This window comes from Macaca thibetana, chromosome 10 (assembly GCF_024542745.1).
Source record: "Macaca thibetana thibetana isolate TM-01 chromosome 10, ASM2454274v1, whole genome shotgun sequence".
Classification (NCBI taxonomy): domain Eukaryota; kingdom Metazoa; phylum Chordata; class Mammalia; order Primates; family Cercopithecidae; genus Macaca; species Macaca thibetana.
Genome location: NC_065587.1, coordinates 4,718,851 through 4,788,534, shown reverse-complemented (window position 1 = coordinate 4,788,534; position 69,684 = coordinate 4,718,851). Strand labels below are relative to the sequence as shown.

General features: G+C 56.8%; 1 protein-coding gene and 1 long non-coding RNA gene across 2 annotated transcripts; one reads left to right on the top strand and one right to left on the bottom strand.

Moving 5' to 3' along the window:
• The first annotated feature begins 20,725 nt into the window (after window positions 1-20,725).
• LOC126964029 (translation initiation factor IF-2-like) lies at window positions 20,726-61,730 on the top strand. Its single transcript, XM_050806892.1, is given in 7 exon segments — window positions 20,726-21,089; window positions 21,160-21,490; window positions 45,825-45,909; window positions 46,394-46,418; window positions 46,421-46,457; window positions 51,264-51,321; window positions 57,308-61,730. Coding segments are annotated over 7 exon segments (1,095 nt in total). The 3' UTR covers window positions 57,503-61,730.
• Window positions 32,357-34,651, bottom strand: LOC126963697 (uncharacterized). The gene is made up of 2 exons (XR_007729196.1): window positions 34,504-34,651; window positions 32,357-33,162 (listed from the first exon to the last, which is right to left on the bottom strand). It is a non-coding gene; the product is annotated as an uncharacterized LOC126963697 (long non-coding RNA).
• Window positions 61,731-69,684: the final 7,954 nt, after the last annotated feature.

Here is a 69,684-nt window from a genome sequence, read left to right as displayed (position 1 = left end):
ACTTCCCCACACCAGGGTCCGCTTTACGGAGGTTACCTTTTCACCCCCCAAGTCCCATGGGAAGTGCAGATTTGTTTCCTCAGTGCAGATTTGTTTCCTCATCTCATAGGTAAGGAAGTTGAGGCCCTCAAAGGGGCAGTGGCTTGTCCGTGGAGAAGAGTCTGGTCCTCCCAAGGAGCCTGTGGCTGGTGGAGAAGCGGGTGTGAATGGGCTGTCCTATGAGCAGGAGGGTGGGTGTGCGGTGATGTCGGCGTGGTCCCTGTGGAGCCCTGTGCACAGGCCTGTGCATCCGCTGACAGGCAGCCGAGAAGACCTGCAGTCACATCGCTGATGGTAAAGCTGTAGCAACAGGCTCAGAGAGGTGTGTTAGTTTTCCCAGAGACACACAGGTCTCTGGAAGAGTGCCATCCTCTGAGCTCCTTTGCCTGGTGTTTTGCATCCCTTGCCCCATGGGCACATGTAGGAGCAGAGTTCCTTGGGGTTCGATCTGTGGGGTGGTTTCTGAGGGGGACTGTGTCATCCATTGTGGAACAGATTTAGCTGCCTCTCTGTAAAACATTTTTGCCTGACGTGAATTCTCTCCCTTGACTGGGGGCCGCACAGTGCATAGTAGGGTAGTTAAGAGCCCTGGGTTTGGGCTGAGTACAGTAGCTCATACCTGTAATTCCAGCACACTGGGAGGCCGAGGCAGGAAGACATGAGCCCAGGAGTTTGAGACCAACCTGAGCAACAAAGGTTAAACAAAAAAGAAATTAGCTGGGCGTGGTGGCACATGCCTGTAGTCCCAGCTACTTGGGTGGCTGAGGCAGGAGGATAACTTGAGCCTGAGAGGTTGAGGCTGCAGTGAGCTATGATCATGCCACTGCACTCCAGCAGGGGCAACAGAGCAAGACCCCATCTCAAAAAAAAAGAAAAGAAAAGAAAAGCCTTGGGACGGGAGCTGGGTTGCTCTTAAATCCCAGGGCCCCCACTTTGGTGTGATCTCAGGTATGCTCCTGACTGCTCTGTGCCCGAGTTCCCCCAGCTGTAAAGGGGGGTGATAATAATGCTGCCCAGACCCCAGAGGACACCGAGGAGGCTCTTGCTGGGCAACTGGTCCTGCCCCAGAGCCCTTCCACTCCACGCACCCCTGCGTACACTCAAGGGCAGATGGGCCCCCCACAACCAAGCCAGGCCTGGTGGCCCTAGGACACTCTTGGTCACAAGATTTCAGATTATTTTCTCAGCAAATTTCTGACCACTGTCCTGGGGCCTCAGCAGGGGCAGAGCTGCATGGTCCTGGGTCTATCTGGACTGGTTCTGGCTCCAACTTCAGCCCACCACAAGGACAAGGGTTCTGGGAACTCAGGCAGGCTCTCTGCCAACCAGGAGCCACTCTTGCTCGCCTGGACCCCACGGGGCAGGAATAGTGGGCATTCATATCATTCCCATTTTGCAGCCAGGCAGACCGAGACCCAGAGAGGCCAGATAACCTGCCTCAGGTCACACAGTTGGCAAAGGATAGGGCCAAACCTTGGTGATGGCCAGACTCTAAATCCAGGGCCACTTCTTGCCTTAGGAATATAGTCTTCCCTGGCACTCACTTAGCCAAGAATCTTTCTAGAAGGGGGGCAGGCCTTCCTGCCCCATTCCCGGAACAGGCCGGCTGCTTTCAGGGCCAGAAGAGCCATGGAACAGCCCTTTGGAGGAGGAGGCTTGTGAGAATGTGTAGGGGTCGCAGAGCCTCCCCAGGCAGGGCAGCACTGCAGCTTGCATGTGGCAGGGGTGTGGGGTGAAGCTGTGCAGGGCAAAGGACAAGTCAGTCGCCACTGGAAGTGCCCCACTCGGGGGCCTCGGTGTGTCTCTTTCCCCAGCACTGGCATGGCACATTTTGACCTGAGCAATGGTGAGCTGCCCGGAATATGAACAGGAGGAAGAGAACCTTCCCCAGGCAGCATGTGAGGCTGGGGTGGCACTCGACACAGGATGGCAGCAAAGGGCATGCCGCCCTCCAGGCCGAGGGTCTCGGGAGCCTCCCTTCCCAGCCCCTGCTGTGGCCTCTCCCTCAGGCCTGGCATGGGAGGAGTTAAGCAGCCGCGGGCACCTTGGCACATTACGCTGCCCAGAGTGTCCGGCTCCCCACCCCCACTGCTTTTCTTCCTTTTTGCCTTTTTCCTTCTTAATTAATCATACGCTGCTGCCCAATTTAAATATGGAAATGCCCAGGCCGAGGCGATGCAATTATTCATGAGGGCCGGGCGGCTGTCCGGGGCTCTCAGGCTGTGGGGAGTACCGTGGCATCGCCTCGGTTCTGATGTGTGTGAAATTATGTGCACAAAAGGCGCCTCCTTATCTGGGTGTGTGAACTAAATAAATAAATAAGGGCTTTTGTTTGTTTGCCGGCTCCTGCACATGGCTGCTGGGACTCAAGCGCTCATGTTGTCTGCGCCTCTGTGGGACTCGGGAGACAGGAGGCAGGGGAGGCCCCCACAGGCCGGCCTGGGGCTGGGGGCTGGGGACCGGCCACCAGGCACCTGGGGCCCTCTCCCTCCCCTGGCACCACCCTCACCCCGCAGCTACCCCCCCAATACACACCCTCGCCGGAAAGTTCGCCCTGCCCGGGCTGGGCTCCCAGGCAGCCTGGCACGGTGCCAGGCTCGCCGCCGAGCTCGGGCAGCAGGGTGGGGCGAACGCAGAGCACGGAGGACGGGGCCAGGCGACCTGGGCACCAGCAGGACCTGAGGCCAGGAGCCGGGGGCCCAGAAGGTGAGGGCACACCAAGTGGGCGCAGGGTGGGAGCTCTGCGGGCAGCAGGCCCTGAGGCCGGGCCCAGGAGCAGGCCTCGTGGGGGTGGGGCGTTGGAGCGGAGGCTGACAGAGGAGGCAGGCACAAAGGAGGGCAGTGCCAGGCAGCTGCGGCCGACGCGGGCATCGCTGCCTGCCTGCCCCCAGCCGGCCTCCCTGCCGGCTGGGGCTTGGCCTGGGCTCCGAGCGGAGGACGCGTGTGCAGGGGGCCAGGCAGGAGCGGCAGATACCGAGCCGAGCCGTGGCCACAGGGCCAGCCGCGCGCAGTCGGAGGAAGGGCTGGAGCGAGGCGGGGCCCGAGGCTGTCAAGGAGAAAAACATCCCAAGGCCTGCAAATTGCTGCTCTCAGCTTTTTTCCCCCCTCCTCCTGCTTCGGGGGTGGTGGGGGGGGGGGCGAAAAAAAAGCAGCGCTTCCTCTGGAGGCGGATGCAAAAAGGATGCAGAATTTTAACCACTCCTGCACCGGCCCTCCTTCCTGAGCAGGGTTTGGGCCCTGGCCTGGCGCCGAGGCACCCTGGGAAGGGAAAGGCCAGAGCAGCCGATACCGGTTCTGGGGGACGCCGGAAAGCCCAGCCTCCTCTGCACCTCCATCCAGAACGGGGGGCCCCGCAGCACCTGCAGCAGGGGTGGAGGATGGGAGGCGGAAGGGGCCTGGTGCCTTCGGAGGCTTCACCTCACGGTACCAGTCACTACCCAGGGCAGCACGCCTGTTTGCTGGCCTCCTCTTGGTGTTAAACTTGGTGTCCAAGTCCCTGATTGGAGACCCCAGCCCTGTGCTGGGTGGGGGTCTTGGGGCCCCCTGACTTGGGGGCCCACTGACTTGGGGCCTTCAACCACACTGGCATCCCAGGCCTTCCTCTTGACTAATTTCTGTTTTAAAAATAATGTGGAACGTTTTCTGGCATCTGGTGAGGACTTCACACACTGTACATTCAAGGCAGGACTTAAGGAATGAGTTCACAAGGTATCTGGTCACTGGACAAATGGCGGGCAAGCCCCCTGTGCTCCTCACTGGGTGAGACTCAGGGGCATGGGTTCAGGCAAGGGATCTCAGAGGGATGGTCTGGGCCCACATGCCCACAAGGCACAGAGCCTAGGGTCCATGAAATGTTTTCATTTTAATTTCTTTTAAAATCATAAGGAAAAAAAGACTATAAAAATAATGAATATATGATAATGAATTCGACCTGGTTATATTAGTCTTTAATCTGATGCAGTCATAAAATAGAATTTTTAGTATTCCTGGAGGAAGGGAACCAGGAAGCCGAAAGTGCCCCGGCCCATGAAAGGCAGGTGTGGCCTGGGTTGGTCCTGTCTGTCCCAGGAAAAAGGGTCGGATGTCTGGGTCCAGGGGTGGGGTTAGGAGCATCTGGGTGCCCTGTGAATCTGGCCTCCATGAAGGCTAGCCGGGACAGGTTGCTCCAGCCTGCGGCGGACAGGAGCCAGGGCTGTGTGTGTCTGTACGTGTCCATGTATGTGCATGTGGGTGTGCAGGCATACTCGTGTGCATGCCAGTGTTTGACAAAGGATTCCCAGACACCTGCGTGTGTAAGTCCCAATTCTCAAAACAGGGGAATGCAAGGCCAGGGTCAGGAGACAGTGTGGCTGCGAGGGCCTTGTATTCCTGACAATGATGGGTGGGGAGTGCCATTGTCTCCCTAGGAGAAGGCAGCCTTCAAGGTCCCAGTGCCCCCAAACCCATGAGCTCACACAAAACAACGCGAGCCACAAATGCAAGCCACATCTGTAATTTAACATCTTCTAATAGCCACATTTTTGGAAAGTGAAAATAAGCAGGTGAGATTCACTTTAGTACTAAAATTCATTTTAATCTAACATAAATTTCCAAAATCCTATTTCAATGTGTTGCTTGTATGAAACTGTGAATGGGATATTTTGCCATTTTTTCCATATTCGATTTGGCCTCTCCCCATTTCAATGGCTCAGTTGCTGCATGTGGAGAAGGGGCTGCCATGGCAGGCATGCAGGTTTAGTAGGTCCCTGTGCCCCCCACTTCCCCACCCAGAGTAGGGGAGACTGGTTTTCTGCTTCTTTTTTTGCCGGTGGCCCTTCCTGGCCAGGGAAAGGGATGCTTCCACTGGTTCATCGGCCCCCAGCAACCCTGAGAGCTAAAAGAATGGATGTTGGGGCCGCAGGTTCCAGAATGAGGGGGGCTGCTGGAAAGAGTTCTTCAGCTGTGCTCCCAGACGCCAGGGGACGACACAAAGGGCTGACTTCAGACTCACAATAGTGGGGCGGTTAGTCACAGTGCCAGGGCAGCGGGCAGGCAGACAGAGCCCCCTGTGTCTGCGCCTGGTCGGGCTGGGCCCTGCAGCCCCCATTTCCCCAGCTGGCTTCCCACCCCACCCCTGCCCGCTCCCCACATTAACCCCCTGCCGCCTGCTGCCTACCTGGCAGCCTGGCCGGGGCTCCCTTGGCCAGGCTCTGGTTTCCACCAGCCACCCTGGCCAGAGGCGTGCTCCTTCTAGAAGCCGGGCTCAAGCCTGCATGATTTCACGGGCCTGTCTCAGGAAGCAGGCGTTGGAACAGCTCCGTCACCGTGGCTGGGCAGCGTCCATGCAGCCTGAGAAAGGAGGTTTTCATATTAGTTAGAGGCTCCCCACTTAAAGATTTCATCAGCATTTGCAAGTATTCGCCATTCAAGGACTGTGCATTTCTGGAAACAATGAAAAGCCAAAACTGTGAAAAATTAAGGAGTGGCCCTGAAGCTGGTGTCTGTAACTGCACATTTTAAAGTGAACAGACTGATATAAATATTTTAATCCTGTGCCTAGATAGATGGATAAGATAAAATAAATTAGTCATGTTCTGGCCCAGTCTGGAGACTATCTGAAAGCAAGACAAATGTCAGCATTTGCTGTTTAGGGTTACAATTAAAATCTCTCCTAGATTGAGCTTCTAGAGCCTCAGGGATGGAATTCGCTGTTTTGCCGCGATTTGACATTAAATTATTGACCGATGGGGAGGAGGGTAACTTCCCCTGAAAAGGTATAAAATGAAGTTGTCAGTCTCTCTTTTTAATTAAAAAAAAATCTCTGCAAAGATTCTGCATTCTGGCTTTTCTTTGCTAAATTAAAGTGGCATGTGTTTTTATTTTAGAAGGCAGAGATGTTTTGCTGTGCCCGGTGTGAGGAAGCGAAGGAAAAGAAAGATCTTTTGAAAATGTGTGCATCTACTTGCAGCTTAGAAATTCCAAGTGCCAGACATTTTTCTTGGAGGAAATAAATGTCTCAATTTATTAATCTTACCTGTTGATTATGTTCTGGAATGATTTATTTCATAATTTAATCCTTGTCTAGAACTGAGGCCATCTTTGGAAAGTAAAAGACCTAGGTCTCGTTGGTCCAGGAGACATTGTGGCCTTCTGTTAAAATCATTGACTGCCAGGATCAGGGCCCAGGCGGCTCTCGGACGGAACCGATCTGTGCTAGGCAGCCCGGCCCACTCGGCCTTCAAAAAACAAGGGATGGGAGACATATGCTCTGCTCACATCATTTTGTTTTGATTTATTTTAAACTGCTTAAGATGATTTTAGCACAAAGAGTGGTGTATCTCACTTGCATTCTGAGAGCCACTGGATTTTCAAGCTAGAGTACAATTTTTTTTTTAATCCAAATTTAGAAATCGCCTTTTAGAGTAGACAACAGCATGCTAGTTTGCCTTTTAACTCACTTTTAAAGAAAGATACTTAAGATCAAGTACATTGAATTTGGAGATTGGTCCCCCTCCGTTATTAGGGGCTGGAAATGGCCCAGTTTTCAAAAATAAGGTCAGAAAAGGGGTGTTTCTGGCCTAAGAGTTCTTCCAGGCTGGGCTCGTACCACAGAGATTCTTCCACACACATGTCCTGAGTTCTCGTCCTATACATAATTTTTTCTTCCAAGGAGGAGTGTGACATTCAGTTCCAATGTCATCGTGTGGAAAAGAGTCCCTGCCTGGCTGAGAAACTGTCACAGGCAGCCGGGCCACCTCCCAGCGTGACCCACAAGCCCGATGGTGCCCCTCGAGTGGTTTAGGGACCCGCACAAATACCATTCTTTTAAAGCAAGCCAACACATTCTTCATGAATTACAGTTCCACCCTGGCTGCTGGTACTACCTCTAATAGTGGAAAAAAATTTAAAAGATTGGGGACAACAGGAAACACATTGGATCCCCAAGGGAAACGGCCTGGAAGCTACAGTAGGGACATGAGTGACCCAAGGGCTCTGGTCAAGTCCTGGGGCTGTTCCCTTTATTCCTCCAAGCCTCAGCTCCCCGGATTTAAAGTGAGAACAGCACCCAGCCCAGCCCACTGTCAAGGGCTGTTGCAGGAATATGACAACAGCCACCAATATTTGCATAGCAGAGATGCCCAGTTTCATTTTCTATTTGAAAGTTTGTCTGAAGGGGGATGTGCTAGAGACACAAGAACAACTGCTACCATCTTAATAACTTTTCTGGCAATACACGACAATGGTTGTTTATATTAATCTCATAACTATTAACAATAATTCATTTCATTCTCATAATGAATTATATCTATTTGACTTATATATAATCATATCAGTAATATAGTCCTTTTCTGATCATGAAAGCAACATATGCTCACTATAGAAAATTTGGAAAATACGGAAAAATGCACATAAGGGAAAAATTATTCATCCTTTCTCCCACGCAGAGACAAGCTCTGGTCACATTTTCCTGTGTTTCCTTCCAGGCTCTGCTCTCTGCCGAGCAGCTTTCATCAATTCTCCTAGCATCTATTTTCAGATAACTCCATGGGCTTTTGTGATTGGTCCCTCCTTGTCACCTTGGCCTTTCTGGTCCTCAGTGGCAGTTCTTTCTCTCTGACTGCCTCCTTCAGGAGGGCCTGGCTCAGGGTCTGGGTGTTCAGGGAGAAGACCTCGTGCTCCACGGCACCCAGCCTCCTTGTCCTGCCGTGCTGGGAGCCCTGTTGGGGCAGTCCAGACACACGGCCAGCACAGCCCCACGGCAAAGCCAGGCCTGCATGTGGGCTCAGGGCGTCAGGGAGCCGGAGCGAGTGGTATGAAACCCATTATCTCGCAGGGCCCGAGCTGTGGAGGTGAGCACGCTAGGTCTTCCCGTGCAGGAGAGGGCTGGGAGGTGGGAAGATGCAGGCAGGCCGTCCCCGACAGAAAACCCAGGAACACTGCAGCATGGATTGCGGGGAGCAGGGGAGAGCGTATAAAAAGCAGCTTCGATGCTTGAATTCTCAGCAAAGAAAGATGCTCGGGCCAAATCAAACAAACCACTTCTTAGACATGCAAAGTTTCATCGGAACTGTTAGGATAACGTTTCCAAGGTGTTCAGCTTTATGGCCCTGACTTACACCCGCTGCGTGGTTGGGGGTTAGTGCCAAGTGGTTTGGTAGGCAGAAATCCACCAGAACTTCAGTGCAAGGGCACAGTCCCCCAATACCATGTCACAGTCATGCACGTGCCTTGGCCGACCCCACAAGTCCATCAGGAAAAAGTTCCACAGAACCAGGCCTCTGGAGGGGGAACCACACAGACCTCCCTATTGCCTTCTGAGTAACTGATCCAAAGGCATTTCTAGAATAGCCGGGTACATTCGTGATAGGAGAAATGAAGTCTATGGGGTCTACCTTAACCCCCTTAGAATAATGCAGTGGCCTCAACGTCTTAACAATAGATCATTCGAGATTTATTAATAACCCAAGTTGCAGACAAACTTCACAGGCGAGATCATAGGTTGCAGTGTTCATTACAGTATAGACATATTAGGGGGGACATGACAGTAAATTATCCCATAGCGAAATAATGGAACATTGTGTCACCCTTAAAACGGTGTTGACATTTTGGGAGACCAAGGCGGGTGGATCACTTGAGGTCAGGAGTCCGAGACCAGTCTGACCAACATGGTGAAACCCTGTCTCTATTAGAAATACAAAAATTAGCTGGGTGTGGTGGCTTATGCCTGTAATCCCAGCTAGTCAGGAGGCTGAGGCAGGAAAATTGCTTGAACTTGGGAGGCGGAGGTTGCAGTGAGCCGAGATCACACCATTGCACTCCAGCCTGGGTGCCAAGAGTGAAACTCCATCTCAATAAATAAATAAATAAATAATAAAATGGTGTTGACAAAAAGTTTGGAATGGCATGGGTGTGTATGGGATACATTACCTTCCTACAGTATATACATATGTAGGATATGTCTGTGTATGCATATGTGTGCTGAACAATAGTTGGGAGGGAATTACAACAGAATATTATTTCTGGATCATGGCATGTAGGTGAATTTTCCTTTTTTTGTGTATACTTAACTCATATTTTTTATTTACTACTGAAATTATCTGTATCTCAAATATCTATCTTTATATTTTATTCTTAAGTTGCACATAATTTACACTTTCCTGTGCCTTCCTTAAACACGTGGCATTTTTATAATCAGGGAAAAACTATTTTTAAAGACTCATTATAGAAAGATAGACAAACAGAGACAAATGGCATGTTTTCTTTCAGTCATTGGGGATGGATGATACACGTAGCAGAAGTATTCGTTAGACCAACAAATAGGAATAGTAAGTCAATATTGTTCTTTCTTTCATAAAAGATTTATATGTTGGTAGCTTATTAATCAAATACTACGTGAGTTTTCTAAGCAAACACATATACTTGTACACCAGGGCAGAAAAATCTCAATTAAGATTTTGTGTGGACTCCAGAAGTGTTTTTGTTCCCTAAACAATAGCATTAAGAAGGGAGGAAAAAGGCCCGACATCTTCTTGGATCCTTGGTTGGATGACAACCCTCCGGTGGTGAGACGTGGGGCCTGATTTTCAGTTTGAGTTTTCTGCTTCCCTTGTTTGGTTTTTTAAAGATAATTTAAAAGATTCTGAAAGTTTATTACTGGGGAAGTCCATAGATCCTGAATTCATAGTGTCAGATTAATAAATTGTGGTCTTTGAGTGGGAATCTTAGTGGTTTATTTAGACTCATCAGTTGCCTTATTATTTTTCTAAAAGAAAGAAAACATTTATTTTTTTTAAGCTTGTATTGCCCTGAAAATATTTCTCTGCACTCTTAGGTCACCTGTCTATTCACGACAGGAGCACATCGCTTGTGTTACGAGACTAGAATTTTCTTCCTTAACCATAATGTGCCAGGATTTTGTTATATGGAAAAATCTGTCCATGTTTCCAACTAATATTTCTTAGCCTTCAGGCAAGTGCGACTTGCTTCCCTGTAAAATGAATTCCCAGGACCTACGGTATCGGGACAGGCAGAATTCTTTAAAATGCAGGGCCCGGGGCGACCCCACCACGTCCCGGTTGGCTCCGGACGGTCCCGGGCTGCCCGCCGGCCGCACAGCCCCCTCTCCCGAGCCCGGCCGGCCGGAGCCTCAGTTTCCCCGTCAGAGCGGGGCGGAGGCGAGGCTGGGGGCGCCCGGGCGGCGGGGACGGGGCTGACTCGGCCAGGCGCACCCGTCTGGGAGGTCGCGCGGGCCCGGGAGCCTCCAGCAGCCCGCCCGGGCCTCCAGGGCGCGACCCCCTAATCCGCTTTAGTCAATATATTGTGAGCTCCGCTCGGGCAAAGTAAACAGGCGCCGAACAAAGCGGCGGCCGCCGCCGGCGACTCCTGACCCCGGGGTCGCGCCCTTTGTTCGCCCTCAATAGGGCAGCCCCGCCGCCCGGCCCGCGGCTAATTGGGGCGCGTGCCGTCGCCTCTGCCCGGACGCGCCCTCGGACGCAGGCCCCGGACCCGCCCGCCGACTCCGACCCGACCCGGGCCTCGGACCCCGGCTCGAACCCTCGTCCCTGCCGAGGCGGACCGCGGGCCCAGACTCCGACTCCAAGCCTCGTTTCGAACCCGGGGGACCCGCCGGGACCCGCCCCGCCCCGCCCCGCCCCGCTGCAGACCGAACTCCCCGCCCGCCGCGGACCCGGAGCCTCAGGCCTGGTGCCGGACTCGGCCCTGCCTCGCGTGCCAGCCCTGGGGCTGCCTGGAGGAGGCGCACCGAGGCCTCCCCGTCTTCAGAGCCGCGGCGGGCCTAGGTCCTGTGCCCCGCCAGGCCCGGAGCTGGCCGGCTGAGACTGGCCCGCGCCTCCCGCCCCGGGGCCGGGTGCTCCTGGTCTGCGCAAGGTCCCCACGCACTCCCGCGGCCACGTGGGTGCCTGTCGCCTGGAGCGGGGTTGGGGGAGGCCGCAGCGACACTGCTCCCCGGGTCCCGGGGCTCGTGGTCCGCCTGTGCAGGCCCCGTAAGGACCTCAGACAGCCGGGATGCAGAGGAGACGTGTATTAGTTCTTGTTTTCCTTTTTCTGCTCTTTATTTCTGTTAGGAAGCCTGTCACACGGGAAAAAAAAAGACGCTCCATCTATGCGAACCCCACTCCCCTGGTGAGGGGAAGATGGAACCCTTCAGACCCTCAGCACGTGGGCCCCCTCCCCCCCACAACTTCTTTTTCCTCCACATCATAACCTTTCCAGCACCTGGGAACGGTTCTAGGCCAGAGGAGGATGCTAACGCCATGAATGCATCCGTTGACACGAAATTCAGGCCTTGACCATTTTACCTCTTTCTTCGTTTTTTCCTCAAATGTTGGACAAGGTTATAATTTTTATCCTAAGAAGCTTTTGAGACTTAGCACTTGTAATTTTCATAAGGGTTCTGTTTGATTTTTAAGAAGGTACTTTCTTTTGTAATTAGGTGCAAAAAGGAAAGAAGAGAAAGGACTCTTCTTGAAAGCCTTTGCCTCCCAAGACTAGCGGAATGGCTTCCAGTTCCTGGCCCGGCCAGGCAAGGAAGGCCCTCTGCCTGATTCTCACTGATTTCAGTTTTGTTCATCAGCTGTAAATATTGCCAGACTTTGCCAGGAAGACTTTTTTTTTTTTTTTTTTTTTTTTTTTGAGCTTGTTGATTGCACGGTGGAATATTCTAATGTGGAATTTGGCTTTGGGAAGACTTGGTGGTCAGGAGTTGTTGGCTATGCCCTGCTGTTGTGAGGATGGAACTGAGTAGGGGTCCTGCCGTGGGCCATGAGTTGGGGGAGGCAGGTGTGGCCATCACCTCGGTGTGCGGTGGAAATCTCCACCTGGGAAGGAAAGCCCCTGGGAGGCATGCCTTATAATTCTTGCCTTTCATAGAACGACTGCCAAATAGCCCGGTGCCTCTTTACCCGCCTGCCTCATTTCCGTGCATTTCTCCCAAAGCCACCACTTCTCCATAGCCTTTCTCCTTTCTGAGGAGCAATAATCCAATCTGATCAGCGAAAGTTTGCCTCCGTGGAATGCTGATGCCCAGGCTGGGGACCCCGCCACCCCTCTCTCAGCAGTGCTTGCAGACATGAGATGGTGAGGGTTCTCCCAGGCTGTCCTCAACACTGATTGGCCTTTGATATTGAGACCATGGGGCAGGTGCCTGCCAGGTTCACAGAGGGCTGTAAGCAGGGATGAAGCTTGAGTGGGGCTTGGAACCACCCCGGGTGCCTGGCCAGGGAGGCTCTGGTTGCAGGGGCTGGCAGCCTGGCAGACGAGGACAGAGGATGGGGTTATTGTGATTCTTCAGCTCAGGCAAAGCAGCTTTGTGACAAGGACTCTGGTGGGGCTGTTGTGTCTGTGATTTTATACCCAAGGTCTATTCGCCCCAGTCTAGTTTTAGGGGCTGATCAGAATGCACCTGGCAGGGAAAGGTGGGCACCTCGGACGATGGAAGCCACTGCAGGGGAGATGGAGGGAGAGTTCCCAAAGCCGGACCAGCTTAAGGCAGTTCTGGGACCTAAATATCAATGGGGCTCTGTTTTGCATGGAAACTGTTCATAAAATAAGCCTATGTGTGTATGAGTGTGAAGGGGTGGATGGTGATGTTTTCCTTAAAAAAACAAAAATGACAAAAGTGCGTGTGTGTACACAGCAGTCAGGGTCCCAAGTCTGTGTAGTATCAGGCCTAGTCACCACTCCATTCACCTGGGCCTCAGTTTCCCCAGTCTTGAAAGAGCTAAGAGGGTTCTCGTTCTGTCTGCCACACGGGCCAGGAGAGTCATGTGAGGCGAGGTGAGAACACGTTGTGTAAATGATGAAGTGCTTGCTCTGCACACGTGAGGTGCTGTCCTTACTACCTTAGGAAAAACCCTCTACTCGGAGGCTGCTGTTTTAGGACTCAAATGGTTAGTGATTCACATGGTGCCGGGCACTTACTAAGTGATCAGGATGATTTTGTTGACTTGAACTGTGGTGTCAAAACCCTCTGCACTGGCTATAAGAAAGAGGTGGGCTGAGCACGGTGAGAAATGCAGTTGAAACAGAGAGCACTGCAGGCCTCTGAAGGCCTTTGAACATGACAGCAAGATGGCCCCCACTTTGGGGGATTGGAGTGGACGGTTTGGAGATCCCCCTGGGATATACGCCTCAGAGCCCTACGTGTTTCTCCCGGGGTCCAAGCCTGTCATCTGTAGTCCTCCACTGCTCTGCCCAGCTTGGACTGCGTAAGCGTCTACTGGGCCCAAACCCCAGCCCAGTCCACACACTTGGGCCGTCTCTCCTGGGGGATGGGACTGTGCGGCCTCCAGAGCTGCCTGGCAGGGGGCACACCTTCTCGGTGCCCTGGTGCCGCACTGTGCCACGCTCCCAAGACCGGCTTGCTTATGCTTTGTCCTGATGATGATGAATGAGGTCAGCCTGGCTTACCATTCACAAAATAATTCTTTATTGCAGAGAAAGCTTTTCTCTATCTGAGATCTGCCCTTGTTATCTACAGCAGTTATGCTTTCCCTGGCTTTTGGTGTTTGTGTACGTGTAATGAGGAAGGGAGTAACCCAGGGAGAAAGCAGGTAGGGCCTGCTCCTTCCTCTGGACTAGGGACGTTCCACCAGGCCCTCGATCAGCCCCCAGGCCGTAAAGGCAACAGAACATTTATCGCTACACACATGCCTATGTATACACATTTATGCACACGAATACATATGTGTACACACACACATATCCCAGGATACTGTCCTCGTGGAGCTAACATTTGATATTCTAAGTATTAAAGTTTGAGGCACCAACAGGCTGTCTTAAAAGGCTCATTCAGCCTGTCTGCCTTGGAGCTATTTTATTTATAATTCTTCTTGTCACGTCAAAGAACTCTGTGTTTCTTGCAGACTGTGTTCGGTGGTTGAGTGTTTGGTTTTTGGCTACAGCCGGTTACTTTTTCCGAATCTGTAGGTCCAGGTGTGCGTTGACAAGGTTTTTCCCAACTCGAGAAGTTTCTCAGGGAGCCTTGGAGTCCTTCTATAAATTTCCAGCATTCTGTGTGTGAGAGACTTCTAGTTTTGGAGAAGTCGAGAGAGTGAGGGAAGGAGCGTGCGGTTCTGGGTCCGCTGCCTCCTCTCAGACAGAAAGTCAACGGGCAAGGAGCGCTTGGGAAGCAGCATCTTGCAGTATATTTAGAATGCGGAGTTGAAAAATTGATGGATAAGATATTAGCGAAGATGCAAACCTTTGATGATATTCAAAAACCCCTGCCTCTGTGCATCATTGAAAACCAAGCAAAATAGGAGTGAAAATACCTATCCACATCTCAGGTTACTTTGAAATCAATTTTAAAAATATATATTCATCATGTAAATATTATATAGACATTTATTTTCAAGGTCAGTGTCCCTTCTTGTCTGGTTGCTTACATTACCACCTTTTTAGGAGTTAAAAAAATGAACTTCCATGTTCTTTTAAAATTAGGAACTATACCAGAAGTTGCCCTATAAAATAACAAGAAACAAAAAAGCACTGGTTTTCTTCTTTGTTGTGTTTTTTTTTTTTTTTTGCAGCAATTAAATATTGTCTTGTAGTGATAAGTTTAGTTAAAACACTTCTTTTCTTTCTGTAGAAAGGGTTCCTATGAAAAATCTGACCTTAACCTTGAAGTTAGCCAGATCTAAAAGCTAGGATACTTGGACATAGTCAGGAAAATGAAACTGTTTTTATATATAAATTAGTCACCTGTGTTGTGTGAAGTCACATTTGATTTTTTAAAAATAAAATGGGAGTCTCTCAATAAATAAGACCAGTGTGGTCAAATTCCAAACAACTTGTAATTGACAGTCCCCCAAAACCAAATCCCAATTTCAGTATGAGTTCCATTTGTGGGCAGCTTAAGTTTGTTGTAGTAATTTTAAAGAAGTAATCTGTGAAATCTTGATTTTAGTAAAAATTCCTGCAGTCCCTTGCAACTTAACAACCAACTATTTGACTTCGAAATCAGTTTTTTTCTCCTTTCTTTTCTTTTTCTGTTTATTCTAGAGGAATTTACCTAGCCTACTGAAGATCTGTACGATAAAATTATAAGTAGCACATAAACTTTTTAGAAAAATGTTAATTTCCCAATTTCTGATCATTCAATTTTAGAAATTATAGACGTGATCGACTAAAATTAATTCAGCACTCACTTCTTGAATGGTAATTTTTATTTTTAAAAAATTTAGTTTGGTGCCTTTTCTCATTCCTCATTTAAAGTCAAGAATCTGGCTTTGGCATTTGATAGATGCGTATATAATCAGAGATACTGGCCCGTCATCCTTAATACATATTTTCAGATTTTTGTTGTTACTTCTTTGGAATGGAAAACATTAATCGTAATTCCTCATTCCTAAGGGGAAATTTTTCATACTAGCATGTGTTTATTAATATTATGTACAATATATTCTTATATGATTGAACACACGCCTGTCGTAGACTTCTAGTTGTTTTATGCGGTCCTTTTAATTGAAAAGTAATAATTAACCCTTTAAGAATGCTTTCGGGGTCGTTAGACTTCTTTTTGAGATACATACGCAGGCGCCGCAACATGAAACATGAATGTGGAGACTTCCAAAGCACGTTAAAGGCGGCAAAGCGCTGCTTACACAGGTTAAGAACCAGACATGTGATTGCACGCGTGTGGAGCTGGCACCATCAAAGCACGATGTGCATGACTCACAGACGCAGGCACACTTAAGTATGTTCTTTACATTGAAAAGGAAAGGAAAGAAGATAGAAAAAAATGGTGCCAGCATGCTGGGCTTTTTTGGTTTGCTGTTTTGGGGTGGGGTGCACTAGTGCAGTGTCCGGCGTATGCTTTTGTCCTTAAACAGGCTTGTTCCCTGGTCAGAGTTTCATTATTGTTGCTGGTAAACAAATGCCAAGTTTGACAAAAAACAGTGAAATAAAGCAAAAGATTTTGAAAAATGCTTCATCATGTCAGAAGGAAAGAATCCTTTTCACGGGTGCCTGCTCACATTTCCTCGTCCAGCCTGAGATCCTATTGACTTTGAATTATCTTTTGCTGTTTTATTTCTATGAAAATTATAAACGCATGTTTGTCCAAGGCGGATTGATGCTTAGAGGTTGCGTATAAATAACCGAGAGTGAAAATAAACCCATCATGCAGTAAGAGCGTATGTTATCATGAAACAGGCCTATCAAAATGGACTCTCAAACCTGCAAACTACTTTGAAACAAAGGCAAAAGAAAAAAAAATCATAAGCCTGGTTTGCCTTTATCCAGAGTCCCCAAAGCTGCTGAGCAACTCCTCAAAAGGCACATTGTCTAGGATGATCGAAGTGGCATCTTATCCAGGAGCCACGGAAAACTTGCAATCTCAAGTTTATTGGGCTGGCTTTAAAAACATAATTATTCTTGGATGTGCAACTAAGTGTTCAGAACCCGAGTGAAAACGTGATTTTTCACTCACACTCATTGTCCTTGCTTTAATTAGATTAAATGCATCTGTTTACTAAGTCCTCCTAACGTCTTGGATACTGAAAAATTTAAACTATTAAATGTCGATCGGTTGAGAAAAAAGAAACTAAACCGAAGCACCCCCCTCAGCCTTCTGAGGCTGGACTGTGGGCTAGGGGCTGGCGGAGAAAGCAAGGCAGCAGGAAGTTGCCGGCTCCATTCCCATTAGGCAGATCTGGGGAGAAATCAGGAAAAAAATAACTGTATAAAGCTGATACTGTAAACATCCTAGTACAGCAACAGCCTTCCTAGAGCTTATTTTCAAACATCTGACCTCAGGCAGGGCTGTGGCCCACAGGCAAAAACCAAGTTTTTCTTCCTGGAAACTTGTCCATCATAGTGCTCAACGACAATGTAAATTTTCCAGGTTTTCTTGTTGATAATTTGAGCATACTTTAAAAAATATTATTTACTTTGAATAATATGATAGCAAATAGACAAAAACAAGCTAACCTGAATATTACCCAGTGGAATTACCTGAGTGCTATGATTTTTGCTGAATAAAGCAGCATTTGATTTCTGCATTTGCAACCAAATTATATGTAAATCCTTGCCAAGTACAGGGGGAAATTTTTTTAAAAAAGTGTGTGTTCTTGAATATTGTTCTGACTTACCTGATTTCTTGCTTTACCAAATAAAAACTGTAAGTGGAAAAAAGGCATTAAATTAACTTATTACGGTGTGAGAGCAAGAAAAAAAAATCAGTTAATAAAAAGAAGGTTAGCAAGCCAGTATGATTATACAATGATTTCAGGTGAAAATTACAAAGCTAATATCCTGGCATTTAGTCACTGCGTTCAGTAATGATATAGTTGTCAAATCTGTATTTGTGCCAATGGAACAAAAGTTGTAAGTGGCATAATAGAAGATAATCTCTTTTTCTTTGTGGCTTTTTAAATTCAATGTTTTAATCCACCCATTTAATCACAAAACATATATCACATTAGTTATAATATTTATAGTGTTTAGGAACGTGATTATAAATAGATTATAGTGTGGTTGTTGGATGCGGTCTTTTTTTTCCTTTTTTCCCTTGAACGTGTATCTCCGAGGTATGCATCATTTCTAGAGATTGCCCTTGAGAACAGTTTTATTGAGAATAGTAACCATATATTTATGTTCAGAATCCCCATTTGGTCGTTACCGGGTGTGCTCATTATTTTGGAAAAACAAGATTCCATATTAAAAGGCCTGGTGCTTATGATGTTTAGATCTCTGCATTCATCTCAGTTTCTAAAGCATTTTTGTTCTTCTGGAGTCCCTAAACTTGCTAAACCACAAAATATCTGTAGTATGTTTTTTTAAAGTAGTTGAACCATACAGTAACGATGGGGTACAGGAGGAGTTTATAGAGCAGTTAGTGGTTGAGTTCTGCCTTGGTGTGGCCGGGTTAGGAGGGGCTACAGGGGCATATGTGGAGCTTTGGGCGCTGCTGGGCACAGACTCATCCTGTGGGAATGTGTGCTTTTACCCCACACTTCCTATCTGGGGCTGAAATTTTTAATAGTGAAGAAAGAAAATTATAAAGCACAGTGCTAGACAGGATTGATTTCCCCTGCTGTATTGCTAGAAGGTAGACACTGCATGTCTGAGACTCAGGCTGCGGAGAGAGCAGTGCCCTTTTCTGGGGAAGCACAGAGCTCCTGAGCTTCCAGTTCTGGGCCCCACAGCCCTTGGAGCTGGGGGGTGAGGGGGAGACACAAGACCTTCCTCAGGAAAAGAGGGCGACCCATGCGATAGTGAAGCCACCAGGCAGCTGTGGAAAGGGAAAGTCGGTCCGGATTCCAATGAAAAGATTAATTGGAAAACATTTCTACTCCATTTTCTAAAACTGAGTTTTCCCATAGCAAAAAATAAATAAATAAAGCTATCCCTAGAATTCCTTCAGCTTCTAGAAAGAAGATGCTAGACTAAGATTCCAGTCCCCACCGCCCCAACTCCCAGGAAAGCAACTGGGAAGGTTTCTTAACATACTCTGAGTTCTTCCTTCCCTCACCCAAAATTTTCTGTGTCATGGGGTGGAGGCAGTGGTGTGTGTATCAGGGTGGCTGGCACAATTCACAGCCACAATCATGGGGGTCTAGGGAGCTGTGGAAGGCAGCTCAGTGGGCAGCGAGGCCCTGGCAGAGTTGCCCGGCTGCCCCAGCCCAGCGTTGCCCTCCTGGGCAGTCTAATCCAACGTGAAATGAAGTTTCCTGGGAAGCAGGGCACACGAGGAACTTTTGAATTTACCAATGGCATAAAAAGTATATATATTTTTATGACAACGGGCAAGTTTCAATTGGTTGGCAGAAATGGCGAGATGTGACGTCAAGGGACACTGGTTAGAATGCCAAGGCCGGCGGCGGGGGGTTGGGGGGAGACAAGCACAGAGAGACATTGGGATGGGACCCGGGAGGCCTTGTTTCTCTCGGGCCCTGGCCGCCAACGGGCCGTCGCAGGCGTCTGGGGACAGCCAGCTCCATGCGGCTCTGAGCCAGGGCATGCTTGGGCAGGGGGACCGGGTCTGCGAATAGTGACTCTGTGTCCGAATAGTGACTCTGTGTCCGCGTGCGTCCCCGAGAGCCGGAGGCCCAGGCCGGCCCCTCTGCGGTTTGGGAACCACTCGGGCGCCTCTGTGGAGCGGGCGAAAGACGCCGCGGCCTCCTTGGCATTCTAACCCGTGTCCGGACCCTAGAGGCCAGCCGGTCCCGACCACCCGGAGGGCCTGGGAAGGAATCGTGTGGCCCGGGGCCAGCAGTGTCGCCATCGGGCTCCGAGAGAGCAAAGCTGCGGCCTTGAACTTCTCCCCACAGCTCCTGTGCCCTGAGTCGGGGAAGCAGGAAGTTGTTTCCACTGGGAAGGAAGAGAGCGCGCTCGGAGCTGGGCAGCGGCTCCGGGCACCGCGTCCCCGCCCATCCCACGCCTCCCGGGGCACCGTGAACAACCCCCCAACCCAACTCTTCCAGGCACCTTGCGCGCCCCTCTTACATCTCCCGGCACTGTGCGCTGACCCCTGCCTCCGCAGGCCGGCTCCCGTGTGCCCAGTCCCGACTCCCACCCCTCTGGACACCCCTCGCTCCGAGGAGCCCGCAGTGTCCTGGAAGCCACCGCGGGGTCGCCCATGCGCGAACTCCGCCCTGGGGGAAGCCCGCTGCCACTGTCGGCCCCGAGCGCTGTCCCGGGGCCGCGTCGAGAGGTCCGCAGCGCACACTGTTCCCCGCGGGGACGAGCCTGGAGAGCCTGGCCGCTGTCCGCGACGCGCTCGGGGCTGCGGGCACCAGGCTGCGGGGATTGCAGGGACCGTCGGTCAGCCACGGGTCCCCGAGCCGGGCCCGAGCGTGCGCGCGCGTCCCGCTGCCCGCAATCATGGCAGCCGGCGCCTTGGAGCGCAGCCGCCGAGCGCGCCCCAGCAGCCGCCTCGGTGCCAGGGCGGCAGGGGCGGGCCGGGCCGGGCGCTCGCGCCCGCCAGCCTTGGCAGCGTGGGCCCCGGGGCGCGAAACGGAAAGCCGCTGGGTCCCCGCGGCGCGGTGCCCCTGCCCCGGGCGGGCGGCGGGAGGGGCTGCGGGGCGGGGACGCGCTGGCAAGGAGCGCCCGGGGCGGCGTGCCCGCGGGGACGCGCACGCGGGGCTGCGGGGCGAGGCGCGGGGCCCGGGCGGCGAATCCGCTGCTCGCGCCGCCTGCCCCGCCCGCGCGCGCCGTCCCGGGGTAGGGGGCGGTGGAGGGGGGAACCCAGGAGGGGCGGCGCCCGGTCCTCACCCGCAGCGGGCACGGCGGGGGCCGCGGGCGGCCTCGTTGGTATTCCGGGCGCGGTTGCAGCCCCGATCTCCCCTCAGAACAGGGGTGCCCGGGCGCGCGGGCACGGCCGCCGCTCTCGGGCGGTCTCCGCGGGCTGCGGGGCCCGCAGGCGCCTTGCTTTCCCCGTCCCCTCCTCCCTGGGTCCCCAGTACTCCCTCCCCCGCTCCGATCCGGCGGCGAAGGGGTGGGCAGGGAAACGCGCTCTCTGGGACAGGTGCCAACTCCGAGACAAAAGACATAAAATAGGCGGCAACGGGGGAAGCGCGGCCGGCGCGCTCGGGCGGGGACGGCGCCGCCGCGGGGGCCGCATCCTCGGTGCCGACCCGGGAAAGTTTGGGAAGTCGCCGCGGCGGCTTCGCAGCGGCGGGGTACGCGCGGCCCGGGTCGCCCTCCGCGCCGCGCTAGCCCTCTCCGCGCCGCTGCTGAATAATTCATGGCGCGGCCGCCGGCCATTAGCATGCACCGGGCGCGCGGCGCGTCTGTGCCAAGCCGCCGCCGCATTCGGCGCCCGGGCAGCGCGAGACGAGCGGCCGCGCGGCGGCCGGGCCCACGCTGTCCCCGCGCTCGCCTGCCCGGTGGCGCCCATTGTGCCCCGACCCGCCCCGCGGGGCTGTCCCCAAGCCCGCCTGCATCCCGCCGCCCGCCCGACGGCCCGGCTCTGCAAGTCCTGGCCCGCGACGCCCGCCCGGGAATGCACGTGAACTTGGAGAAAGTCGCGGGGCGCGCCGGCCGGGCTCTCCGCGGCAGGGCGTGGGCGTCCCCGGGACGGCGCACTTTCGTTTTCGTCTGGGACAAAGGTCCCGTGCGGCGCGCGGACGCCGTGACCGGGTCCTGCGGGCCACTCTCTGGCGCAGTCGGGTCGCTAAGCGCAGGGAAGCCGGAGCCCGAAGGCAAGGACCGACGCGGCGCGGGGCCGGGGAAGCGGGGCCTGGGCCGTGCGCTTCGCCAGCGGCCGTCCAGAGCAGTCCCACCCTGCGGAGTTGCGGGAACTGGCCCCGCTCTGTCGTCCGCCGCTTCAACGCGTGAAGAGGGTGAGCATTTGGAACCCAGGACTCAGACCGCTAGCTGAGGGCCTGTGCCGCTCTGGGCACGCGAGCGCGGCGCCGGCGGCGGCCAGGCGCGGTCCTCCCGCAAGGGCAGGGCTGTCGACCTGTGCGCCCCAGGTCACGATCCGGGTTCACGGCTACTCCCGAGGACGGTAAGTGCATTTCTCACTTTCGCTACTTAGTGAGTATTTAAATATTAATGAGGAGATCACTAAGAGGGACACTTCCGTAGGGCAGGCCTTCCACAGACCAGGGAACGCACCGAGGAGGTTGCTCTTGAACCTGAAGCCGCACCAGCTTGCGAAAACTCCACTCGGCATTAATCTGGATCTTGGAATTTGTGAAGCACAGCTTCTAATCTCAGGTGTGCAGGCTATTTGCCAGAGAGAATCTTGTTGAACACGTAAAATAAGCGTTAGCAGACATCTTAAACACAATGGGAAGAAAAAAGAAAACATCTGTTTTTAGAATTTATTTTTATTATTTTTTTTTTGTTAGATGTGTTTGGAAAGGTTATTGGGAAGCTACACCTCTTTCCTGGAAAATTGAAATATTCCATTTAATTTCTAAACCCACACTGCTGATTTTTTCCTCCTGGTCAGACACTTGGGGAGAGCTGATTCAAGGGGGGATCCTCAGTTCGGCGTTGGCGGCATTTGGGCCGGTTCAGTGAAAGGCCCTTGTGTGGAAGCTGCTGTTTATAGTGGTGTAAAACGAAAAACAACTCATAACTTTTTGTAATAAATGCCCCTTTATAGGTGCCTCACACACAGGCCCAGCCAGTGGCCCTGGGGAGTTTGTGAGGAGCAAGAAAGGGGTGAAGGAATGCTTGCTTGCTATGATTATAGGGTTTCAAGGTAACATGGAGATTAATTTTTTCGTAGTTGTGTTTCAAAAGCCAAGGCAGCCTGCAGGCCAGCAATAGCTTCATTTTATTTTAGTTCATTGGTTCTAGCTCTTTGGGGTTTAAAATATGTTTGTCCGTGTGTACAGAGCTGGGGTTAAAATGAAACCCCAAACAGTGGGGGATTGAGCCTGCTTTTTAATATGATTGTGCCACAGGTGCAATATCCCCCCTGCCCTCCCCACCTTACTGAGGTGGTTTGGATAACCTTGCTGGGTGCTTTCACCACAAAATAATGGGGGGCCTGTTTCCATAACACCCCAGGGCTATGAGCTGGCTCTTGGAGGCTGTGTTTCTGGGAACATGGACAGAGGCCTGGGTAGTCCAGGCTTGCCTCACGCCTCCCTCCCCCTCAGCTGCCTAGTGCCCTCCCCAAGAACCCCACGGACTGAGGGGACCATTTCAGTCAGGTCCAGCCAGCCACGGCCGGAGGTGGGAAGTTTACCTCTGTGCTGGAGGAACTAACCTTGGCCGTCTTTTTTGTTGGGCTGCCTCCCGCACTGCCCCGTCGCCCCATTTTGAGTTTTTATTTATGACTTTATGAGATGCAGTTAGCAGACGTGAAACCTGGGGTGGGACATTCTGGGGCGATCTCAGAATCGGGGTGCAGCTGCGGAAGGCATGCCATGATAGCCGGGAGCTTCTGCTTGGCATGGCGTTGGCAGTGACGAGGTTGGTAATTAGAAGAAGCTCAAGTTCCACCGGGGCCTTGCCTATAAAATGCTGGAGACGTTTACCCGGAGGCCACAGCAGACGGAACATAGCACGGAGGACAGGAATGGTGTGGTGCTCTGCTGAGGCTGCAGGGCGTCCCTCTGGATTAAAACAGATCCTGAAACAAGCGGCATCCAGCTCCCCTGCTCGACAGGCCAGACCCGGGGCGAGCCAGGCAAAGGCCTGAGCATTGGAGGAGGCAGTCTCCAGGGCCGCTGAGTGAGGGCTGCTATTCGTCAAAGCTCCAGAGCCCCATCTCCTGCCACACAGTGTGCCCCTGGCCCATGAAATGGGATGAGGTCAAGATTCTGCAGCCAACAGTTGGGGCCAGCGCTGGGCACAGAGGCCCCGGCGAGGCCCCGTCCTGCCTTTGTCCATGTTCCTTCGAGCCAGCTCAACCTGACAGAGTCTCAGGGTCCCACCAGGGTCTTCCCAGTGGTGGTGGAATCTCCCATCCCGGCACAATTCATTTTTGAGGGCACACACACACAAGAGAAGGCTCTGAAAATGAAACTGGCACTTGTCTGTTTTTTAAATCACTTCTGGATTTAACATCAAGAATGTGGAAAGCAGGGGGCGAGGGCCACATGCACTATGGTGTGGGCTGGTGGAAGGATGGGCCCTGGTTTTTCTGGTTTTGTTTTAAACCAGGGCCTACCCCAGGATAGTCCCGCACCTGTGCTGGGGCCTCACCAGGCTCCAGCCCCTCCTGGGTGAGAAGGGTCTCCAGGGTGCTGGTGGGGATGAGCTGGGCTCCACTTGGGCAGTGCCCCTCCGCCATGGTGAGGTCTCATGCCTGAGCAGGTGCAGGCTAGCAGTTTGCCTTGCTCCACAGGAACAGCATGGTGCTTTGCAGCAGGGTTACCTTTTATGTGGTTTGCACCTGGCTGGGTCAGGCTGTCTGTGTGAACCTTTCTTACTCCCTCCGACCCCTTAAAGGGCACTGGGGCCTGTCCCAGCCCAGCATGGATGGGGCGTGACTGGAAGGCAGACTGGAAGGCAGACCCAGGAGGAACTGGGAAGAGCTCTGCCCACCCAGATCACCCAGATGGGCACCCTGCCTGGGCAGGTGCTGCCTCGTGTCCGGTGCAATGTCCTCTTGTGCAGTGTAGACGCATGCCTGTGCTGAAGGGTGGCCTCTAGGAAGGGAGGGGTCCTTCCAGGCCAGGCAAGAAACACCATAAAGCCACCGTGCTTCCTTGGGGTGTTGGGTTTTGAGGGTTCTTTGCACGTTTGGGGAGAGAGGAGAATGCTCTTGCCGAAATCACAGCAAGCTGGAGTCGGCACCCTGGGCTTCAGTCTGCCCCTGCCTCTGCCTGGGTGACTGTGGCACATTTGAGTTCCTGCCTGAGCCTGGATTCTGAGCTCTGAAGCGGGAAGAGTGTTAACCCATCTCAGAGACCTCAGACATTATTTCCATAAAGCACCATTCCAGGCACGTTGTCGGGGAGGGGCGGGACATAAATGGCTACTGCTGTTGTCACTTATTGTTGTCAACAATAATCACTGTTTTTGCTTAATATTTATTTTATTTACCACTACTATTATTTTATATATTGTATGATGTTATATTCTAAGTAACAGATAACCCAACTTCAGTCTCACCAGAAAATGAACCAAGAAGTTTACTCTCCCGACCCCACAAGTGGGAGCAAAAGTGGACCTTGATGGTATCTCTCAGGTGGACTGGCAGGAGCTCACAGAGCCCGCACTTTCCTCATCACAGGGACTTGGTGTGAATGTGGCTTCCAGATGCATCTTGCACCTCACCTTGGGTACACAAGATGAGACCAGGGTCTCCTTGGGGACCTGGGAAGTGCTGACGGAGGAGGCACCCCTTCCCAGGGGCAGGATGGAAAGCACACATGGGTGCTGGCCTTGGGTCTGACCTTTGTTCTCCCACTCACTTCAGGGGCAGGAAAGAACGGGGTAGGACGTCCTGGTGCAGAGTCCCAGAGCGGCCACACCGGCCACCAGCGTCCTTGCTGGAAATGCAGATGGTGATTTGGTGGGAGGATTTCACCACTCTGACGAGCTAATTGTTCTTTGGCCTGGTACATTAACCAAAATGCTTGCTTTGGAGTTTTCCCTCCTAGCTGGTCGTTCAGGAAGACCCAGCAAGATCGTCCTTGCTGAAAACATCTTGTCGGAATAAGAGAGAGCCCTAAATGGCATTGGTCATGGTTTCTGATGTTATAGAACTGAGCAGAGAGAAAAAGCAACAATTGTCTCCAAGCAGAGACAATGGATCTTTCATATGAAATATTTATTTTCAGAGCTGCCCAGTGTTCCCTGGGCTGGGACAGTCTGTGGAGCTCGAGCGTCCGGGAATGGCAGGCCCTAAACGTGTAGTTGGAGACAGAGATTTAGAGAGAAAAAAGGAAGTCTCCTGACCCGTGGTTCTTGAACAATTTCAGTGGGCATGTCTGGCTTTCTTTGTTGAGTGGAGGCTAAGCTTGCACGAGTTAATTTTGTTTTCTTCCATGATTTCTTTTTAAAAGCCGCAGGGCTTCACTTGCGAGTGCTAGAACGATGGCCAGGTTTGGGATCGTGGGCCGGATGGGGCCTCCCTCGGCCAGACCCAGTTGGCCTTAGCCGGCTGGGTCACAAAATGGAAGTGTGAGGAAAAATAGAGCCCAGAAGAGGAAGGGTCTGTCCCCAAAGGGCTAAGGGAGAGGCCATCGAGAGGGCGATTTGGGCCAATATTTGTGGTTTACCAGTGTCTACTCCTCCCCAAATTCCATTCTCAGATGAACCTGGGAGTGGCCCGTAGATTGTGGGAGAGTCCAGCCTGACTTGGGGAAGCCACGCACAAGCAAACACCCTTCTGGGCTAGAAAGGGTGTTTTTGTAACTCTGACAAATGTGGCCCAGAGTTAGGGCTCCGTGAATATTTTCTGAATTGATAGAATGAAGAGGCCTACACACGAGCCATCCCTCGGCCCCTTCTCCGAGGTGCGGGAGGAGCTGCCCCGGGGAAGCCAGGCCAGAGCCCAGGCTCGCCTTAGCAGATTTGGGAGGAGTGGGTCGTGCTGGGGCTGTAGTGAAGCATTCCTGTGGTGCCAGGGGAGCGCTGGGAAGGCTGAGGTGGCCCATCGGCCGGGGACACCCAGCGCATTAGGGGGACCTGTCTGGACAGCCCAGCGAGGCCTTGAAGGAGGACAGATGAGGGAGTGGCCCTGATCAGGTGGGGGACCAGGGTCACCCAAGCAGTGTTCTTGGCCAAGTATAATATTTGGCTTCAGAAATGAGGGGTTTTTTTTTTTTGGTCAATCGGCTGTCACATGTTTTATTTTGCTTTCAATGCCAGAGCTTCTCAGTTTGGCCCCTGTAGCCCTTTACGTCAGCCCACTCAGAAAAGAGCCCTCTTTCCGGGTGTCCAGGAGCCTCTGATGCTATAGGCAGAATTGGTATAATGGAAATCATGAAAAAGAATGAAATCTTGTGACAATGGGCAAAAAAAAAAAAAAAAAAAAACCAGGTGTCTAGTCACTTTTTTTGTGCATGGTGGGAGGCAGTTTGAAAGTAAAACGAAAATTGGGGATGGGAAGCTTCTTGGTGGGGTCTGGACTGGGGAGTCTCATCTTTCTGACCACCCAGGAGCCTGTGTGGAGAGAGTGGCTGGGCCCACTGTCCAGCCAGCGCCGAGAGGATTTCTGAGTAGAGATGTGACCGCAGGGTCACCGATTAGTGTCGTAAAATAAGACCGGTGGTTGTGGTTACTAAATGTGTGCATGAGATCTACGTGGTAAAAAGGCCAAACAATTTTTTTTTTTAAGCAGTGATAGAATTTTCCCTCCAGATTTAAAAAGAATCATCCCCGATGCTTTTGGTTTTCTAAAAGCAGGGCTTTTTTTTTTTTTTTTTTTTTTTTTTTTTTTTTGCCTGTGGAACGCCCTTTCCTTAATTCTGGCATTTCAGATGGCAGGAAGAGCATTTAGCTGAAATATTTACCTGCTGATTTGGGGCTCTTAAATTTAGAATCCCCTTTCATGTGTTTAAGAGAGATATTTACATTCAAATCAGCCTTTTATAATTACATTTTAAATTATAATAAAATGATGGTGCCGGCGCTCCAGTTTTCCATGTATTTTAACTGTAAGAGAAGCTGTCGTGAATTGAATGGGGGCTGCCCATCACCCAGAGCCCCCCCGACCCACCGTGTGGGTTCTGGCCTGCAGGGCACACGTGTGTCCTGAGCATGGTGGCTGCATGGGTGTTACCTGTGGGGCCCTCCCTCCACTGCCAGGAGAAGGGCCTGACGGGGATTCTGGCCCCACACAGTGCGATGGTTGCCCGACTTCACCACCTGCAGCTCCATCTGAGAAGGTCCTGATACGGGCTGGGGTCCAGGCCCACTGCCTTCGTGTCCTGAGCCCCACAGTGGCCTGCAGGCCTGCTTTGGAAGCCATTATCTCCTGGGCGGCCAGCCGGGCACAGCAGTGGACGTTTCTGGTCGAAGCGGTTCCGCGGGTAGGGGGACGGTCATCTCCTCCTGCAACTGTAACCCAGGCCCTGCCTCCCCTGCCATGCTCCTGTGGGTCCCACTGTTGCCATCTCGTCCTCAGTGGCTTCCCGATGTTGCTTGCTGGCAGAACAGGCCCCGCACCGTGGAGCATGGGGGACCCTTCCCCTCCCAGGGCCAGACTCTTGGCAGCCAGGCCAAGCCGCTGCTGGAATGGAATTCCCGGCGTTCCTGTTGGGGCGCATGGCATCAGAGTCCTACCTGCTTTGTCTCTGGCATCAGCTGGCGAGCCAGTCACGTGGCCGTGTGCGTGAGACCAGAGCCCAGGACTGAGGGCTCCTCCCGGGCAGCTTCCTCCTCGCTCACTCACCCCCACCCCCTTTTTTTTGGCTTTCAGCAGGACCAGCTCTGAGCAGGCGTAAAACAGTGTGAAAACAGAATCCAGGCAGCAGGGAGCTCCTGTCCACTGCGGCAGGCTCTCACAGTCCACTTGGGCTCTCGCGGTCCACCTAGACCACCCTTTACCTCGAGTCCTTATGGACAGAAAGGCCCTGATGTGTCCCGTACACCCAGGAGTCAGGCCCAGAACAAGGCAATGGTCACTCCATGCCATTCCCTCTGGTGCAGAGCTGGCCCTGCCTGCCCCTAGACGGCCATGGGGTGGGTGGCACCGCTTCCTGGGGAACCCCTTCCCACACTTCCAGCCTTATTGCTCACTCACACAAGGACACCCCAGTGGTCACTGCTGCAGCTCCCGGTCACATAGAGGGTGAGAAGGGAGAGCTGGACAAACAGGTGACCCAGCAGACCCAGCCTGATGCCCGCAGGAGAGAGCAATGGGGTCTGATATTTTGTCTCCAAATGAAAGAGCCACAGTGAAACCCCAGGCCTGCCAACCCCAGTTGTAGGGCCAGAGAACGGGGATGTTTCCCTGAGGTAGTGGCAAGGTTTGATTTTGGTGAAAGGCAAGGATTTGTGAGGGTCTGAGAGGGGAGGGTGATGGGCCTGGACTCCACCCCGACGCCCTGTCCATCGCAGCTGCCTGGCCACTCTCAGACCCCTTGGCGTCGAGTGCTGACTGGGTGCGTGCATGGGGCTTGGGGCTCTGTGCATGTTAATTCTGCCACTCCAGCAGCCCTGAGTGGGAGGAGCCATTACCCCCTTTCTATAGATGGGGAAACTGAGGCAGGCTTGCTCATGGTGAAGTGGCCAGTCGGACACAGGGCCAGATTCAAACCTGCAGCCTGGGTCCCCGGCTACAACAGCGCCAGCCTCCGCAGGCGTTAGAAGGGGGCTCACTGCCAGGGCCCCGGCCAGGGCAGCTTTCAGGGTGGGGTCTCTGGCCTCACCCTGGAGAAACGGGCAGGGCGCTGGCTGCCTCCTGCTGAGCCTGGCGTGGGAACAATGTGGCCTCTATCCCTGGAGTGAGCCAGGCTGCCCGGACGCCCAGCCCCTCAGAGCAGCCCGGTCAGGCAGGCGCCCACAGCATGGCGCCCGGGCCACGCTGCCCGTCCACAGGGTGCGGGCGCCTTGGCCAGGCCCAGGCGGCCGCTCCCCATGTCCTCCCTGGCTGGCCACTGAGTGGCCAGACGCCGGCTTCCTCCTCCCTCTCCCGCCCGGCCAGCCTCCTCCTTTTTGGTGGTGGGTTTGGGGGCCCGGCCCACCCGCCACTGCCACGTCTGCCATCCTCCCGCACCCACGAGCATCTTTCAAAAATTCCCGGTGGGCGGGGCCGAGCTGCAGCGGCCGCCTCTGCCCCCCCTCCCCGGGCAGCCAGTGCCAGATGAGAGCAGGAGACAAAAGTAGCATTTTCCTCGTACTCCGGGGCTGGCAGCAGGGCCTTCCCCCAGCACCACATGGCTCCTGGCAGCCCTGCCCCCTGTGCCGGGGTGGCCGAGGCCCAGCCGGGCCCACTGGACCGAGGGACGGTGACAGCCAGAGACCGGGGGCCCACAGGCCCGCGGCCGGGGCTGGCACCGGGCAGCCGGCTGGCCGGCAGGACCTGCCCTCCTCCCCCGCCCGGGTGACCGGCCGGGCCCATGGACGTCATTTTCACTTCCTGGCTTTGGAGAAGGCGCCTCCATCCTCCGGCACCTCGGGTAAGTCACCTTCTTTCCTTCTGTCGTGAAGACGAGCCGAGGGTGCTGCCATCTTGTGCCCCGGTGCCTGTTACGTGTCCTCCCTCTAATTGGTTCTCCAAACTCGGAATTCTATTTCAGAGCCCTCCATCTTCCGTGCAGGAAGCCCTGCCAAAAACTGCAGGGAAAATGCAGAAGCCAAGCCCATTTACTTTCAAGATCCAAAGCTACAGGCTTTAGAAATCACAATAAAAATGAATGTTTATTATTTCACAGTAGCTATGTCTTCCATTATAATGGGAACAAATGCTTTGGGAGTATTAATAGCCATGGCCTACTCCTGCCTGCCTGGTTGTGGCAGTTTGTGTGTGGGGTCTCATTGTGATTATTATTATTATTGTCTTAATTTTTGGTGGCACCAGGAGTGGCAAAGGGAGAACCACCAGGACCGTCCACGGCTCCTCCCAGCAAACTCATCGGCAGGCAGGGCCAGGCCAGCACCCGGGAGGGAGGACTTTGCATCTAGAAACAGAGGCCCTTTTATTTTGTCCGGCATCTTTAATGCTACCATGTCCACAGTTTAGGGATCTAGTTCTTTCTCCCTTTCGTTTTATTTTTTGGAAAAAAAAAAAAGAAAGAAAGCTCCTTTTGGCTCTCAGCTCAGCGTGGGGAAAAATATTTTAGGTTGTTTTGGGCCTTGTTTTTGAGCACTTATTTCAACTTGGGGGTTCCGCCTGAAAGTGCTGTGCCTGTCTTGTCACCGCCCTGCCCACAGACTGCATGTGGGGTGCGCTTGGGCACTGTCCACTACACGGCCCCTTGGGGATGTCCTGAGTGGCCTCATGGGCTGCCCGTGTCCTGGATCCCACCCCAGTTCCTCACCTGCAGAGCTGTTGAGGGGAGACACCCAGGTCGTCCAGGGCCTGAAACGTGGCCGGCAGGGCTGGAAGTCCCTCAAAGGCCTTTGAGTCCCCCCGCCTTGCCACTGCTGTCCCGGAGTTGGGTTCAGTGGCTGCCTGGGTGTCCCTGTTGGTCCCTGGCCCTCCAGAAGTGCTGACCCTTTTGATTCAGAGGTGGGCTTTGCAGAGCGCAGCCCATGCCCACCTCCACGCTCTGGCAGGCTGACAAAAGCGTCCTGGGATGTGGCCTGGTTCCCCACCCTTGAGGGGAGCCAGGGTCTTGATTTATAGAAAATGGAAGAATCAGACCCGGAAAGTTCTAAACAGCACTGAGAGGAAAACTCCCATGGAAATCCATCTTTGTTTTCCCAGTTCGGAGGCGCGTGGGCCCTGCGTGCGCGGGCCTCGGTCTGAGCGGCCGGCCTCGGCAGACAGCACCAAATCTGTAAACGGAGCTCAGCTCACGCGAGGACTCTCGGCGGCTGCTTTTGTTCGTAGATGAGCCAGCAGTCGATACTGGAGGGTCTGGGGCTGCAGAAACAGGCATATATAGCAGAGATAATTAAAACATTTCATGATTGTGACAGCCACATTCTGCTGCTGCAAGCTGGAGGATTCATGCCACCCAAATATTTAGCAAGCATCAAATAAAACACTGGTGGCAAAATAAAAGTAATAGAAAAAAAAAAAAAAACAGCGCGTAATATATTTCAAAGGCAAGAGTCAAGGAGATAGGGAATGGGTCGGGGGGAAAGTGGGGAGAGTTCAGCATTTTAAAAGAATTTCCGTGTTTAACAGCTGGACACTCTTTTTTTTTTTTTTTTTTTTTGGTATAATTAATGTAGGCAAATAGACCCTTAATCCTAAATCCTGGAATGAAAGATGGTCAAATTTCCTGATCATTAATTTATCGTTTTTGTTTTTTGTTTTTTTGGACAGTGTAGGGGGCAAGTAGCAGAAAAATCAATTAATTCACATAAGGAAACATTTTCGTTCTAAATTAATATTGCCACTGCAGTTACATTTATCTAGTATTTTTAACATGTATGGATAACACACTTTCCTGTGTATACCTTGGATACCTGGGACCATTGTATGTGATCAACTATCATCTTAGTTTTTTAGCTTGGCTAACACTTGACCCCTCCCTGCCACCTTAAAATCAGTAAAATGCTGTGGATTCTGCTTTTTAAAAAATCAGGCTAAAATCTCAGCATTCTCCATGGCTCCCAGTGCTTCTCGGCAGTTTTTTTTTTTTTTTTTTTTTGAAGAAAGTACCACGCAAAGCACTTTTCACATCATCGCTTCTATATAAATTCCACTATAGACTGAAATTATACATTCTCGCAGCACAGATGGGCTGGTCTGTCATTACGGCTGCTGGGTACTTGTTGGAACACACAGCATATTTCAATTGTGGAGTCGACAATTTCGAAGAACTGGGGTCAAAATAAACAAGTTGCATTTGTGTATAGAAACAGACTTATTCAATGATCTTCTCATCCCCTGGAAAGTTCGGCAGAGGAACAATCATCACCTTCATTAAACTTTAATTTAATTTTTGGTCTTCATCTTTTAAGACCCCACGTGCCCTGTGTGAAAGACCCATCAATGTTTTAACTAATTACCCATTTTTCTCTTGTGCTGCAACGTCAGCAGCGGGACACAAGATTTAAATTCAAACTCCTGGGTGTGGCTTTTAATATCTTTTGGCTGCAATTTTAACATCTTAATAATTTTATTATCTTTCTAATCTCTATAGGGAAGGTGTTAAATTTCTAACTGTTCTGTGTTGAGTTGCATATTATTTTGAGGCCTTTATGAAAAATCAGATGATGAATATTTAGGATGGTCTAAAGACACATTTAAATCCAAACACCATCCACAAAAAATCCAGCAGGTAAAATACGTAAAGTAGCCGTAAACTTTAAAAAAAAAAATTATCTCACCTAGATAGCGAAGTGCAGAATTTATTGGTTTGTATCAACCTCCTTGAGGGCAGAGCAGTTTTTACAGCCACAGTAATTTGCAAATGATGATAACTGTTTATTTTGCAAATATGCTCATATTATGATGTAATCAGTGGAGGCTTCTTTCTTTTCCCATATGTGTAACTGTTTGCCTCTGTGTTTCTAAATTCTGAATTCAGGCTTTGCAGTTTCTCACCGGCTGAGACCACGTTCCCACGTTCCTGCCTCAGTGGCAGTGGCCGGGAGGAGGGAAGGGCGCACCCCCCTGTATTCCCTCCTGTGAGCTCCAGCCGCCACATCCATTTGTTCACAGAAGTACTTTGTTGTGGCTTATTTATTTGAAAGGATGGACCTGTTGGCGGAGATGTTAGCAAATAATAGGAAAAGTAAAAGTTGATGAAATTCGCCAGAGCTGCTTGGGAGCCAGCTCTGCTGTCTGGTAGTTTTAACGACGTCATCTCTTCCAATTCTGGTCTTTTAGCCTATTGACTCCCGCCCTCGTAGCAAGAGGAATATGGCCCTGGTCTGGGCGCTCTAAAAGATGAGGCAAAGTGAAACAGCCGCAGCTTTTGGGTCTCAGAGCCTCTTAGCAGCGGTGGGCGTGGCCATGGTGGTAATAGTAGCAATAGCACTCTCTGCTGCTCTTCACAGGCGCCCGCTGGGTGCGGTGGCTCCTGCATTCAGAAAAGCACCAACTCTGGGACCCAAGGTCTGGGTTCCGATTGAGTCGTCTTTGTTTCCGGGCCATGTTGATCGGGGGCAAGTCATTTCACCTCTCCAGCTTCATTTCCTTATCTGTAAAATGGAGGCAGTAAATGTCAACTTTCTGAACATATGGAAGGCTGGGTTCATGGTGAGCACCCCATAAATGCTATTGCTTCCTTGCCTGATTTCTGAGGCTCAGACTGTGCCTGCAAGGGGGCATTTTTATCACCTCCATTCCACCAGGGGAGGCAGCGAACCTCGGAGAAGCTAAGTGGGTTCCCCGAGGTTCAACCAGCTGATAAGGGTTTGGCCAGGACTTGAACCCAGCCCTGCCATCCTCCAAAGCCCATGTGCTGCCATAGCATTCACTGACGGGTGTTGCTGTACCTGTGTGTGTGGGGCCCCGGGTGTGGACAGCATGCCTGTACACAGAGGGGTGTGTGTGTAACGTTTGCACATGTGCACAGGTGTCCTCTTGTTTCTCCATTGCGTGAGGTTCCTGGTAGGTCGGCAGTTTCCAAAGAGGTGAACTGGTGTTTGGAGGTGCATTTGTTTGAGTGGGCCGCACAGTCCTCAGACCGCCCCTGGGGATGACTGGGCCTTGGGCTCTCCACTGCCCCAGGGATGCCTGTGTGAAGAAGGGTGTTTCTCCCCAGCCCAGGGCTAGCCAAAGCCGGCAGTGGGTGGACTGGGTATCCAGGTGTGGGCTTCTCGTAGGTGCTCAGCACTGCTGAGGGAGGCCCTGGCTGAGTGGCCTGCATGCTGGGCCTTGGCCAGACGCGCTGCTGCCTCCTTATGTGGACAGGCGGTTCTGGGCGCCGGCCATTTGCAGACTGGGAGGAGTGGATGTGAGGCCTGCAGGCCCTGGAGAGGAAATGGCGGCGTGGGCAGGCCCAGAACAGGACCGGGAAGGCGGGCCGAGGGAGGGAGCGGCCTGGAAGGCCTCTGTCGGCCGGTCAGCGTGCTAGCGGCCTTTCTCCAAGAAGCGGCCAGCTGGCCAGGCCTTCCCGGGCAGGGCTGTGTGTCTGCCCACATGCACACACGTGTAGCTGCGTGCCAGGGCACAGGGAGGTTTAGCGGCCTTATTTCCTAATAGGGAACATAGCAGGGCCTGGGGTTTGATGAGGCGGTGTAAACGCCCAGCACACCTTCAGACAAAAGAGACCGTGATAAAAACGATTCTTACTACAAGGCCCCGGCTTCTGTCTTTAAAATGGGGCTTCCAGCCTCTGCCTCAGTAGACAGGCTGGAGGTACCACATGAGACCCTGGTCTGGGGAGCCCCTGGTCTGTGGAGACACTGGTTCGTTGGTGTTTCCCTTTCCGTGGCCTATAAGACGGGACAGGAGGCCCAGGCTCTGCAGTGGGCTCGTCTCAGCCCATTTCAAACCCTACCCACCGGCTTCCCAAGACCTTAACAGGATGGTATTACCCGGCACTCGCCCAGATGCCAGGGCGGCGCCGGGTGAGTGGCAGTTTCAGGTGGTCCTGGAGAAGGGTCCCGGCATCAGCTGATATGAGTCTCTGGGTTCCGGAGCTTCAAGGCGGGCTGGATTCAGGGTGTGGGCTGGGCCAGCCGTTCCGGCAAAACCCCAGAAGGAATCCACAGGAGGCGGGGACCGGGAAGGCAGCTGGGTTGCGCCAGTGCCTGTAAGGGAACCTCTGGCCCCATTTCCTGGGAGCCTGACCCCGCCCTAGGATTCCTGGAGTGGGTGTGCCCACGCTTCCGGCCCAGACGTGGGTGGAGGGATCCCACCCTGCCATGCCTCCCGCCTGCGCGGCTTCTTTCAACTCGACGGGAGGAGGACTCCTCCTGGGCCTGGTGCTTCGAGGTCCAGACAGCAGACGCTGGCGCCTGTGACCCCACAGCGAACGCCCTTCAGAGTCCGCGTGGCCGCATTTGGAAGCCTGGGCGGCGTGGAGACGGTGCCCTCAGCTCGAGATAGTAAGTTGCTCAATGCCTGCACCTGTGGAGACGCTCAGCACCTGGTGGGTGGGCCGCAGGGGGCTCGGGCCTCCATATTGGGTCTCCAGCACCAGGGGTGAGGTCTGTCCTGTGACGGACTCAAATGACTCAAACCCACTGGGCTCGGCCCGAGGTATCCGCGCTATGGAAGCAGCTTGCAAATGGGCTCTCCTGGGGCCAAGCAATGTGGCAGGCCACGCCGGCCCGCGGCGGCCACAGCCTCGGCCAGGTGCTGTGGAGGAAAAGATGAGGCCGCTGTGGCCGGGACGACGGGTGCCAGCAGGGCAGGAGCAGTGGGGAACTCTGGGTGGTAGAAATCCCCTGCCTTGGTCCAGGGGAGAAAGCTGGGGGCCACATTCGGCACCCCCAGGGCAGTGTTGGAGCTTGTTGGATGTTAGACTCAGCCCCACAGGGCAAGGGGTATTGAGCTTTGTTGAGCACCTACTAAGTGCCAGACCCCAGGCCAGGTGCTTTCCGTCCATTTTTATAAACATCCATTTTTCAATTTAATCTGCCAATTCTATTTCACTGCCACATCCATTTGGAGCCAGCATGTAGCAGTGCTGTTCTCAGGCCAGAATACGGAGTAAACAGGACAGACAGGGTCCCTGTCTGGGTGGAAGTTCCAGTCTCGTGACGTGTGGGTGCTAACGGTTTTCTATATGAGGAGGCCAAGGTTCAGGGAGCCTGAGGGATCTCCCCAGAGTCACGGGGCCAGCAGGTACCAGAGCCTTCTCCCTAACCCAGGTCCTCCCCACAACTGTGCCTGCACAGAACCACACAGGACCCCTGTTTATCTTCAGATCTTCAGCCTCTCTTGGATGCTAGTCTTGTCCGGTTCTCTCCAGATACCCAGCACTAGGAAGGACCATTCCGTCGGCTTGGAGTTCTTCTGCCCCAGGGAAAGCCGGAATTGTCCTGGGGGCATGGGTCACTCTGGCTCTGAGGCCCTGAGACCATTATGGCTGGGTGGCCATTGCGCTAGCATTCAGAGCGTGATGGTTTGGGCTGTACGGGGCTCCAGGGCACCCTGCCACTCAGGCTCTGTGCCCAGGCTGGTGTGCTGGCAGGTGCGAGACTGCACGCAGTGTGGCAGCAGGCGGTGGGAAGGAGGGAGCTGCGGTCGTCCTTGTTCTTGGTGTTCCTACGGCCCAGAGGTGGGAACCATATGAGACTGTACACCCAGACGCCATGTGCCAGACCAGGATGGGCTCACAAGACACCAGCCCTGCATGGGCAGATGGGGACCACGTCAGGTCAGGGGGCACAAGAACCTTCTGGAGACCCCACCCCATCCGTCAGCATGGTTCACACTCCTGGATGACCAGTCATCTCTGAGCGCTGTGGCACTCGTGGCCCTGAGTCCACGGCTCTTCTCATGTTTCAGAGCAGTTCTGAGCTCACTTCATTCTGCAGAGCACTGGCTCAGAGAGGTTATGGAACCCGTCATGTGCCAGACCCCAGGATGGCCATGGGAAGAGGCCCGAGAATGCCATTGAGTGATGGGATCCAGCAGACCTGGTGGAGCACTGGGACCTTGGCCAGAGGGGCTGGAGCCCTAGACCCACATTCTAAGCCCTGCACTGCCTGCGCCTGGCCCACAGGCATGGCGGCCTCACTGAGAGGCAGGCTGCGTGTCCTCAGCAAACACAGGCACCAAACGGAGACCAGTCAGAGGCCAGTACCAGGTGGGGCTGAGAAGTTAGCTTGGAGCATCCTAGGAAGCCAGGAAGCCTTCCAGAGGTGGCAGCTCTGCAGCCCCCGGCTCCTTCCCAAAGCTGACCTCCAAGTGCAGCTGCAGGGCCCCTGCGTCCAGCCCTTGGGCCTGCCACGTCCCAGGGCCCCACTGCCAGGCACCGCCCCGTGCCGGCCCTGTACAGGCCACATCTGCTGCAGCAGCCATGCCAGAGCTCCGCCTCCCGGGCTCCGTCCCCATGGAAACCACGGTGTGGGGGGGCGGGCTCCTGCTGCATTTGGCCCGCTGACTGGTTTCCATTAGAGCCGGCCTGCTTTCCTTGAGCTCTGCCCCTGCAGTTCAAGGCTTCCCCTGGGGGTTTCTTCCCACATTTACTGAGCACCAGCCGTTCCGTGCCAGGGAACCCAGCGGTCTGGGCCCTGCCCACCCTGGCCGACACCCACCAGCAGTGCCTGATGCCCAGCACCGTGGCTGCTCCCCTGTCCTTTCTTATTGAAGGCCAGCTGCGGCTGGGCCCTGGTGTTGTGGACTCAGCCCTGGATCTGAGTCAGGGCACTGGGCTCTCATCCTGGCTGGGCAGTAGAATCACTGGTGGGCCCTTGAATAAGCCCCTTCCTCTCTCTGAGCCTCAGTTTACCTATCTGTAAAATGAGAGCCTCTGTCTATGTCTTGAGTTCCTTGCAGTGCCGAGAAAGAAAGACAAAGAGAAAATGAAGCCACAGTACGCTGGTGTGCCGGGATCTCAGAACTGGGATTTTTGTTTGCTTTCAAAGAGGGTTTTATTTGAGGGAAGGAGTCATGGAATTTGACCAGAGGTGATTGTTTGAGGGGCCAAGAGCTAGCCAGAGCCCACGGACATGCAGCATGGAAGGCGCAGCCAGAAGCCCGGGCAGCGGTACCCACTAGCCCGCCTTGGCATCTGCTTAGCACCCAGTGACCTGTCTGTGAACACAGTGAGTGGAGGCAGGAAGCGTGCCTGCGCCGGAATCCAGAGGGCTCTGGAAAACTCCCCAAGAGGTTTCCGGAGGTCAGAAATGTGGGCAGAAAATGAGATCCAGCTTTTAAAAACCTGGCCGACTCATCCCCAGGGAGCCTAGGGAAGCCTGGGAAGGTGCCTCCACCACCACGTGGCTGAGTTGCAAGAAGAGCTCGCCGGGCCGGACCTGGGGGTGCCGGGCTGTTAGGGTCAGCAGCAAGGTGGCCCCAGCCCAGACTACGTCCCGGTGGTGTCTTCCTCCCCCGGCTCCTGGGAGTTGGGAGGCTCCAGCGGGGAGGTGATGATGGCGCTGGGGCCTTTTGTCTGGCCTGCCAGTGGCCAGCTTGGCTCTCCCCACGGGACCTCGCAGCTCCTGCTGCCTGGGGTGGTGGTGCGTGTTGGCCTCCCCTGGGCCCTGTGGGTGCTGGCGCTGGCCTGGGAACACGTTTCCAGCTCACAGACGAACAAAGCCTGGGAGGCGGGGGACCTTCTTGGCAGCAGGGAGTGAATGGCCCAGTGGGGTGAGCAACTTGCTTAGCCTCCCCCCAGCCTCAGTATCCTCATCTGTAAAATGGGGCTAGTAACCCTGACCTTCTGGTTAGGGTGAGAGTTCGACGAGACGAGAAGCGGGATCAGAGCTGGATAAATGGCAGGAGACAGCATCGGAACTGTGCCCACCCGGCATCCTTGTCATGAGCAAGAGCGACCACATGTCCCAGAGAGCCCAGCTCCATGATGGGAGAACAGGGCCAGGCTGACGGTGGTCAGGCCCACCTGGAGTGGCTGCTGGCAGGCTCCAGGGTGACAGCCACCGTGCCCTGGTGGCTCAGGTAGCCTGAAAGTTGTCGTTTCTTCTTCCTCCATCTCAGCCAAGAGGCTGAGTCAATTCCCCACTCAGCTTCTGCCCCTGCCTCCTGCCTGAGGCCACCCGGCTTTGCTGACTGGTCCCAGTGATAGGGGACATTGTCACTGTGGCTCAAAGGGCAGGCTTGGTGGCATTTTCAGTTTTCTGTCCTGGGAAGGAATGAAACCTTGGTTCGAGTGACCGCATCTGGGTGGCCACAGCCTTTGCATCCCCTGCCTTTGCGTACCCCACCCCACCCTCCCGATAAAAGTAGGCCGAGGACATCAGCACAGAGCGGCTGCCGCGGTCCTGGCCAGGGCTTGATTTAGACATTCGGGGAGGCTGGGATAATGTAGGAAATGAAGGAAATTTCCCCAGGGAAAAGGGAAGAGAAGACAGAGGAGCTTAAGTGCCCACATGATTATTAAGCGTGGTTGGTGATTTACGGCCGGGCAGGCGGCTCCTGGCGGCTCCCTGCCCCCTCCCTCCCAGTGCCCTGTACCCTGGAGAGTGGCCATGGGGAAGATGGAGGCCACCAGGTGGGCCCAGCACCAGAGCTCCGCCTTAATCTCCTGGTTCTAGGCTCTTGGCAGTCCCTGGGCAGGTGGCACAGCACAGGGGACACAGCTCCTCCATGTGCTGGGCACTGACATCTGTCATCACGGCCACCTCACAGAACCCTGAAGGATCACCGGCCCTCTCTTACAGGCTAGGAAGCCCAGGTGTGAGAGGTCAAGCCTCGTGTGGCCCTCTAAACAGTGGAGCCTGAGCCAGTCTGGCCACCGGCCCAAACCCTAGGCCTTTCTACCACGGCCACGTTCAGCGGCCTTGGGTGGGAAGGGCTGGAGAGGCCCTTGTCCCTCCTTAGAACAAGGGATGCAGGTGGAGTGGCAGTGGTGGTGGTCGCAAAGCAGGCCTCTGCCCATCCTGCCCTGTCTCCTGCCTTTCAGGGTGCCTGTCCTTCTCCTGGCAGAATTCCAGTCTCCTCTTCAGGGGACTCTTGAGACCCTCAACAGCCAGCCCTGACCCCCTCCATGGCCCCATCCTTGACCTCTCTAAACTATGGCCTAGTGTCACCTCCTCCTGGAAGCCCTCCCTGCTCTCCACTCACCCATTGCCCTGCTGTGGGCCCTGGGACCTAGTCATTGCCTGTCTGGGGACAGGGAAGTGTTCCTCTGGGAAACATTTTATGAGTGAGTGAATCAGAAGAGAAAGCCATGACCTGCCTACCTGTGCTCAGTGCCACATCAGAAGCCACCAAGGTGTGGCATTGCCCCGGCAAGTTTATTTTTCCACGTCCACTAAGTAAGTTCCCCTTCAGGACTGATCCGAGAGGTTGTGAAGCCACACGTCATCAAAAACAGCATCTTTGCACTCAGTAGGCAGGCTGGTACAGCCTGTGGTGGGGGACCATTCCGCCGGCTGTGGGGTAAGGACGGCTGTGTGCGTCAGGCTACAGGGAAGCCGAGGTTACTGCTTGGGGGTTTCACTGGGGAACATTAACAAACAGAGGTGGCCCAGAAGGGTCATGGAGCCTTTTCTTCCTAGACTGCTGGGTATGGAAGGCAGGGACCCATTGACCCGTCAGGTGTCACTGGTGGGTGGTGATGCATTCTGTTAATTTAGGTCAGAGAATTTAAGTTCAGTTTACAGATTTCCTGCACAGTCCCTCGTCTGCATCATTGCTCACAAACATCCTCTTCCTCCAGGAAGCCCTCACACGCTGCTGGGCCCTCTCTCCTGGCCGCTTTTGGCAGCTGGGTCCCTGGCCAATCTGGTCCCTCCGGAAGGAACCGTCGCAGTCACCATGGCCTTGTCTTTCCACGTTCCACCTTCTCAGGTGCAATGAACAAGGATGTAGATGCCACACACCCTCCTGGGGCCTGGCATCTTTGCCCAGAGGATCAGAGGCAGCTCGGGGAAGGCCTTTCAAGTGCGTGTTGGGGAGCTCACGGCTGGCCAGCGAGCAGGGCCTGGGTCCCACTCAGCTGTGGGATCTTGGACCAGCCCCTCCCCGGCTCTGAACCCCAGCTTCCCGCAATCTCTCTGACCCCCACTTCTGACAGATGATGGATCTCTAGAGGGTTCTGAGGGTCCAGGTGTGGAATGGCTGCCTCAGGCATGGAAACATTCCTGGGCTTCAACCCAGGATCCCACTTGGAGGACAGAAGAGAGATTTATTGCAGAGATGTTCATGCCTCTTTAAATGTGGAAAGCTCGACACACCAGCTGTGCTCCTGGGGTTGGGCGTTTGAACTGAGGGGTTGTGATAACATGACCTGCTGGACTCTCGTGTGGCCGTTCACAATGAGAGAAGCCTCTGTGGGCAGGTGGAGGCAGCCCATGTCCACACGCACACGGGAGCCCCTGCGAGCCAGGGTGCCGAGTGCTGGGCCTGGCATGGGGTTGTCAGTGTTTGCTGCAGCGTTCTCTCTCTCAGTTTTCCAGAACTTTGTTGAATGAGCACCCATTCCTTTTGCAATGTGCAAAAAATGTTTAAGTTACAAAATTTATCATCTGGCCAGAGTGACACTAACCTGGCTAAATTATCGCAACATGTTCTCCCCCAAAAGAGAGACATTTGCAAATGCTCAGGAGGTCATGGGGCGGCAGCACCCATCTGCCAGGCACATTTTCTTTCCTCCATTTAAAAGGAGCAGAGCCGACTGAAGGGGAAGGAAGGGGTGTTCTGAAGATTTGGGCGCACAGGGGTGCTGCAAGGCCGCCTTCCCCCACATCTGGCATGGTTGATGAGAGCAACTTTGCTGCTGCTTCTGGGGCAGAATCCGTCCTTGTATAGCCTTGGGCGCGTGGTTAGAATGCTGCGAGTGTGATGTCTGGACATAATACCTGTAAAGAAAGCAGGACTCAGTTCTCTCATCTAGAACCAGTGGCCTGTCGTTTTGCCATTACAGATACTAGCAGTGTTTGTGACAAACCCTCGTCAAACAGAAGCTCCCGGTGGGTGTGTGAATGGCCACGTGTCTGGCCGTGGCTTGCTTTTCCAGAACCAACTTGGTGGTTAGCAGTCGTTGCCAGCTGCCTCGTGTGAGCACCCACTGTGTGCCAGGCAAGCCGCTGGGAATTTCACGTCTGTTCATTTTCTCTTTCCTGTGGCGTCAGATCACAGAGTAGGTGTAAATAGTTGCCTTTAGGATACAAAGCTGGGGCTCAGAGAGGAGAGGCCGGCTTCTTGAAGACTGAAGAGCCTAGAAGATTCTATGCAACCTGTGTGTGGCCCGAGAGCCCGTGCTTCTCCCAGGGGTGACAGCTCTACCACTAGATGCCGTGTCCTTGGAGATTTGAACTCCCCCTGTGCCCTGACCCCACTAGCTGCCGTGGTAGCTGTCAGACGTCCCGACTGGAGCCATTTTGGCCCAAGAGAAGTGGCTGAGATGAGGATACAGCCCTGGTTTGTGCAAACTCAGGGACACTAGGGGACATGACTGCCTGCAACTTTGCCATGTGTTTTTGACCTCTGCCGACCGCCGGGTGTTTTTTTTGTTTTTTGTTCTGTTTTGTTTTGTTTTTGAGACAGTCTCACTCTGTCGCCCAGGCTGGAATGTGGTGGCGTGATCTTGGCTCACTGTTACGGCTGCCTCCCAGGTTCAAGCAATTCTCCTGCCTCAGCGTCCTGAGTAGTTGGGATTACAGACATGCACCACCACGCCCGGCTAATTTTTATATTTTTAGTAGAGATGGGGTTTCGCTGTGTTGGCCATGCTGATCTCGAACTCCCGACCTCAGGTGATATGCCCACCTTGGCCTCCCAAAGTGCTGGGATTATAGGCGTGAATCACTGTGCCTGGCCTGCTTGGGGTTCTTTGGAGGCCTTGGGCATCTGACAGCGTTACCCAGGGCCGGATTTCAATCCTTTCCACAGCATCTTCACACATCAATTGAGGGGCGCTTGGTGTAACTGACCTGTGCATGGAGGATGTTTCTCCTACATGTGATCTTGGAGAGAAACCAAGTTCAGTGCTGAAGATAAGATGAGACTGAGTCCCTGGCTAGTCCTGGCCCCCGGACCTAGGCCCTGCAGCTTGGCCAACGTCGGGGTTCCTGCAGGGTGCTCAGAGCCTCCTGGGCTGCCTCCAGAAGTGTCTGCTCAGGTCCTGCTGGCCACATTTATTGCCACATCTCCCAGCCAGCCCCTGCAACCTCCTCCCAGGCCCCTCCTACCACAGGCCCAGACTACAGCTGGCAGTCAGTTGTACGAAAAGAGGCGGGGGAGGAATTTCTCCAGGCACTGGAGCCTGGAGTGACGTCTCCCATGTACTCAAAGCCCCCTGGGGGATTAGCAGCGGGTGCTGCCGTCCACTGAGTCCCACCATGCCCAGGCAAGGAACATTGTCTCTGAAGTATGTGTAAATCCAAGAAGGTGGGTGTCATTGTCCCCATCTTACAGACAGGGAGACTGGGTCCCAGAAAGGCAAAGAAGCTTGTTCAGGGTGACCAGGGGCAGAGCTGAGATGGGAACAGACCCTGCGGATGGACCTAGGGGTGCTTGTGGGCAGGGGCAGGGAGGGGGCAGGGATGGGACTGGGGATCAGCCTCTGGGGCATTTTTCCCAGCCCAGTGTTGACTCTCACAGGTTTAGCACCAGCCTCAGTGGGCCATGGTCTGTGAAAATGGCCTAAGCTGGCCCTGTGCTGCAAGTAAGCACACCTTGGGGTGTGGGCTCAGAGAGGGGACAGCCTTGGGAGGCTCAGGCAGCCCCCAGGGAGCAGGGCATTTTCAGATTTTTAAAAGTCTCCGTGGGCAGGTAATGCAGCATTTGTCCAACTCAAGAACCCAGTGACGAAAACCAGGCAGAGAGGAAGGGAGGTTGCTGGGGTGAGTGGTGGTGGGCAGACTGCGGGAGCTGGTGCTGCTCGATGGGGCTCCTGTGTCTCCAAGGGGGGGAGCTGAAGCTCCCAGGACCACACCTGCCCCAAAGCTGGTGCCCACTCACCTGTGAGGGTAGAAATCCCACACACCTCTGGCACATCCAGGGCAGACGGGAGGTGGGCTGTAGGGCTGCCCACTGTCTCTCTCCACTTGCCACTGGGGGAACGGGCTTGTCCCATCTCCCCTCCCCTCCCTTGGCTCCTGTAAGCTGGAAGTCTGACGTCTGATGCTAATCTGGGTTTGAGATACATTAAATTAGGCTAGCTACAAAAAAGTAGGCCTCTGCGGCTGGGCCTGCCCGGGTGGCAGCCCTGTGAACCTGAGCAGGGCATGCCATGCCAGCCCCCATGCTGTTTGGGGAGCTCCAGTCTGTGGTACTTTTCCTGGGGGGCCCCAGAACTCCTGTCCTGTCTGCTCCAGGTGAGGGCATTGGGGTGACGCCAGCCCAGGGTAGCAGGTGAGGGTGGGTCACGTGGGATTCCTTAACCAGCTTGCAGGGGGGCATCTCCGTGGGTGGCAGGCAGGGGGACCCAGGGTTATTAGAGTGGATATCAGGGCACGCAGGGCCCCAGGGTGGGGGCTTTTATTTTGGCCCAGGCTGCTGGTGGGAGAGTGGAGAGGGAGCCCCAGCCATCCCGATGATGGGCTCTGTGGCCTCAGCGCAGCCTCCTAAGGGTTAGGACAGCATATGCAGCACAGCGCCTCCTGCAGGCTCTGTCCAAGAGGCAGGAGCAGTGGGCCTGCGCCGACTTCCCCTTGCTGTCTACCACCTGCAGCGTCTGTGGGACCCCGGACCCCTCCCAGCCCTCAGTGGGCATGGAGATTGTCACCGTGGACCTGTTCCCATTTTCAGAGATGGGCTGATTGTGGCACAGCCTCTGTGGGATGGGAAGAGGGTCGGGGTGGGGGTGCTGGCTGCAGGCTCTGCCCAGCGTGTGGCCAAGCACATCTGTGGGATGCCACCAGCAGGTCTCCCAGCCTCGGAGGCCTCATGAAACCAACTCGAGGCCGGGAGTGTTGCTGAGAAGACGCCCCCTTAGCTCGTTAGCGGTGACCGGGGCGACTCCTGGCCCTACCCCGTCCCTGACCCAGCACCACTTACTCTCAGCTGTCAAAGAGGAGAGTTGCCCCAGTCCTCAGGTGACACGGTTTCAGGGCGGCCACACTAGGCCACCCAGCCGGCCAAGCATTCTTGCAACCCGGGGTCCATAGGAGCTGGGAAGCCTGGGTCTGGGAAGGGTTCCAGGAAGCGTGAGAGAGAAAACAGTCGCCGGGGGCCTCAGTGCCCGAGGTGTGCAGCCGTACAGGGCTGTGCAGCGCCCTCCTGCCTCAGGACCTGGACCCTACCTTCCTCCTACCCCCACTCAGGGCTCAGCACCCCACCTGAGTCTGGCCTGAGGCCCAGCAGAACCCCAGCCATGGTGCATCAGACTTGGCCTGGGTTTGCCCTCAAATCCTCACCAATGGCAAGTGGTGCCCGCCTGCCAGCCTGAGTTGAGGCAGGATGGGGAGGGTACGGAGCGGGCCTCTGGGTCACCCCAGGCGAATGCCAGCTGCTGGGCCTTGGTGTTCTCCTGCAGTCAGTCTTAGGGTGTCTCCCTCCGTGGCTCACAGTGACCACTTGAGTCACCTCTTGGGAAAGAACCAAAGTCCTATTTGGACCTTGTAAGTCCCAGATATTGGGTATCATTCCAGGAGTGAAGGGGGATAAGTGGGGCACTTCCCAACATCCCGGGTGCCAGGCACTATGTGCCGTACCCAGGGACAAAGCCACATAAGACATGGTCCCTGCTGTGGAGCTACCAGGCCTGGGGAGATGTGGGCATTGCAAGTATCTGTGAGCTGATTTCAAGGGACCCCCAGTTTACTGCTAGAGCTAGGGAGATCCCTGACTCAGGAGGGCTCCCTGGAGGAGGTGACCTAAAGAATGGATAGGAATGGGGCCTTTGATGGTGGGAGAACACTCCAGCCCTCGGAACAGTGGATGCCAAGGCAGGGCTGAGCGAGGGGGGCAGGGGCTTCTTTGAGCACTGAGGTGGAGAGACGGCGCTCCGCTGTGAGCCAGCACCCTGAGCCCCACTGGCCCCTCCTCTGCGGACCCTAGAGGACACCCAGGTCCACAGTTGGCTGTGCAAGAGCCAGTGGGTGGGGTTTGCTTTTGGGCGTGCGCATCAGGCAGGAGCAGAGGCAAAGACAGAGGCCGTCCTCACAGCCCTTTGCCTCCCAGGAGAGTTCATCTCAGGGCTCGCTGGGTTGGGCCCACCTGCAGGAGGTTGTGAGGGATCCTTGAGGGGTGGAGGGAGGGGCCACCTTCACTCCCTCCCCAGTCTTCAGCCACCAGACCTCCTGAAGTGACTTCCTGGTCTCCTTGTGTCTTGCAGAACGTGGCCCCGTCCCAGAGCACCACCCGAGACATCAGGAGCACATCGCGGGCTTGGGAAGACCCTCCGGGACCTCACGGCCCAGGTAGCTGCATCTTTCCCCTCAGCCTGGGCGGGAAGGGACTCACTCCAGTCACAGGCAGCCTGGAGATGGGTGATCTGGCGGAGAAGGGGAAACCCCGGCACCAGCCCGGCTCCCAGGCCTACCTTGCAGCCCGGTCTGCCCTGCCCAGGATCCTCGAGGAGCTCAGCCTGACCCTGACAGCTAGAAGAGACCCCACTCCAGGCCTGGGAGTGAGGGATTAGATAGAACAAAGGGTCCCTGGCCTACTATGTGACCACTGCCCGCAGCCCTGCCCAATGGGACAGGGACCCCCCCACTGCCTCCTCACCATCCAGATGGCCTGGGGGCACCCAAAGCTTCAGGCAGCCCCTGGGCTGGGCCCAGGCCTCATGGCGGTCTCAGGGCAGGCAGGGCCAGAGCCGACAGGGAACAGATGAGGGAAGAGTGCCGCACACACCCGGGGTTTCCACCATAAGGCTTCCTCAGCGTTTCTCTTTCCTTCCAGGTCTTTCGCCCTTGGCCACCTCCCCAGTGACGCCTGAAGCTCAAGGGACTGTGTCTATCCTCAGGTGAGTACAGTTTGTGAACGTTGATGAAAATCGGGGCTCCCCAGACCTCTCCCTCCTGGCTCCACCCTCCGCCGGGCGTGCCTAAAACTGGACACACACACACACACACCGTGCATGTGTACTGCACCAGCCCCAGAGCTCTGGGGGCCAAGGAGCCAGGCAGGTGCTTGCTGCACATTGGCATGGGCTCAGCTGGGGCTGGCCTGGCCTCCACCCTCCTCGCCCCTACCAGCCTCTTTCTGCAGCTGAGGAACCGGGGCTCCAAGAAGCCAGATCTGGTCCAGGTCTGGCCCTGTTTTTTGGGCTCCCTCCTGCCTGAGTTGGGTGCCGCTTCTGTGTGCAAGGATCCAGCTGTCTCAAGGGCCCTGGGAGGGGAGGCCAAGGGCAGCCTAGGGGACCAGTGACTATGGGGCAATTTGCAGTATCTGCTGGGGGCTCAGCAGGTAAGATGTCCCCTGCCTGCTGCTGTCTGTCATGGCTGTCTTGAGGCCATGGCCGGGGACGGGCCTGTCATGCTGGGAACTGCTCAGAGGCTGCAGCCAGCCTGGGGCCCCTCGCCCTGGCGAGCCAGCCCCCGAGTGCAGACTGTCGCCGATGATTCTTTCCTCCTGGGGCATCCGTGCGGCCGTGTGGGTTGGGCAGGACTGGCATTCTCCCCTCCCTGCTGTTGCCATGGCCAGGGGCAGGCCCCCCTCCCGAGGCTGTGCGGAGAGGACCCCAGGCCGCTGCATGTCAGCAGAGCAGCCGGCGTCTGGCCCGGACCCCTCTGCCATCTGGGGCCCGGCGTGTTTACAGGTCGGCCTTGCCCGCCAGACTCTGCAGACGCTGCTGCCCCGGGGCCTTTGTGTCTGCATGCAGGGCTGGGCCACCAGCCGAGCAGAGACTGGGGAGGGACACAGGTGGGGAGTGGGGGGAGGCCCCTGGGGGAATCAGGGAGGAGGGGCAGGACAGAGGAGAAAGAGGATAGAGGGTAACAGAGGAAGGAGAACAGCGTGGGGGCAGGAGAGGGGCAGGGCCTGGGGAAGAGGAGACACAGGGCAGGGCAGGCAGCCCTTGGAACTGCAGGGCTGTCACAGGGATACCAGCCTGGGGGAGCAGCTGACCCCAGGTATCTGATGGGGACCTAGTGGGTCTTGGCCAAGGTGATCTGGTCCATGGAGCCGGGGTTTTCTGGCACCCACCATAAGCCCAGGCCTGCCCGTGGGACCTCATCCCACCTGCACCCAGCCCTCCCTGTATACACAGCTGGCCACCATCTAATGTAATCCCCCCGACATCCCATGGGCAGCAGTGGTGGCCTCCAGGTTCCAAATGAAACAGACCCCACAGGCGTGTCCCTCACACAGGATTGGGCATGGAATGTGCCCTTCCCTGAGTCTCTGACTCCCAAGCCTGGACAGACAGGTCCAGGGAGGCTGGGAGGGTGTGCCCCCTGGATTATAGGGCCTGGAGTGGAGGAGAAGAGGCCTGCAGAGGAGAGTGGACAGTCCAGGGCTGGGACCAGCACCCCAATATGCATGACCCGTGGAAGATGAGGCTGGGTGCACACAGTAGGTGCTGACTCAGTGCTCATCAGATGCCAGATGCTGGCGTAATCACCACGGGGTCACACACCCTCTGTTAGGGCCACCAGCAAGACAGGGCTACCGTCCCACACTGTTCTTGCAGAGACGGAGCCTGGGGACCAGGAGCCTGGGTGCTGGGGTGCTGACTTGGACTGGGGGAGCCATTGAAGGTCCGTGGGGACAGGGACTCCCTCAGCAGCGTTTGTTTTTTAGCTAAGTCAAAACTGCTTCCCTTGGAGTCCTTGGCCCAGGACGGGGAAACCTCAGCCAGGCAGGTCCCTCGGCCTTGCCTGCCTCTCATGGGCTGTTCAGGCCTCACACTCAGGAGGTGGCATCCTGCTGGCCACACCGTGGCAGTAGCCCAGTGCCTCACCCACACTTGGTGGCAGACAACAGGAGCCACAGCCCCAACCAGAGCCGGCGGCCACGTGGCCCCCTTGATCCCCGGCACTGGCTGGTTTTCTGAAGGAACTTGGTCCTTTTCTGGGTACCCTGGGTTCTGGCTGATGGAGAGGCCGCCCCGTCCTTCAGGAATGGGTGCAGATGTGAGATAGGTGATGGCCTGTCACCCCATGGCAGAGCCATGCTGAGAAGCCACATCAGCCGGCTCTAAGACTGCCTAGTGGACCTGGTATCCACAGCCTGAGAATGGGCCCCGGCGGACCATGATGTGACCTCAGCAGCCTCTGCAGACGGTGGAGTGGCACTTTCTCTTCTCCCCAGAGGTTGAAGGGCGTGAGCCATGGCCCCAGGTTGCCTCTGCATGCAGGTCGAGGGGACAGAAGTTTGTTTTCATGTCAAATATCCAGATGCCTTTTTTTTTTTTTTAGATGGAGTCTCGCTCTGTCACCCAGGCTGAAGTGCAGTGGCATGATCTCAGCTTACTGCAAGCTTCGCCTCCCGAGTTCAAGTGATTCTCCTGCCTCAGCCTCCCAAGTAGCTGGGACTACAGGCGCCCGCCACCACGCCTGGCTAATTTTTTTGTATTTTTAGTAGGGACAGGGTTTCACTGTTAGCCAGGATGGTCTTGATCTCCTGACCTTGTGATCCACCCTCCTCGGCCTCCCAAAGTGCTGGGATGACAGGCGTGAGCCACCACGTCCAGCAACCCAGATGCCTTTTTTAATTTTTTAAAATGTTTTTATTTTTTATTTTTTTGGAGACAGGAGTCTCACTCTGTTGCCCAGGCTGGAGTGCCTTGGTACGATCTTGGATCACTGCAACCTCTGCCTCCCAGGTTCAAGTGATTATCCTGCCTCAGCCTCCAGAGTAGCTGGGATTACAGGTGCCTGCCCCACACCAGGCTAATTTTTGTATTTCTAGTAGAGACGGGATTTCACCGTGTTGGCCAGACTGGTCTCGAGCTCCTGACCTCAGCTGGTCTGCCCGCCTCAGCCTAAAGTGCTGGGATTACAGGTGTGAGCCGCTGCACCCGGCCCCAGATGCCTTTTTATACTCAGACAGAAGCAAGCAAGCCCTTACAATGGCCCTGCATTTGATCTTTCAGTCCCGCTGAAAATAGAGATGCTTCCTGACTTGCAGTGGGGTTTGTCCTGAGAAACCCACTGTAAATTGAAAATATTGTAAGTCAAAAAAGCATTTAATACACCTAACTACCAAACATCATAGCCTCGCCCAGCCTCCCTGAAACGTGCTCAGAACACTTATGTTAGCCTCCATTTGGGCAAAATCATCTAACACAGAGCCTATTGATGATAAAGTGTTGAAGATCTCCTGTTATTTATTCAACACTGTACTGAAGTGTGGTTGGTTTCTATTGAATTCATATCCCTCCGGGTTGAGAAATCTTAAGTTGGACCCTGGTAAGTCGGGGCTGTCTTTATGGACAGAATGCAGAGTGATTTTGTCACTCGGCACCTCCCTGTTGGCTCTGAGCAGCGCTCTCTGGCTGGGAGAAACTTCGGTGAGCATGAGGTTGAGCCCTCACTGTGACGAGGGATGCGACATGGTGCAAGGACAACCACCTGCAACAGCATCTGGGTGAAACACCTTCTTGATTCGGTTCAGATTTGTTAGGAGTTCCTGTGGGCCAAGCCCTGAGCCAGTCACGTGGAGTCATCCCTCTTCCTGATGTCCCTGCTGAGTGTCCCTCACCTGAGGCTCCAAGAGCCTATGGGACTTGCCCCGGCCACCAGGCTGGCATACAGCAGAGCAGGGCTCTGGCCCCAAGCTGCCCCACAGTAGAAGCACCTCTGGGTTCCATGAACATAGTCTCGCCAAGGCGTGGGGCCGCCAGATCCCTCAGGGGCAGGGAGGGGCTGAGGTCTGGGGTCTGGGCCGAGCCTTCCGAAGTCTGACTGTGTGGTGGGGACAGGCCCTGCCACTCAGGCCCTTGCCGGGATGGTGTCGGAGTGGGCCAAACCCCAGCCCTAGTGCTCCTGGCAGTGCCCAAGGCTGCTGCCTCCTTAGCTCTAGCTTCCCTCCCTGGCCTGGTTGGTTGGGCACCTGGCCTCAGGCATGGCCCATGCTGGGGGCTTTGTTCACCACACAGTAGCGAGCTGAAAGCACTGCCATGTCCAGCTCTGGGAAGGAGCAGGCTCCCAGTTCATCCCGCAGCTTCGTGTCGCTGCTCCAGCTGTCCCAGGTACGACGTGCCCTTCTCCAAAAACACCTCGCCCACCCAGCCAGGCTGGCCTCGAGAACTGGGGAGCCAGAGGCCCCTGGCTGTCCCTGAAAAAGGAAAACGGGCCTCCTGATGGGGGCTTCCTGGGCTCACCCAACACAGAAGGACCTAGTGCCTGTGCGCAGGCAGGTAAACATCTTTGGGTCCCCGTTCCCTCATCCCTGAAACATGGGGAGCACAGTTGCTCCTGCACTGGCTGTGGCTGTGGTGGAAGGAACAGCCACTCCATTCCTGCATTTGATCAGGTTACGCGTGGACTGAGTGAGTCACCAGGTGTGAGGGGCTTCAGTGGGTGCCTGGCGTGTCACAGTGGCAAAGCATTCACATTGACCAGGTCCCCAGCTGGGAGGATGTGCCCAGGAGCCTGCGGTATGCAGCTGGTCTAGCCCCACCGTGGAGCAGCCACATGTGGGAGAGGCCCCGGGAACAGGCGAGGTGGCTGTACCGTTCACCCCCAGAGAGTCGTCAGGGCACCTGGGGACACGGTGATGGGGACAGTAGCACCTGCCCTTGATGCTGCACTGTGTCACCCAGGCAACCCTCACCCCGTGAGCACCATGCGGGCTTCCCTCATTTCATTCTTGTTTTTTGATGCAGGCCCTGCCCGTGGCTCCAGATCGGCGGTCCCCGTCAGAGGCCTGGGCTGAGTCCTCAGGTGTGTGAGTAACATTGTCCCCTGACCCCGTGGCCCTGTGAGCACCCCGCTGCCGGTCACAGCTCGGCTGCCCTGGGCCTTGGCCTCCCTGTCTGTGCAGTGGGATTGGTGGCGATCACAGGCTTCTGCCCTGCACAGGCCAGGAGGGAGTGCCACATGGCTGTACCCCCAGCCCGGGAGCAGCCTCGCTGCTGGACCTCTGGCTGGACCTTTGGGTTCTCAATAAGACCTGGTGAAGAGACATGGAGACCACTGCTGGGCAGGGGCAGGAAGGCATCCTTGTGGCACCCTGGGGCCGTCCGTCTGTCGGATCTGGGGGTGCTGCCTGCCAGGCTCTACTCTGCCTCCAGCGAGTGTTTGTTGGGGGCAGTGGGGCCTGTGCCTCTTGTCCAGAGGAGGCCAGAGAAGGGGACACAAGAAGGGAGTGGACAGACGGTCACCAGACAGATGAGCAGGATGGGGCTCGGAGCTTGTTTGGGAAGTGGCTGGTGCTGAGCTTGGCTGGGGCAGGGCTCCAGGAGGGGCCGAGTGGGCCCCACCTCCCACCCTTGTTGGCAGGGCCCCAAAAATTCCAGGCTGTGGGGTGGGTGCTGTGGAAGGTGGAGGGGGGAGCAGCTTCCCATCCCTGGAGCAGGTTCCCTAGCGTTCCCATGGCAGCTGCTTCATGGCACAGTGGTCCCTGGAGTTCAGGCCAGGCCCTCGAGCCGCCTGTCTGGGGACCACTCCAACCTCGGCTAAATGAGGAGCAGCCCTCCCTGGGTCTGGGGGCAAAGGAAGGTTTTGAATCCGGGAGCCCAGGCTCAGTAGGCCCTTGCCACCTCCCCCAGAGGTCGTGCCTCAGGCTAGGCCACCTGGGCTGCAAGATGGGAGGGCATTGGTGCCCCAGGCAGGCCCCAGTCCCCCGGGGCCACTGCAAGACCCTTAGACGGGACGACAAGGTCTCTAGAAGCCCCGGCCGCTGGGAGCCTGGGTGGAAGAAGGTTCCAGAAAAGGCCCACCTGCCTATCTCTGGGCCCACGCACGGGGCGGGCACTGTGCTTCTTTTCCAGTGGCTCCTCCTCCTCCCGGCCCCATAGCCGCTCCCGCCCGCGGCGGCCTTTGTCTTCCAAGCGCTCTGCAAAATGGCCGCCCGGCCTGCCGCCATTTTGTAGCTGAGGTGGCCGCGGCCTTGGAGAGGCCTGGGATGGAGGGCGGCCATGGCCCGCCTGCCTGCCCTTGGCAGCCTGGACAGAGCCCAGCACCGGCCCCCGCCCATTCTGGCCTTGGCCGTGTCTGACCCAGGCTTGGCACCAGCCAGCCCTTGGCAAGGCAGGCTGGGAGTCCTGGCCCCTCACCCAGCCCTGCCGGCCCCTTGCCACCCTGAGGCGGTCCTGCCGAGCAGACAGAGAAGCCTTGAGCCAGAGCCGGGCCGGTGCAGCCTCGCTGGCAGGGGAGCCCTGGGCCGAGGGCAGTGCAGGCAGTTGTGGGGCCCCATGGGCTCCCCGCACCTCTTCAGGGGCGATGCCTTCAGGCCTTGACCGCTTCACCTATCGCGCTTCTGGCCTGGCCTGGCCGGGAGTGGGTGTCTCAGTGGCCAGCCCAGCTTCTGACTTAGAGATGGGCACCGCCAACCTCAGGAAGAGGGCAGGGCCGCACTCTGGCCAGGATTCTCCTGTGGTGGGGCCAGCCAAGGTCTGTGACACACAGGAGTGGAGGACCTGTTCCCTCCTGGGTACCTGCACAGCCCCCACTTTCCTGCAGGCCCCATCCCCACAACCTCAGCCATTCCAGACAGCATCTTCCTCCTCACTGGAGCCCCTCGGCCTCTCCCGAGCCTCTGAGCTTGCTTCCTGCCCCATGCACCTGCCCTTCCAGCACCCAGAGGATCCCAAGTGGCACATTTCCGAAGGGACGGTCTCCAGGAAACCCCTGGGGGCCGGGGGGCTGCAGATCAGCATCAGGGAGACACTGGGTGTGGGCTGTGGAGGACAATTGTGCCCCTGGCCTGGCCAGGCCAGGAGGGGGCAGGTGGGCCCTGTGGGAGCCCTGTGAGGTTGGCCACACATGGGTTCCTGCAATCTCTGCAACAAGGTCCCCTGGAGGGCAGTGCGCCTCCTAGAAGTTGGGAGAAATCTCCAGGCGAAGCAGGGAATGGTGTTTGATAAGTGTGTGCATTTTCTAGGGGTCAACGCAGGTCCTATGGGTGGCGTGGGGTGGTGCCGGGTGGACCCCACGGTGGCCTGTGTTCTCTACATGGCCGTGGGTCGGTTCCTTGCTGGAGGAGACCCTACCCCAGACACCTGCCAGGCACCCAGCCAAGCCCTTGAGGCCTGGGAAGGTCTCTGGACACCACCCTACACCCCGCCCAGACTCCTCTCCCTGTGGTTCCTGGACAGAACATTCCGTCACCACAAAGCGAAGTTTGCCCAGGCCCTGCCCTCGCCCCGGGGAAACCCAGCCGGGCATGGGAAGGAAGAATTCTGCCCGCCTGCCCGCTCAGACCAGAGTTGCCCCACATGCCAGGCCAGGCCTGCAGCTTCCTGGGGCACACGGAGCCCCAGGCTTCCTGGCAGGAAAAGCCCCCCCGCCGCAGAAGGGCTGGTCCCTGGTGGGGAGTTGCTGCTGGGTGGGGTGACCGCAGGGCGGGGTTCAGACTGGGGTATTTTTAATGATGTGGTTGCATCTGGTCACCGCCCCCCGCCACCCCCGATTCTTTCCTACTCTCCCCACCTTGTGACCCAGACTGTGACTTGAATTAAGAATGTTTTCAGATAAGTACACGCCTTTGAGGCTAAAAGTATGCCTAATGATTAAACACCAGACAGAGGTCCCCACAGGAGAAGAGCGGGCTCTGCATTCCTGCTTTTCCCCTTTGGACTCCAAGTGAGCCTGTTTGCGTAACCCTGGAGCATTAACGAGCAGCTCCGCCGGATTCTCCCCACATCCCGGGGGCTGGCGTCCTGACCCATCCTACAGAGGAGGCAGCTGAGGCCCAGAGGGGTTCACCTGCCCCATCCCAGGCCCATCACTGAGGGAGACAGAGCAGGTCAGAACCAGGCCTGGCAGCCCCCAGGCCTGTGCCCCATGGATGCAGGTGCGTCTGCAGAGCACGGTCCTCCCCTGCCAGTGCCAGCCCTCAGGTGTCTCGGGTGCTGCGTTACTTTTGTGAGCTTCCACGCTCACACCTGTGGCCACAACGCTGGAGGCTGCTGGACCTCTGACCCTGTTCTAGGTGCAGGACATGTGGCCACAGCAGGCCTGGCCCCTGCCCCAGGGAGTGGACGTTCCCTGAGCCTGCCCCCCACCCCCACTGAGAGCTTAGTGGCTGTGAGAAAACAGGAAAGCAGGAAGCTAGACAGGGCACAGACCCCTGACGGTGGAGACCCTGACCCGGAGCATATGGGTGTCAGTTTTGGGGAAGCCAGACAGGGAGGGTGCTAGCAGGAGGGCCAGTGAGGGGACCTTGGCACCCCAGACAGCCCTGGAAGAAAGGGAGGCCTGGGGTCCGGGCCATGCTCCATCCTGGGGCCACTCCTTTCCCACCTGCGTGAGGTGTGCAGGGCCAGGGGAGGAGCCTGGATCTGAGGAGTGCAGTTCCAGTCGTGGCTTTGCCACGGCCACCTCGTGGCATGCTGTTGGGGACCATGAGACTGTGGGCGGCCTAGTTGTATTGCAGCCTGAGGCCAGAGGAGAGGTTAGTAACCCTTACCCGTCCCATCTTGATTTAAGTTGGTATTTTTAGATCATGGACCCTTCTGCATTGATTTTTTTAAATTTTGCAATAAGATATTTCTGCTGATGGCTGGGTTTTTGGTCCTTTTAACATGCCTCCCACACCTCGCCCTGGTCCCCGCCCTGCCGCGGCCAAGCCAGAGCCGCAGGCTGCCCGGTGCGTGTCTCGTTAGCTTTCTGGGCCATGTTTGCAGGAGGCCCGCCTCCCGTCCGAGCCCCCGGACGCCACCCCTCCCCGTCTTTTTCCCAGACCCCATTGTTGGCACGGCTTGCTGAGCAGAGACACTGGCTGCTTTATGGGGAGAAACCCAATCAGGGTGGCGGGGGTGTGCTCCTTGGGGGGGGTCCGGCTCCCAGTGGCCCTGAGCCAAGCCCGAGGTGACTTCAGGGTGACACCGTCTGTCTGCCTCACTTGCTCCAGACATCCGCCCGGCCCTGAAATGGCCACCTGCCCACTGAGGCCTCCGCACACCTGTCCTGGCTGGCCTGGCCCCTCCCCTGCCTGGGCCTGCCGGGCACCCTGCCCACGGGCAGACACCGTGGGGCCGGGGCAGCGCCCGGGAGGTGGCAGCTGGCAGATGGCAGAGCGCCTGCCGACTGCTCACTCCCCGTCAGCTCTGCTCAGGGAGCGCCGTTCACGCTGCGTGGTCCGCCCAGCCCTCATCCAGGCTGGCTGGGAAGGGTCTCTCTGGTCTTTCTCAGGAAGCCTCCTGAGAAAGGGGAGATTCCTGCTGTCTCCCCAGGCCTGAGCCCCATGCTCACCCCCAGGGCTGCCGGGCAGGTGGGCCTGGAGATCACCCTCGCACACACCCCACAATGCACACAACTGGGGCCTTCTCCCCACCGGCTCAGAAATGGCTCCATGAGTGGGTCACGACACGGAAACATCAGTCTTTCCCCACCCCGTCCTCAAGAAAGTCCTGGTTGTCGGCTGGAGTTCTCCTGTGCAAATCCTCCTGTGGTGGGGGTGGAGCCCACTAAGGTCACAGTGTCTGTTTCCTGGTCCTGTAGAACACAGCAGTGTAGGGTGTGCAGGAAACGTGTCCAGATACCCTCCTCAGAGTCCCCCAGAGCGGGCACTACCACATTGAGGCTCCCTGACCACCGCAGGCCTGGGTGGTCCAGATGTGAGTCCTAGAGCCTTGGGGGCAGAGCCGGGACTCCCCGGGGAACACAGGGCCCTCTGGGGAAAGGAAAGGAGCGGGAAAAAGGAGGGTGGTCGTGCCTGGCAGAGGGACAGGCCAGGGCAATGCTGGGAGCGGAGGCCTGCCCGGGGCACTCGCTGCTCTGGAAGGCTGGAGGGGGAGCCAGGGCCGCGGGCACGCTGGGGAGGGGCAGAGACAGTAGAGAGGGCGTCAGCAGGGGTGGATGGCCTGGCTGGCTGCGAGTGCGGGCAGGGCTGGTGCTCAGGGAGGAGGAGGGAAAGGCACCTCCCAACCGGTGTCCCCACAGGCCCCTCGATAGCCTGGTGGGTGACTCTCCTTGTCCCCAGCAGGGCTGTCCTTGCTCGAGGTCACATAGTACAGGGCTGCGGGGAACCAGAGTATGTCTGCTCCCATCCAGCATCTTGAGCTCAGCCCTGGGGACCCACATCCCTTCCTGCCTGGATGCACAACTCTGGCCTTTGCACCCCGTGCCTGTCCTGCAAGGGCACTCCGGCCAGAATGGGCTGGAGCAAAGTGAAGTTTTGATTCACTGGACAAGCTGTTGCCGAAGCCCTGCAGCCCAGACTGGATCCTGTGGGCCCCTCTGGGGGGTTTCCGCTCGTGGGAGGACACCAAGCCTTCCTTGGCCCTGGGTCCCAGGGGAAGCCGCAGCCCCTGTGGACCCTCAGCATCCTCCTCGGTGCAGTGGATGTTTAATCCCTCCCTACAGGGTCCAGCCACCTGCTGACAGGCCAGGCGCCCGGGAAAGTGGCACCAGGCTGTCCCCCTGTGCATCCTCCGGCCCTCCTCTGGGCCGTAGACATCCAGGCACCAGCCTGGCAGGGCACAGGCTTCCCAGCAGGGGAACGTGACCACTGACCACTCAAGGACAGGCCTGGGTCTTGGTCGCCTCTGATCTGGCATTGTCCAACACAGGGCTGGCCACGGAGGCCATTCCATTCAGGCCGTTGCAGGGGTGGGTGAGCCACTAGCTAGAGACAGGCCAGGCTGGAGTGTCGGTTCTGGTGCGGGATGTCTGGGCAAGGCCCAAGGTCACAAAGGGGTTCAGGGCTGGGCGAGGCCGCATCTCTTCTAGAGCTGACACTTGTCACTTTTGTTTTTAAAACCAGACAGGTCAAGAAGGGGCGCTGACCTGGAGCCCTTGCCTGTGGCTGGCTGTCCTCGCAGTGAGCTGGGCCTCCTGCTGTCCTGGCTCTGGAGGTAGGAGGAGCCATGGGAGGTCTGATAGGGAGGGAGGGCCATCGTCTGAACCAGGCCACTCCTGGTCCTCTCCAGGCCCCACACTCAGGCACAGAGGTCCTTAGATGGGGACCTGATGGTCTCATGGCCAAACCTTTGCCCAGGCTGTGGCCTCCCCCGAAGCCATGTCTCTTCTTGTCTTCCCGCCACCCTTCCAGCAAGCTCCCCTGGTTGGCCCACCTCATCCGCCCCCTGTGCACTTGGGGCATGGTGACCTTTGACTCTGGTGGTGCACCCCTCAGGCTGGACAGGGCCTGAAGGAGCTGTGGTTCGTTGCAGGGTGTCTGAGTGGAAGAGGCGCCCTCAGCCTCACTTCCACACCCTGAAGACTCTGGGCCTGGGCTCTGTTACGTGCACTGCCTGTCTGCAGGGCCCAGCCTGCCTCAAGTGCTCCCTGGGGACAGAAGCCTTGCGGTAGCCCCTCCTGTCACCTAGCCACCGGTCATCCTGGAATGCAGCCCTAATGCCCTGAGGCTACCTGCCGTCGCCCAGGATGACTCAAGATGCCACCTGGGTAAGTCTAACCCAGAACAAGAAAGGCCAAATAAGGGAAACTGAGTCATATCTGCTTCTCCCAGGCAGGGCTAGGGGCCCAGGGAGAGGGCACTTGTGGTGACGACCAGGGTGGACTAGGGGCCTGTCTGCTTTTCTCTGTCTGCCACACCTTATAGAGCCAGACCTGTGGGCTGGGGCCCCCCATGGTGGGCACTGCAGGCTCTGGGGGGCTGAAGTCCTGGCTTGGGGGACCTGTGGGGGCCGGGCTGGGGCCATTGGAATCTGTGTGGTGGTCCCCACCTGCACTCCAGCTCTGATGGCTGGTGGCGGGGGCCCTGGCAGCTGACCCCTTGCCTCAGTGGAGAGACCACGGCCCACGAGGGCATGAGACCTGCCCAGAGCGTAGCCCAAAGGCCGGCCTGGATTCCCACAGCTCCACCTGCTGGGCCGTCCTGCGCCACCCCGCTTTTAGCCTGCTGGGACCATGGGTCAGAATCCAGTAGGTAGGTGTGAGGGGACCCAGCCAGCCAGAGACTAAGTCAGGAGCCCAGAGCGCATGCTTAGGGTGCAGCCCACCCCACAGCCTTCCCCAAGGCACTTCCCAGGGGTGCAGATGGGGGCAGATGCGGGGACATTCAAGGTGGACCACCTGACTGGGAGCTGGTGATGAGGTGAGCGACAGCCTGAGTCAGCCTGAGCTCAGCGGAGCTGGGATGGCCTTGATCTTCCCACTCTGGCCACTCACCACAGCTGGGAGGGTCCAAGGAGACCCTCAGCCACTGTCCCTTCAGCCCCCGCCCCACCCTGGCTGGCTCTGCCCGGACAGTCCTTAGGGACATCTTGGTCCTGCCCACCAGTCAGGGGATCCAGAATTGGGGCAGGGGAACAGGACCCCCAGACCCTCTCATACAGCTTTTGTTCTGAGGCCTTGAGGGAACATGGGGTTTTCGAGACCCCAGGGCAGATGATGCCCGGACAGAGGAGGGTCAGGCTGCATTGGGGCCCTCCCGGTCCCCACGCCTGGGTGAGTCAGCATCTCAGTCTCCAGTTCTGGGTCGGTGGCGCCAGGTGTGAGCCTCAGTGGTCTCCTTGCTGGCTGAGCACCTGGGATTTGCTGCAGATGCCCCTCGGGAGGGAGTAGGACACAGTGCCCAGAGAGCAAGCAGACCCCCTCCCCAACCAATTTCTGAGAGCAAAGGCACCTAGAGCCAGAGACTCAGCACCCCCGAGCCTCAGTTTCCCCCACTACGAAGTGGGATCCAGCCAGAGACTCAGCACCCCTGAGCCTCAGTTTCCCCATTACGAAGTGGGATCCAGCCAGAGACTCAGCACCCCCGAGCCTCAGTTTCCCCACTACGAAGTGGGATCCAGCCAGAGCCTCAGTACCCCCAAGCCTCAGTTTCCCCACTACGAAGTGGGATTCATTATCTCAGCCTCACCAGGGCTGTGAGGATTAAATGGTCCAGCTCAGCCTGGTGCCTGCCTGGAGTAGGCGGCCTGCTCAGGATGGGCTGTGGAAGGAGGGCTTGGGTAGACCTTCCAAGTCCAGTTGGGCACGGGGAGCTGAGAGCTGGCGCACCGTTTAACTTGGCAGGAAGCAGAACGTTTGGACTTCACTCTGCTGTCCCCCTTGGCTGTGTGATATCTGGGTCACGTTGCCTCTCTGGGCCTCGGTCTCCTCACCTGTAAGAGGAGTTGACAGTCGTGCCTGCCTCCTCAGCTATTCCCCAGGCTCCCCCAGGAAGGTGGTAGCCACAGTTAGCATTTGTTGAGGCTGACCTTGCCCCAGGCCCAGGATAGGCAGGGCTCAGGGAGGCCCATCTCTTGCCACGTTCCCCTGCTAGGGGAACCCCGAGACCCCCCTCAGTGCCGTCCTCATGCCACACTCTGTCCCAGCCCTGTGAGCCCCAAGCTAGGGCAATGAGTGTGCCAGCCCCCGTAGGGACAGGCACTGGACCCTGGGTGGCCCCGAGGGTCTGTGCTTCCCCCCTCCAGCTGCTCTCCCCAAGAGGCCACTTCCTTCAAGGAAGGAAAGAACCATGTCCCGCCACCTCCTATAGCATGGTCAGCTCGGGCCAGCCTGCATAGCAGGGCCAGAGCCGGAGTCCCTGGGGAGGGATGCCTGCCTGCCCAGTGGGAGGAGACAGCACGCCCCGGGGGCTGCTGCTCAGCCAGCCTAGGGGCCCCGAGTGCTGCTTCTGGCGGCCTGCGCAGGGAGGGAGGGCCAAGCAGGGTGGGCATTCGCACGCCCGTGGCTTGCTGACCTTTGATAGATGACAGCCCTCCTCTTAGGGTCTCCAGTGCGGAGTTCCTTGGGGACATTACGGCCACTCCTGTCCAGATGAGAGGGGGCCGGCTGCCTGTGACAGCGTCACAAAATGCCACTGGGGCTTTCCCTCCCTCCTTCCTTCTCTCTTTCTCGTCCCTCTCTGGTTGGTGGTTTCCTGCAGGCTCCTGTCCCTGCTGGTGCTGGCCACGGTGTCCCCACTCCCAGAGGTTGGGTGTCCCAGTCCCCTGCACCCACCGCACCTGCCCGCCAGAATCCCTGTGCCCTTGGTTCCTGTGGCTTACCAAGCCCCGAGCCCTGTTCCCCTCAGCCCTCTTTCCTCCCCTGCTCCAGGAGGTGCCTCTGGAAGCCATGGAGTCCCATCGGCACCAAGACCGACTGCCCTTTGGGGTGAGGTAGTAGGTTGTATAGTTTGGGGCTCTGCCCTGCTATGGGATAACTATACAATCTACTGTCTTTCCTGAAGTGGCTGTAATATCTGCGGTGGACAGAGCATCTGGAACCCTGGCTGGGAGGGGCGGGGGCAGGTTTGGGGGCAGGCTTGGCAGCAGGCGGGGGCAGGGGCTCCCTACACTAAGAAGTTTGACAGGCCTAGGTTCCTCTTGCCTTGTGACCTTGGACTGGCCCCTGATCTCTCTGGGCCGGTTTCCTCCTCTGTAAAATGGAAGCAGATGAGGATGGAAGGAGAGCATCCAAGGCAGAGGAGAGCTGAGCCAACCCCACCCTCTGCCCCAGCCACACTGAGAGCAGCGATGCATGCGGCTGTTTGTCCGACCTCTGTCTCCCAACACCAGCCCCATCAGACACAGGCTCATGGGTGACCCTGAGCAGGAGACTGGGCCATACCCTCCGCTGAGCACCAGAAGGCACCACGGGGCCAGGGGTGGCTGAGACGTGCGGAGGTCACGGGGCCGTGAGTGTTGGCCTTGCCCACCACCCCAGGTGCCCAGCATGTGCCCCAACCTGGCCAGCTCAGTGGCAGGGCCTCTGCCTGTGGAGGAAGGGAGGCCGAGGCACCTTTCCCGAGCAGGAAGTGAGAGGAACAGCTCTGCACACACTGGGCCCCACATGGGCACAACCTGAAGGCAGACGGCGGCTCCTCTGTACCTGGGGAAACTGAGGCCCAGAGAGCCGGGGCTTCCTGAGACCAGCCAGTAGCAGCTGCCCGTTCCTGGGGTGCCATCTCCCCATCCCTCCTGCCCTGCGCCTGCCCAACCCTCCTGCTCCGGTGACTGAGGACCGCTGGGCAGGGGCTGGTGTTGGGCGGGGGCGGCGGGCCCTCCCGCAGTGTAAGGCCGGGCCTGGCGGGGTGAGGTAGTAGGTTGTGTGGTTTCAGGGCAGTGATGTTGCCCCTCAGAAGATAACTATACAACCTACTGCCTTCCCTGAGGAGCCCAGTGACACGACCCCACGGGAGGGCTGCCCCCAACGTCGGTGACCTACAGGGGGCCTGAGCCGAAGATGGGCGGGCATCTGGGGCCTAGAGTCAATAAAGCTGTTCTGACCGTGAACTTGGAACTGGCCCCTTTCATTCTGGAAGCCCAGGGACTGGGCTCTGGGGGGCATCTGCTGCGGGACAGTGTGGAGGCCCCTGGCCATGAGCTGTTCGAGGTCATCAGGCTTGTCTGCTCGTGCCTCTCAGCGCCTCCAGAGTCCTCAGCTGGCTCCATGCTGCACCCTGGGCTCAGGATGCCAGGCCCAGCCCATTCTCTGCCCTCTTATGCTGCCTTTGAGCCAGGCAGGCTGAGCACCAGGACCCAAGCCCAGTGGAGAGGTCCCCACGGGGCAGCCACCAAGGCCCCAGGTCCGCAGCTCAGAGCACTGCCAAGGCCTGGCTCCCGAGGCCACCTCAGTGCCTTAAGTGCCTTGACCAAAGCCTGGACATGCCTGTCCTTCCGTCCTCCCTCAGGACAGTTTCCAGGGCACCCGTAATTCCTCTGACTGACTGCCATCCCAAATGTGCACCTATTCTCCTGGGAGGCCTCATGCCCCTGTGCCAGCAGCTGCCATAGGCTGGTCTCAGCAGTCCCACCCTGGGCATGCAGGGTGGGCTTGTCCATGCCTGCACCAGCACTGAGAGCGCCTGGAGGGGAGGTGCTGACACAACTGGGCCCACACCTCCCCCACCCAAATGCCCATCCTCGCCCCTCCTATTGACCCAGGCCACAATCTTGGCCCAGATTCCCCCCTGTGCCCTCCTGACCTCCCTTGGTTCTGCAGGCAACCCCAGCCCTGCATGGCCACATCTGGACAGACCAGCACCCCCTACCCTGACACCCATCTGTGCCAGTTCTTCATGGCAAGCACCTCAGAGCCCAGGCCTGCCTACCCTCCCAGAGCTGCTGCCACACTGTGGACCAAGGGCAAAGGGAATGTGGAGGAGGGGCCCAAGGGCAGGGAGGGCTTCCTAAAGCAGGGGCCATCTGAGTTGGGTCTTGACAGCATAGGAGTTTGCAGCTGGAGACGAGTGACCTGCCCCGTGGTCCCTTCTCCCATCATCCTCTGGGGCCAGAGTGAGTGACCTGCCCCGTGGTCCCTTCTCCCATCATCCTCTGGGGCCAGAGTGAGTGACACATGGGCACTGTCCAGCTCCCCTTCTTCACCCCATAATCAGTCTGCAGCCACGTCTAGTCACTTCTGTCCTGTGAACACCCCTCCCCACTCCCACTGCCTCAGAGTCTCAGGGCAACCCCCTCTGTCTCCGGAGCAGATCTCTGCCGACACCCTCGCCTGCGCTGCTTCCCAGCACCCCTCCCTCACGCCTGCGCTCACCTCCACCAGGACTCTCTCCTGCTCACCACGGCTCCCCCACCCCTCAGTCCACGGCTCAGACCCACCTCTGGCCACCGTAGTCCCTGTCTGTGTCTGAGCAGACTGTGAACCGTAGCCTCTCCTCCCAGCCCCCATACTGTGTAGTTGGAGCAGGGTTTGGCCCTGCAGAGCTCAAGGCCTGGTCGGGGAGCTGCCAGGGACACACAGTGGCCACGTGTTGGGGTCAGCATCACAGTGGAGCAGCCCAAGGGCTGGGGAACCCTAAGGATCCCTGGACCCAGCCCTGCAGTCAGGGGTGGCTTCCTGGAGGAGGTGATGCCTGGTTCACCCCGTGTCCCTCCCTACCCTCCAGCTGACCAAAGGACTGGCCGTACCTAGAGATGGGGTTGCCAGAACTCGCCCAAAATATAGGATGAGGGCCCTGGGAGGAGGGAGCCACTTATCACCTGGTTGGCAGCAGCTTGTGAAAGCTCTGGGGGTGACAGGCCTAGATCAGTCACTCTGCTCACCAAGCCTGTTTCCCGTCTCGTGGTGGGGTCACCGTAGCTTCCACCTCCCAGGGCGCCCATGAGGATTTAAGCTGATACTATATCAGAGTGCCCAGGGATGTGGATGAGTCACCTTGAGAACAAAGTCCAGAGAGAAGAGTCGGGGACCAGGGACCTTCAGGATGGCCCCAGCTTCCTGGGCCGTGCAGGAGCCTCGTGCCACGGACCCCTCCCAGCTCAGGCAGTACAGCCAGGGCACAGCCTTACCCGAGGCAGAAAGGTCTGCACGGCCCTGCTCGCCGAGGAGATGAGGTCTCGGAGAGACTCGAGGGGGCTCCTGGGCTGTCCGGAGTGGGCCCTTTGAGAGGCCCCCGGGCCCTAAGGTTCAAAAGGGCCACTGCTGACCTTGGCCTTCGTAGGAGGGATGCAGAGCCAGTCTACCTCTTGAACCCAGCAGTCTGAGCACCAAGGGACAGGGCCGCCATCCAGGGCCAGGGCTAGGACAAGACCAGCGAGGTGGCAGACAGGGAGCATCTTGAGGGGGACCTTTCTCAGGTCACGCGTCAGCACGGGGCGTATAGCTGAGGGCCCAGGAAGAGTCTTGTTTCCATTTCTTTTGAAGCAGGAAGGGAAAATGGCCCCTCGAATATTGAATGTAGAATGTGTAATGAGTATGTTCTGGAATGGGGTGGATGACGGGTGAATACAGCGCGAACCCAGCCTGGCCTCTGGGTGTCTTCTCACCACCCTGCTTGGGGGTGCGGTTTGTGATTTTGTTGTGAATTGTGGAGGAAGGGCCCAGGAGGGCCACGTGCCCTGCCAGGGAAGCCGTAAAGGGCCTTGCCCTGGGCGGTCAGTGCCTCCTTCAATGGCTGCCATCTCTCACCCCGCCCTGCTTCCCCCACCATCCGCCCCTCCTGGGCAGCCTGGGCCCCTGCCCGCCAGCCACCCCCGCCATTGGACTGTGCATTTCCCGACAGCGACACTGTGTGGCAGCAGCCCCCACCTCCGAGGCCAAAGCTGGGAATAGGGTGACCCCTTCTGGGCTGTGGAAGCCTTGGGTTTGAGGACAATCCTGGGGAGGGACCCCAGGGCGCTTCCCGCTCCCCTGGCGTGTGTGTGATTGAAGGGGAGGTGTGAGGGCCTCTATGCCCACTACAGCCACAGGACCGCCGGTCATTGTCCTGAGCCAGTGACATGCCTGGCAGCCTCCTGCCCGGGTGCCTGTAATACCAGCTACTCAGGAGGCTGAGGCAAGAGAATTACTTGAGCCCAGGAGGTAGAGGTTGCAGTGAGGTGAGATCACACCACTGCACTCCAGCCAGCCTGATGACAGAGCAAGGTGCCATCTCAAAAAAAAAAACAAAAAACAAAAACAAAAAAACAAAAAAAAAGCCCACTGAATGAACAAACAGGTTAGAGTGAGGACTCAGTCAAGTGGAATAGGGTGGAACCTAGCACCAGGGGGGAAAGTGGCAGAGGGGGCTGCAGGGCAGGCCAGCAGCAGGGGGCAGCCCCTGGGGGACCCTGGGGACCCAGGCTGAGGAGGTAGCTGGCTGGCTGTCCCTCTCAGGAGCCTGGGAAATACTCTTGGATGGCACGTTCCCTGGACAAATGCCCCACGGTTGCTGCTCACAATGCCCTCTCTCGGAGTCATGCTGTGGTGAACCTATTGAAGGCTCTGACAAGGCCTGCAGGGAGGAAACAGGTCCATGTGACTTGGTTTACCCACAGTTTCCTGGGCTAGCCGGACTGTACCAGCTCTGGCTTTTTAAGTCAGACCCAGTGGCTATCCCACAGTGCAGAGGCCAACACAGGGGCTTGAGCACAGCCCGGGCTGGCAACCCTGCATTGGCCACCGTGAAGGGAGAGGAGTTGTAGGGGTGTAGAGCTCTGAGAGGGTGGCTGCCCGGGCTCAGGCCAAAGGATGTGCCGAGACGACAGTAATGACCAGGGAGTGTTGGAGGTGTCGGGTTTGAGAGGCTGTCGAAGGGTGACATAGCTGGGACCTGGGGACCGGCTGGGGCAGAGACGGGGGTGGCGGGGAGGCCCAGGTCTCTCCAGGTGGGTAGGTGGATGGCCACTGGGACAGAGGAGTCAGGCTGGGGACAGATCTGGGCAGGCGAGATTTAGGACCTGTCATATGTGAGGTGCCCCGCGGACTCACCTTGAGAGCTGGAGGCCAGGCCTTTGCTACCAGGGGAGCCACCTAGACCCACCCTGTGATATGAGACTCAGTAGCTGCTGGTACCCCCACCCTCCCTGCCCACCTTGCCCTAGGGGCTTCTGAAGAGAGGCCTGGCTGTCTTACCCTGTCAGTTGGGGCCCTCAGAGTCAGAAAGCGCACCTCACACCCTGTCCCCATGGGACTCAGCGGGCTCCGGAGCAGCAAAGGGAACAGTAGCCAGGCCCCAGACAGGACTCAGAGCTGGGCAGTGCTCTGAGCTGCTCCGTGAGGCTGGCTCAGGGCTGGGACCTCCGAGGACAGGCGCTGACACGTGGTTGTTGGTGCTGCCGCTCTAGGCAAAGCTCTGGGCCATTGTGGACTCCCCCTCTCCCCAGTGAGCTGGGCCTTGGGCCTGGGCAGGGCCTAGCTCCTAGGTGTGAACCCCAGACCTGGTCCCACTTCCTTGCTTTCAAGAGTGAGGCCAGTGTCTCCTACAAAGATGCTGCCAAATGTGGGCCCTGGGACCCGTGCTGGGGAAGCAGGTGGGACCTGCTAGTGCTCACAGCTCCCAGGCCTTGGCATGGCCAGGGCGAGTGCACCGGACCTCAGGCGCTGGGCTCCGTCCTCCATCCTTGCATGGCCAGGCCCCTACATCCCCTAAGCCACTTAAGCCCAGCTGCAGGCATTGGACAGGCGTCAGGAGCCCTGATCTCTGTCCCTAGTCCAGGCCCTGCCTCTATGAGGGACCTGGGGAGATCCTACCCCTCCCCAGCCTCAGTTTCCCCAAGCTCACAGGAAGAGGACATTAAGGGTCTGGGGATGCTTTCCACGCGGCTCTGGTAGCGGCAGCTTCTGGCTTGGCCACCAGGTGGCGCCTGGCGCCCAAGGAAACGCGTGGGTCTGGGAAGGGGCAGCCCTGTGGACACCGCCCCAGGCTGGAGAATCAGTGTCAGGGAGGCCTGGCCCCGCCTACACCGGCCCCTAGGCTGAGCGGCCCTGGGGTCAAGAGCACGGAGGTGGTGGGGTGGGTACGCAGCGTTTCCAACACCAGCCTGGCCACCACCACCATTGCCGGGGGCATCTCCGGCTCCGGCAGCAACATTCCCCCGGGCGGGCACGGTGCTGGGTACAGCGGGGGGCTGTGGGTGGAGGGGTGTGCAGGAGGCCGGCCCCTCAACCCCAGTGGGGTTGCAGGAGTTCTGCCGGACTGGGGTCTCACCCCACCTCCCTCTGTGCTCGCTTCCACTTCACCCTGGGCTCCGCTATCCTCTGCCTCTCCCAGCCTCAGTTTCCCCATATGTAAAACAGGTAATAATTCCACCCCTTCCGTGAGTGGGTGAGGCTGGCCACAGGCCAGACCAGGAGGCCCTGCCCATCCCCCTCCTGTTTGCACCACCCTCTGCTCCCACTGCCCCCACCGTGGTGCCAGCCACTGCACACAGGATATCCCCACCAGGGCCGCCTGCAGAGCAGAGGGTACTGCCCCATGGCCAGCTGCAGAAGGTCGTGTGGCCCGAGGTCACACCTAGCAGATGAGATGGCGAGAGACAGGAACAAAGAGGGAGCCCCGGTGGTCCGGCACTTGCCAGGTGGTGGGAGGCGTCTCTAGGCGTCTCCCATGCTCTCATCTCATCCCAGGAGAGGCCGAGGTCCAGTGTCCCATCCCTGTGCTCTAGATGAGGATACAAGACCCAGAGACATGAGTCCAGGTCACATTGTGGTGTCCCTCAGGGATAGGGGCCTTCCCTGCTCCCCTCTGCCCTTGGGCCAGCCATAGGAGTGGGGGGCAGTAAACACTGTTGTCTGTTGTGCCCAGCACGGTGACAGCTGGGTGACCCTGGTCAAGTCTCCAACCTCCTAGAGCCTCGGGGAGACATCTGTAAGGGAGTCTCGGGGGGATCGGGGCAGACAGCAACAGGGAGGGTTCAGGGTGTGGGAATGGCTGTGGGCAGGAGGCCCTGGCAGCTGATGGGAGCTGGGACCCCAAGGGCAGGGAAACCACCGGCTCTCCCAGCTGGAACGACCCGTGCCTCAGTGAGGGGCAGGTGGCCCACGGGTGAGATTGCCTCATCAGCAGTGGGCAGGGTGGCTGCTGGCTGGCGCAGCGGGAGCCTGGTGGCAGGCAGGGAAGCGGGGTAGGAGTTGCGGCCAGGCCTGGTGGGCTCTGCTGCTCTATTCTGACCCTGACATCCCAGGCAGAATCCCAGCCAGGGCAGAATCCCAGCCAGGGCAGCCTTGTCTGGAGGTGATGGGTTCAGCTGTCTCCCTGGGCCTGGGGGAGGTCGTCCTGAAGAGGTCAAGGCCAAAGTCACTGCTGTCCTGCCCGGTGCAGGGCCTGGTCCCGGACAGGGTCCACTGCCCAGAGACACCAAACTACTGGAGCCAGAGGGCCCAGATGACAGGGGTCCTCCCCCACCTGGCTCCCAGCCTCAGCTGGATCTCCCCCAGCTCTGAGGGGCTCACTTGGAGGAACAGCCGTCTCCCTGCAGACGTGCCCCTGCCACCCCAGAGGACAGGGCATCTGGCCACGGCTCCCGGGAGGCCCTCGCCTCAGACACCCTCCTGCTGGCCCTGTCCTGGCTCACCGCCGCCCTGGGCCTTCCATCCTGCCACCCCACCCCCAGCTAGGGGGGTCTGTTCACACCAGGTGACAAAGCCCGCTCTGGCTGCAGGAGCTCACCGGGCCCTGGTCAGGGAGGGGCTGAGGCCTGCCTGGAGGAATCAGCTGAATCAGATGGAGCCCTATGGACAGGGCCAAGGCCAGGGCTTGGTGTGGTGCTGGGCCCACCTGGCCTTTGGTGAACAAAATAGTAGAGAGGGGAAGGAGATGGGGAAACTGAGGCACAGCGCGTGAAGTGCCCAGTCCAGGCCAGCACGGCCTCAGGTTCCACACGGCTGCTTTCATCCCTGATGCTCACTCGTCCACCCCAAGCCTGTGGTGGCCCCCAGTGTCTTGCCCCAGAGCCTGTGTCGATGGAGGGGCTCTCAGCCCGGGCAGGGGCTGGCGACCAGCTACCCGAGGTGACCTGCAGCTGCAGAGGGGTGGCCTTGGTGCTTCTCTTGCTGCAGGAGGAGGAGGAGGAAGAGGAAGTGGCCCTTCTGCTTTACAGGACTGTGATTCCAGTGCTAAATGCAGAAATACGGCTTGGCTGAGTGCCGCGTTCAGCCGGGTCCAGCTCCCAGGAACAGCTGGGCTGCCAGGCCATGACCCAGGGCCTGGGAACACAGTGAGGCCTGGCCATGCTGCGAGGCCTCACGGGGGCGGACTGCTCAGGAGGCCAACGACCTTCCCAAGGGTGGGCAGTCAGGGAAAGGCCAACGGCATGCCCGCCGTGTCCTCACGCGGGCCCTCCTTCCCCTGGGACCCTCCCAGTGCCAGCCTCCCACCTGGGCTGGGAGCTCCCTGACTGCTCTCGTGCCTGGGCTGCTCCCGCGAGCCTGACTCTGACGGTGCATGCTGCACATCATCCGCGGAGTCCCAAGTTCTGGCCCCTGCAGTCATCCCCATTTCACAGCCAGGAAACAGAGGATGGAGGAAGTCAACCGAGGTCACGCGGTGGTGAGTGACAGAGTTGGTGTTGCAGGCAACCGCTGGACGGAGCCACAGCCACACTCTCCCCAGCACACCCCACTGCCCCTGTGCCGTGGGACTGCTCCCCATTTCACAGATGGGGAAACCAAGGCTGAGGGGAGGAGCAGCAGCAGCACATCCGTGGACTCTAAGTTAGCATCCTGCCTGCGCACACAGCCCCAACTCCCGTAGTGAGGTTTGCCTCCCCGGCATGAACCAGGAATGTCCAGCCTTACCGGGAGGCTGGCACCAAAATCCGTTCTGTGTGGGTGAAGGCACCCACAGGGAGCATGCATGGGCCATGGGAGGTGTGCCCTCATCAGCCTGAGAATCACGGACTGTTTCCTGACCACTAACCTGAGTCCTGAAGGCAAAGAGCAGAGATAAAGCAGGGCTGTGGGGTGAGGAAAAGCGAGCACAGCATCCACAGGTGAGGAAGCCCCTGCCAGGGACAGGGCCTGGGGTTC